Here is a 72,089-nt window from a genome sequence, read left to right on the forward strand (position 1 = left end):
GTCATCGGGAAAGACATCGGGGAATTCATTGACTATAGGAACTGACTCAAGAGAAGGAATTTTGGAGTTGATATCCCTAACCCTCACAATGTGGTAAATACATCCCTTAGAAATCATTTTGCGGGCCTTAAGATAAGAAATAAACTGACCCTTCACCACTGAATCATGACCCTGCCATTCAATAACAGGCTCATTTGGAAATTGGAATTTGACTCGACGATTCCTACAATCTATGGAAGCATAAGATGCATGTAACCAATCCATCCCAAGAATGACATCAAAATCTATCATGTCAAGCTCAATAAGATCATAAGGAATAACTTTATGCAAGATAGACACAAGGCAACCCCTATAGACTTTTCTAGCAATAACTGACTCACCAACGGGGGTAGACACCAAATAGGGCTCTAATAACATTTCAGGTAAAACATCAAATCTATTAGCAAGGAATGGAGTAACAAAAGATAAATTTGCACCCGGATCTAATAGTGCATACACATCAAAAGAAAAGACCTTTAACATACCGGTAATAACATTGGGTGCATCCTCAACCTCTTGTCTCCCATGCAAGGCGTAAAAGCGGTTGGTGCGTTGGACACCTTCTTGGACTTGTTGACCATGAGCAATTTGGCCTTGAGTCCTACCACCACCATCTCTACAATCCTTAGCATGGTGTCCCAGCTTGCCACACTTAAAGCATGCATTGGAGCCAGCTAAGCATTCCCCTTTGTGAGTCCTTCCACACTTCTTGCAAGCAGGGAAAGTTTGAGTAGCAACATTCTCTCTTGGAATCATTGGTTTACCACTTTTGTCCTTGTTGAACCTTGGAGGAGGAGTATTGGTGGAACCTTGCCCCATAAATCGTTGCCCACCTTGGCCTTTGCCATTGTTACCATAATCGGACCTTTGAGGGTTAAACCCTCCACCATCCACTCTAGCCTTTTTGAACCCCCTTGATCTCTCTCTAAGCTTCTCTTCTTCAATTTGTTCTGCGTAAGTCATTAACCGAGAGATATCCATCTCCTTGATCAACATGGCCGTTTTGCACTTCTTGGACACTAAGCTTGAGACACCGGAAATAAACTTGCTCATTCTAGCTCTTGGGTCAGAGACCATGAAGGGAGCATACTTTGACAACTTAGTGAATTTGAGAGCATACTCCCTCACACTCATACTTCCTTGACGGAGGTTGATGCTCTTGGATTTTGGCCTCCCTTAGCTCCAATGGGAAGAAGAGGTCTAGGAAGGCACCTTTGAACTCTTCCCATCCTATCGACCCTATTTCTTCATCCCTCTCAATAATCCATTGTTCGTACCACACTCGAGCCACACCTTTGAGTTGATAGGCCACTAGCTCGGCCTTCTCATTTGGTGGCACACCCATGATAGCCACAATCCGGTACACCTCATTAATGAACTCCATAGGGTCGTCATTTAGTTTAGAACCATCGAACTCGGGCGGATTCATCCTTTGGAAATCCCGAATCCTAGAGGCTGGATTTTGTATTTGGGGAGGAGGAACACCTAGATTCCCTTGGTTAGCTACGACTTGAGCTAACAAAGTAATAACACTGCGAAACTCGGCATGGGTTACCCCATCCTCATGATGTTAGGCATTAGGAATCGGAGGAGTTTGGTCCTCATTGTCAACCCTTGCTCTTTGAGGTGGTCTTCCACGAGTCATTATCTAGAGAACACAAAATGGGTCGTTAGTTAAAGGAAAGCTTAGGACACTCTAAGGCACGACATGAATTTGAAAGAAGTGAAAATTTTCCTAAACGCCTCATAGTCTCTTATTCATAATTGTGGCGCGGTTCACAACCATGAACAAGACCCTATTCGACGCGGTATGTTGGACTCCAAGGATCATTCAAAACCTCGGGCTCTGATACCAAGTTTGTCACGACCCAAGCCTAGGGCCTAGACGTGACATGGCGAATGAGGAACCCGAAAGTACCTCAAACAAGCCTCTTAGCATTCTTTTAGCCTTTCATAGGTAATGATGATAAATAGACAAGCGGAAATCATAATAATAAATCTTCAACTTACATATGTCCAACAATACCTCTAACTATTAGATTTAATGGGGCTAAGACAAGTTCCTAGCTCACCCTCAATCATAATAGAAGAAATGACATAATAAAATATCTTAACATATCATAAGCTAGAAAGACAAAGGAGTATTGTTCCCGGAACATGGGAACTCACCAAAAGTAGTCTTTAATGGAATATCAACTAGCCACGTGGAGGAGAACGAGGAGGAGCACCGATCCCTACATGGTGATATCATGTAGGCAAAAGAGTATGCGTTAGTACTTTGAATGTACTAAGTATGTAAGGATGCATGAACATTGAGAAAATATTATAACATTTATGTAATATGGAACATAATGTAATACATGCATAATAAATCATATGGATATCCTTTAAAACATTCATTTTGTGGGAAGCTAACCATAACCGACATTTAAGACCATGCGAGCTATTACATGGAATCCAACATAACTCCCTACGTTGGCCGGGGAGACTACTTGCCAGGTAGAACTCCGTCAACTTCATTCATTTCTTTAACTTTAACTTTAAGGGTTATTTATGGATCCATTAGCCTAAGCCTACAAGGGCTCCTATGTTGGCACATAGTTAATGAGACAAGGGGTTGCTACTAGGATTCCCTTACCGAATCCCACCTCAATGCCTCATTCGGTGCTAAGTCAATCCCACGGAATAGTTTAATACTTCAAAATATTCATAGCATATAACTTGAAAATTCAAACATTATATTCGGTAGAATAGCTCATTAAAACATTTGATAATTCAAATATGCAAGAATTGTACTTATTGCATAAAGAATCCATCATTCATATCATTTCATCATTCTTTCATTTCATAAGACTCTCTTTTTGATCATAGATATTGCTTTCATAAACATTTATTTGGAGTCAAAGCTTTCAAGTCAAACTTAATTAAAAACATAATAAAACTAGGTGGGTTCAAATCACTTCAACTTGAAAATATGTATGTAAATAAATATACATAAATACTTTGAAATCCATTAATTAAAAATCATGCTTTAAACAACCCACCATGAATTTCAAGAGCCTTTAAATAGATAAATAGAGGAATTACTTGTAAACCATCAATTCATATATATGAAATTATGTTGCATCAAAATAGAGCAATAATCATTAGTTTAACCATGATTCATACTATTAAGTAAAAATAAGAATTACCATAAGAAAATATTACTTGAAATCAAGATATTTAATTGAAAGAGTTTTTGGACTACATGGGTGGAAGAACCCATGGATAAATACACACATAACTTAGAGTAGAGCTTAAACAAAATAAATATAATTTATCATATAATCAAAATAATTTAGGCATGAGAGTGGAAGGAATACTCTCATTGAAACCTTACATACCTGGAAACCGAAGCTTTAGTTGGTACCGGAAGACTTAATGAACACTCTTGAGTCCTAGCTTCTCTCCTTGCCGGAACGTTTTGTGTACTACCCAGAATATATGATTCACCGGAATAGTATTTCTTCACTACTAAGAACTAAAACTATATTTGAGAATGTGTATAGAGAGAAGATTTGCTTGAGAAAGCTTGATGAATAAAATGAGGAAATAAGGTGGGTATTTATAGGTGGGAAAGATGACCTAACAATAAATAAAATAATTATAAATAAAAATCTGAAAATTTAGTGGAATATATTGATGTCATGGATGATGTTAAATGGAGGACAATTTATGTCATGAGTGATGTCAAATGTATCTAGATCTTTCTATGGTAGGTGAAATGAGTTATCTTTGACAGAATACTCTTTTTGGGAGCTGCGTTTGAATAAGATAAATTCCTTATTAGGATTTGGTGTCTTCATAAGAATTGTAGATATGGAAGTCTAGTTTCATATAGTTCAAGAATCAACCAATTCGGATAAATCTACAGTGAGATATGATTTTTCTTCTATAAACACTCATTTCCGTAACAGCATCCTACCTTACAAAGATTAATTTATTTGACCTACTTAACCTCCGAATCTTAAAATATGTTCTTCATAAAAGTTGTAGGTAATGATCTTGTGGTTACTCAGAAATTTGAATCACTCAATTTGGATATTTCTATGAAAAGTTATGACCAAAATACAGAGGCTGTATCATGTTTAGGCAAAAATTGAAACATCGTATACAACGTTTTTAGGGGATATTACATGTGTGGACACACTAGAAGTGATAAGATCATGAATGAGGTTATTCGGAAGAAGGTGGGAGTGGAATCTGTGGTCGACAAGATGAGAGAAGCGAGACCGAGATGGTTTGGGCATGTGCAGAGGAGAGGTGTCAACTCCCCAGTTAAGAGGTGCCAGCAGTTGGATTTGGGGGCTATGCGGAGGGGTAGGGGTAGACCGAAAAAGTATTAGAGCGAGGTGATTAGACAATATATGGCGCTACTCCATATCACCGAGGACATGACCTTAGATAGAAAAGAGTAGAGGTCGCGGATTAGGATAGAATGCTAGTAGGGATAGAATGGTGTCTTGTCGTGTGTCATTTTAGGGTGGTCGTAAGTCTAGGCGTGCTTTTATAGTTGTGTTGCTATTGCCTTTGATTTTTACAGTACTTTGCTATAATTATAACTATAGTTATTGTTCGTGTCTTGTAAATTTTGCATTGCATTTTATTTTTATTTTTATTTATTTTTTTATTTTTATTTTTTATTTTTTTTGCATTATGCTATATAGAATGTTTTTCTCTCGTAATTGGAACTGTGACTTTTGAGCCGAGGGTCTTTCGGAAAGAGTCTCTCTACCGCCATGAGGTAGTGGTAAGGTGTGCGTACATCCTACCCTCCCCAGACCCCACTTATAGAATTTCATTGGGTATGTTGTTGTTGTTTAACTTTTGAATGTTAGCTTCAATTGCCTTACATAAGATTTATATTCTATTTTTAATTGTTTCAATATATTCTCAAATTTTATAGCAAATATTTTTAAAATATTATTTCTCTTTCCATTCTTTACATATCATTGTTACATTATCTATTATTTATAAAAATTATGTATTCTATTATTTGTTTTTTCTCTTATAGACCAATTTGTCTATTATCATATCTTAGTTAATTTTTTTCATTTAATGTATACTATCATAATTTATTCATTTAACGTACCAATAACCTAAATACTATCATAATGTATTTAAAATTATAAATTTTGAATAAGTCGAAATTTCAGTAGAAAAGTTCTTTGACTAATTTTGTTATAAAATTTGTTGTTTGTTATTATTAGTGAATATCATTATTTTAACATATGCAATTAGTATGAAAAAACAAAATATTTTGAATATGATGCATAAGAAAAACTACATATTGAATATGATTGTTGTGATATTTATTGTGTAATAATGCACGTAGAAAATAGAGAATCAGGAGGTTAAGGATATGTGGGTGAGGGTTTTAGAGTTTGTTTAGATTAATATTTTTGTCGTATTTTGTTTATAATAATTAAGATAAAGTGGAGAATTATAACTATCTTCAAATTAAAACTGTAAGTATTGAATTTAAATTTGAACCTTAACTTGGTGCTAATTGGTTGAAGTAATAACTTTTTTTTAGAAATGTATCTTTGAATTTAAAAACATATAATTTTTCTAACACATTTTTTAAAAAACTATTTGAAATGTATTTAAAAATTAAATTTAGTAGATAATCATCTATGATTAAAAAATATCTATAATTTAAATTTTTAAAAAGTGTAAAAATTAAAATAACTATAACTTCCTTGGGCAATTGAACTGTTCTGAAATTTCAAATTATCAAAGGTTTTTTTTATTTACCTATTTTTGATTATTTAATTCTTTAATTTTATTCTATAAAAATTTAGATAGTGCATGTGCGTTTGTAAGTTGGTGTGGAAATGGGGACAAGGGACGTGCAGTAAGGCAGTTTGTTTAATTTTGTATTATAGTTTTTCTCTTCTTTTTTCTTCTATTTTAAAAATTGATATAAATATATTTTTTATATTTTAATTTAAATTAAAATAATCTAAATATATACTTTATATTTTAATTTAAATTAAATCTTATTACATAGACTACTGATTTAATACCGCGGTTAGATTTTACGGAATACACAATTTTAAATATTTAATATTATTTTTTTATCTCAAATATTACTATGTGTGATCATGCAGGAGAGAAATGGGAAATAGAGAAGTTATCAAAGGTTTAAGTTTTTAACTACTTTCAATTCAAAATACATAATTCAAAATTCTACTTACAATTTCTTAAATACAACCATCCAATTATAATTTTTGTGATTTGAATTAAAAATTATTTCCTCTTCAAATTTTAAAAATCTTACCCTTTTATATTACAAAGAAAAAAAGTTTGTGCAGATTATATACTATAAAATTTATAAATCCTCACATAAATAAGAACTTAAATCAGACGAAATAGGTACGATCCATTATTAATATGATTAAAGAACAGTGAAATTTGAATTTCAATAAAACAGTAAAATTAATACAGAACCAACATTAAAAAAAATTATAATATCATATATATATATAACATATAAGGCATAAACAACACATATATATCCAAACTTAAATTAAACTAATAAACTATATGATGAACTACACAAATTGCTATGTCGCTACTTTAATGTATAGATATTGCTACTTTGAGTCTATATATTTGGATGAATGTTTGATTATCGCAGACACAAAGTGCACAAAATGCGAGAAACAGAAAAAAAACTTAAAGTTTCACATGCCGGTGGAAGTAAAAGCAATGCAAGGAGAGGTCGTCAAATGATAAGTTTCTTTACCTTGAAGTTTATTTGAGAGCCACTTTATTATACAAAATAAAATGTGTTGCTTGTTAATTATTTTTAGGTAAAATTACTTAATTGACTGTGTTTTAAAAAATATTTACCATTTTTAAATATACTTTTATTTTATTACCATTTTTAACAATTAATAGCAATATTTTAATTAAAGAAACATTCTATTCCCTTTTTAATTAAGGAATAGGAAAGGGTTTTCTCTCTATAAGGTTTCTCTAAGGTTTCTGCGTCTCTCTCTCTTCTTCCTTCATCTCTTCTTCATTCTTCCATTCTTTCTTCATCTTCTTGTTTATTTCAGACGGAATTTATAGGGTTTAGGTGCACAATTGTAATGGAAGGTCAGAAATCTCCTAGAAGAAGCCCAAGAATTCGAATTGTTGATTCAACTGGCAGTGGTGAAGTGAATGTCGGTCCAAATTTTAGTTTGGGAATCTCTGCAAATCAATCTCCAGAAGAAGCTGGTGATGAGGTTAGTCAAAATTTCCAAGCATTGCATGTGAAGAAAAAGGGCGGTAGAAGTAAGAAAAAAACCAATGAATTGAGTTCTAAATCGAAAAGAAAACGAGTTGATGTTGCATCGGCATCTAAGAAATTTGTTGACAGTGATGATGATTTTGAGGATTTACCTCCTCAATTTCAGTCAAAGAAAGTGAAACCTACAGTTGCTCAGGAGAAGAATCCAAAAATTCGAAATCGATTACGCAAAAATACGGTTCTACCGGAGAGTTTATATCCGGTATGTAATTCTACCAACACATTATTTAACTGATAGCATTTTCAATCTGTTTATGTGTATTTTCTTAGTTTGTTGCTGTTTTGAACTTGTGTGCTAGATGTTGAAGAAAAATCTGTGTATTTGATACTTTTATTATAGTCTAAATGTATTACACATACATTAAAGTTGAATTAGAAGAGAATAAGAGATGAATGAAATCTGTAGTTAATTAAAAATAGTTTTCAGTTATTTGTACACCACAAAAATGAATTAAACTTGAATGAAATTGTGTATTACACATATTAAAGTTGAATTAGAAAGGAATTAGAGACAAATGAATTATTGCTATGTATTATCAATTATTCTCATATAAAAGACATTCCAATATAAAAACAGTCAATGGGTAGAATTTGCAATCTTCTGTTTTCTCTTGCAGTTTTCATTATGCTTCATTACCATTCTTCTTCACTAGCTAATATTAGCACTGATAAAGCTACTCTTCTTTCCTTGAAATCTCACATATCTTTTAAGTCCTATTTGAGGGTTCATGTTAAGATATAATTATCTATAGTGATAGATTGAAATTATTTATATGCAGGATCGTAAATTCTGGAGACATCCAGATGTTTTGTATTCTTCAAGTAGGTGGTCGTCATATACTAATCATGACGTGATTGAGAAGATAAAACTTTCTTTATCTGAAAAACAGCTCGAGTTGTTTAAGAATACTTGTTTTGGTTACTTTCTTGACCTTCCGAAAGTGACCACACAACTCCAACTTATTCATTGCCTTATGAACAGGGAGTTAAAACACACACCAGATGATGTGTTTGCTATTGAATTAAATGAGAAAATGTTGTTTTTCGGACTTAGGGAATTTGGGTTAATTACAGGCTTAAATTGTGTTAGTGATGGTTGCTCTATTAATGTTCTAGATTCTCCTTGTCGGTTGTTGAGCAATTATTTCCCTGAACAAATTACTGTTCAAAAGAATCATCTACGCGAGTTGTTTTTATCAAAAAAATTCATAGATGATGATTCTGCCGTTTCACTAGCTGTTTTGTTCTTTATTAATGATTTTTTGTTCTCATATGAGAACAATAAATACCAAATTAGTAATAGAGATTTCTACCTTGTAGAAAGTGGACAATTCAATTCTTATCCGTGGGGTTTAGATGTCTACAAGAAGTTGCTTGATAATGTGAGGCACAAGCTTAATTCAACCAATCAGTACTATAGATTAGGTGGATTGCCTCTTGCCCTTCAAACTTGGATATTTAAGTGTTGTTATAGAGTCGATGAAGATTTAGCTCTTCTAATTTCTGATTCTATTCCAAGAATTTTGAGGTGGAAAATAGTTGCTGAAAGTCCTTGGCAAAAGCATATTGAAAATGGCATCTTCATGCCTACGAAATGCAAGGTATCTATACAAAGTTAATACAATTTATGACACATATATATGTTATTTCAACTCAAGTTAATACACCTATTTATTTCTGTATTTTAATTTCAGTTTGAGAATATAGTGGCGAGTGAAGATGAGGTATCTAAATTGAGGCTTCCTGAACCTCGTGATTACCATTCTAAAATTTTAAAATTGGAGCCGAAAGGATCAAACCATAGCCTAGATATGTTGACCAGGGAGGTTATAGAGTTGAGAAAAGAACTTGCAAAGGTATAAGCTAACTTGCTTTTAGGCTTTATCTTTTTCAAAACTGTTATTCTAATAATTGTGTTATATTTGATTATATACTAGGAGAATGAAAATCACAAAGCTCTTGAAGAGAAGATAGACTTACAATCTATTCAAATAAAAGAATTTGTGATGAATTCCAATAAACAATTATTGAAGGATATTTCTTTGTTGTTTGCTAAGAGAGAAAACAGTTCTTTTACTCAAAAAGCCAGGGAATCATCCAACAAAAAGGCTGGCGAGACATTTTTTGGTGGATTAGACTTCAATGGAGGTTCTTTTATGTTTTAAATACATCTATATTATATTGTTTTGCTTGCTGGCAGGGACTTAAGTTTATTTACTATTTAGAGTTTTTACTTATCTAAGTTGTAGTTTAAGCTTGAATTTTTTATTCACATGTTTTCACTTAGAAGAATGGTGAACTTTGACTATGAAGATAATTTGCTGCATGGTTTTAGCTGCTAGTATTACTATTCATAATCATAGACCTTGGAACTGAATAGTGGACCGTGTGCTTGTATTCTCTGTGCTAATGTAGAGGAGTTACATTTTTATGAATTAGACACGAATGAAAATTATAGTTAATGAAAAAGCATTCAGTGATGTGTTTCAGTAGTGTTATCAAACTGAAACCTGCATTATGAATTAAACTTGAATAAAAACTGAATTAAACTTGAATAAAAAATAAATTACATACATATTAAAGTTGAATTAGAATAGAATTAGACACGAATGAAAAGTGTGGCTAATGAAAAAGCCTTGAGTGATCCATAGAAACACAAAAATGAATTACGTACACACTAAAGTTGACTCTACCTCCCAAAGTAGGGGTAGGGTCTGCGAAGACTCTACATTCCCCATACACAGGGTATGTTGTTGTTGTATATGGTTTAGCTGCTAGTGTTACTATTCATAATCATAGGCATTGCGGAGCTGAATAGTAGATTGCGTGCTTGTATTCTCTGTGCTAATGTGGATGAGTTCTTTTACCAAACTAAAATTATTTGTGTGCTATAGTTTTCAAGTGACATTGACTAGCACTGTCATATGTAATTTAGCTTTAGTGATTTCCATACTCTAATGTAGTGTCTATTTAATCGTCTTCTGTTTCACTCCATAAATTTGGTTAAAGTATCTTGAATAGAGAAATTGGATGTAAATGAGATGGAGGAGATTTTTCATTGTAACGGAGCTTGTTGTTTGAAGTTGGAGATTTTTAATATGTTAAAAATTCTCTGTTCTAGCTAAAATATGTCCCCATGATAATGGAAATGCTTATACTTATCGAATTCTATGTGTAACTTGGGATAAAGAGAAGTGGAAGTAAAAGTGGATAGGTGTCATCCATTTTCCAAGTTTGGTAGTGAAATAAATTAGAAAATTGTAATAACAGCAGGATAGTTGGGTAATTATCCATTTAGCTTTTTCAATCTTCCTTCTCCCTTACTCTCCTCAAGGAATCAAAAATGGCCTATTTTGCTTAGACTCTCCAAAAATGTTGTCTCACCCATGTTGGGTCTTCCAAAAATGCACTATTCTTGGAGGATCCAACACGTACCTAACTGTATTTTTGAAAAGTCCGAGCAACATAGAACATTATCTGTCAAAATTGATTAGTTTCCCACTTTTCCCCAAATTTTTCTTCACATGTTTTTCTTGTAATATATTTTAATTACACACAACATTTTCTCCTTGTGTTGATGCATCAATACATGTGTCAAGAGGGCATGACACTCAAGTTGTAGAATCTGCTCAGCATGAAAAATCTCAAGTGTGTAAAGCTATCGTTAAATTTGCTATTGTTGGGAATTCTGAAAGCAAAATTGGTAATGAAGGGTTTAATACAAATATAATACATATTTCATATTATGTTCATGTTATGTACAAATGAAGATGTTGCAGGAATTGCTATTGAACAAGTTTTATCTGAGGTTGTTGTTGATATAAATGGTATTAGTTTTATTTTGAAAGTTCAAATAAACCTCTTTGATCTTTAATTACTCTACCTACTCCTCCCTTAATGCATTACTAAAAGATTTATTTTGTATATAGGAGAAGAGGCTGTTGATCTTAATTCAGTTGAGGCACAACCTAATAGTAGTGCAGTTAACAAAGGTAAACTAGATTGTGGTGCGTCTACTGATGCCGATGCGGCAAAGGGTTGTCAAAAAACTCCTCAAACGCTTGATGACTTCATGTTGTGTGCTGAAGATCTTTCCCAGATTTGTAAGGCAGAAGCATCATACCTAAGAAAGAAAGCCACTGTGGAGGAAAACAAAAAGAAAAAGGCAGCCACTATTGAGGAAAACAAAAAGAAAAAGAAAGCAGTCGTTGATGAAAATAAAAAGAAAGCGACACCGAGGAAGCATGCAAGGAAAAAATACCAGGAAAGTCAGTTAAATCTCCTTATATACAACATTTTGAATCTGGAGGGACTTTATGTGTAACACGTCAAATATTTGAGATAAAACATCCCTTTTCACTTGCAATCGGAATAGATGATGAATCTGATTTGATAGATTCATTCACTGTGTGGCTTTATACGGGTACAAAAAAGAGGTAATTTATTTATGTTTGTTGTTTTATATGTCAAAAAATTTCTTTAGTTTAAATGAGTTAACTGACTGAAAATTTCATTTTTTTATGCTTTAAAGGGGAAAGAAACCGTATCCAGATGTTATTAATGTCCTCAAGCCAGCATTTGAATTAGGTGTTTGCAATGTACAAGCAAAAGAATGGTTTTTCAAATTGGCACATTCTGGTCAAGCATGGAATGATGAGGTTAGTTATGTAAACTCCAGTTGAACACTCTTATTTTTCTGAATCAACTTCTTTTCCTATTTTTCTGGACAAGCTTTAATGAGCTCACTGAATTGACTGACAGTTGCTACAGATTTGAAGTATTATCTAAGACTTGACATCATTTTAAATCTTTTACAGCATCTTGACGTGATTTTTTATTATATTAGAAAGAAGAGGAAGTATGAAACCAATAATAATATTCGATTTACAACTACTGATTGTCTATTCAAGACAAAGATTGCTCAATCTTATTTTCAACTTTATGAAGCTCATGAAAATAAGAAGAAATTTGGAATCAAAACTTCAGACGCTATTGCTGAGTATATATGCGGACGCCATTTGTTGGCAAGCACCCCATGGGACAAAGTGGATTATGTTCTCTTTCCAGTAAATATTAAAGAGGGTTATCATTGGGTTTTTGTTGTGTTTGATATTGTTGAAAGGTGTTTGAAGGTGTATGATTCATTTCCGGCTAGAGGGGGGGTGAATTTTCTGACTCAAAACGCTGCTGGCATGATTTCATCGGTTTTACCATACTACTTGAGTGTGGTCAAGTTCTATGATAAGCGTCCTGAATTGAAGAAATCACCTAAATACTATCTTTTGTATTGATCTTATTAAACTCAATAGTATTTTTATAATGATTTTATATTTTAAATTTTATAGGGACTGTGGAGTTTTTGTGGCTGCATTTGCGGAGTTAGTGAGCAATGGCCAGGATATTGCAAATCAACAACTAAGTGCAGACAGTCTCCGAAAGAGGTTTGGGGCTCTACTATGGGAATATGTAGTGAAGAAGCAAAAGAGTAACCTTCAAAGTGAAGATGAAAGACCACATAAATAAATAAATGTAGTTATATTAGTTAAAATGTATATGAAAACTATGTTGTCTAAAAACAGTTTATAGCTGATGTATTAGTTAGATTTTGAAGATTGTTTTGTGCTATCCTTTTTAAGATAATTTTTGTACACGTAAAATACAATTTTAATATAGTTTTTTGTTCATGTAAAATATATCTTCTTTTTTTATAATGCAATACATAGCTACGTTAATGTTAAAGTGTTTCAGTAGTGTTATCAAACTGAAACCTGCATTATGAATTAAACTTGAATGAAAAATGAATTAAACTGGAATTAAAAATAAATTACATATATATTAAAATTGAATTAGAATAGAATTAGACACGAATGAAAAGTGTGGCTAATGAAAAAGCCTTCTGTGATCTCTAGAAACACAAAAATGAATTACATACACACTAAAGTTGAATTAGAAGAGAATTAGACACAAATGAAAATTGTAGCTAATGAAAAATCCTTCAGTGATGTGTTTCAGTAATTTTATCAAACTAAAACTTGCATTATGAATTAAACTTGAATAAAAACTGAATTAAACTTGAATAAAAAATAAATTACATATATATTAAAGTTGAATTAGAATAGAATTAGACACGAATAAAAATTATAGCTAATGAAAAAGCCTTACGCGTGGTTTTGAGTTTGACACACTCTGAACTGCAGCACATGAAAGCACTATCAGCTTGCAAGCAACAACTAACCTTTAGTGTGGTTTTGAGTTTGGCTGTGCAGCAACAATTCCAATACATGGAGCACAAAAAGGAATGGTGGATCACAATGCAGGGATCCTTGCTGAGAGTAACCTGCAACACCATAAAATCCAACCATAGCAATCAAATACATCATCCAATACAGATCTGTACCAGTAGTTCATCACCCTCTTTTGCTTGTGGTTGCTTACTAGTTTGTGCAGGTTTCACAGATCTAAACCTATTGCAGCAACTATGGAGCATTGCAACATTCAACAATACCAAACAATCTTGGGGATTCCTTGGGTTTAGTTGTTTGTGCAGGTATAAAGACATAACTGCAGCGCCTATAACTTCCAGGGCTGCAATAACATCATAGCCAGAAGCAACACACAAACTGAAAAACAACCAACAGCCCTCAACAAATTGCATTACCCATCACCAAAAATGCTCCAAATTTTGCAGGATTACAGCAACTCCAAAAATTGCAGAGCCCAAGAAGTTTCAGTTCGAATGGATAATCGGAAACGTTAGTCGAGCAACCTCAAAAAAGGCAGCCGATCACCACTATGAAGGCAATTACTTTCATTGCATGAAGCATTCACATCTCATGGACAAACTCGGTACGAAAAACCTAAGAAGCACAACGATGACACGATCGCTATCAATCCGTAGAAATGGGAAGTTTCATATACTTGCTCTTCTTCAATTTAGCTATGTTTGTAATGTAGCTTAGTTGAATAGGACTAGTGTAGTTTATTTCTTGTATTTACATAGAAGGGGAGAGTCTTCCTCATTTATGTTTTTTCTTAGTCGCAATGTATCGAGAGGAGTCCTCTCATAGGTTTATCGCTTTTCCATCTAGTATTCGGAGGTAAGGTTTATGTCCCCCTCCGTGTATTTTAGTATTATTTTATTTATGTTAAGGCTTGGGAGTGCTGCTCAACCCCTGACTGTGCATGAGAGGTGGGAGCCTCGTGTAGGGTCTGTTCTCGTTTAAAAAAAACCTGCATTATGAATTAAACTTGAATAAAAACTGAATTAAACTTGAATAAAAAATAAATTACATATATATTAAAGTTGAATTAGAATAGAATTAGACACGAATGAAAAGTGTGCCTAATGAAAAAGCCTTCAGTGATCTATAAAAACACAAAAATGAATTACATGCACACTAAAGTTGAATTGGAAGAGAATTAGACAAGAATGGAAAATGTAGCTATCGAAAAAGCCTCTAGTAATCCATAGAACACAAAAATGAATTAGACTTGAACTAAAAAATGATAGCAAACTAATGCCCTAAAACAAACAGAGTTTATTCTTTATTTCAAATGTCATTCTTTATTCTTAATTCAAAGGCCTAACATTCTTGCAAGTCTTCCTATTGTGACCTTGTTGTCCACAATAGCTGCATGTTATTTTTGATTTTTTGAATCCATCTTCTCTCAATTGTTTGTGTCTTTTATATTTTGGCCTCCCAGGAGGTCTCTTTCCAAGTGGTGGAAGTACAACCTCTTCAACAACGTGTGTTGGTATATTCCAGGTGCTTTCATCTAGGAGGGAATTCAAGTGAAACTGGTATGTCAACAATAAATTCCCTCTTATGTAGTAATCAGAGCAATATTTTTCATAACTAGTGTGTTTTGTTGTTAAAACAGTCAAAGCATGTGGACATGGCAGCTCATCCAATTGAAATCTCCCACATGTGCATATACGTTGTTGAAGACATATCGTGAATCGTGTAATGCCATCAAGTACTGTATACACATATTTATTTGTCTCCCTAACCTATAAAAAATAAGAAAAAATATAAGCAAGAGAGATATTACATGTGAATCAGAAGAAAAAATATTAACAAAAAGAAATTTACAAATACCATACTCTTAATTTCTCCGATGCAGTTTTGTTACGTTGTAGAATTTTTTCATACTTTTTCCCAAGGTAAAATCCTGAAAATATTGCCTTTGACCTGTTATTGTTATTCCATTTTTGAACAAGTTGTCTCATGAATTCTAGGAGGTGCAAGACTGTAAGAACTTTGGCATGTCTTGTTCCTTAATTGACTGATTCTGCAATGTTTGATGTCATCATCCAAGTCCTATTTACCTGAGCATGAACACGTGACCATTTGTTGTATCCAATGTTCAGCAAGTAGTCTTTAATCCTCTTGTCTATCTTCTCAACAATTTCCATATGTTGATTAAACTCTACCGTGGTGTATGTTTTTGCCATAGAGTAGAACAATTCTGTTATCTTTTGCTGACTCTTTCTGAAGTTTTTCATTATGTTTTGCAATAAGTGCCATATACACGCAAAATGAGGTATTTCATCATAGACAGTTGAAGTTTCCTTAATAATGCTTGCATGCCTATCCGAAACGATACACATCTCTGATCTTTGACCAAATACCTCTCTAAATTGTTCAAAAAACCACCTCCAAGATGCATCATTCTCTGAATCAACAATGGCATAAGCAAGAGTCAGTATACTCCCTGCATCAGGTATAATGTTTAATACATTTTTAATACATTTTTGTTTCATGTGTAATACACTTTTAATACATTGTGCAGACTTTTAATACAAATTAAATTTAGAATTTCATTTATAGAAAAAATAGTATTGTATTCGAAAAGTCTCACCTGCTGCATCTAAGGTATTAGCTGTTAGCATTGTCCCTTTGTATGCTCCTTTTAGAAAAGTTCCATCAACAACTACAATTGGTCTACAATACTCCCATCCTTTTATCGATGTAAACAGTGCTACAAATGCATATAGGAAATGGTCATCCTCTGATTTGTGCAATCTTATATAAGAACCAGGGTAAGTTGCCTCTAGTATGTGAAAGTAACTTGGCAACTTTGCATATGATTGAGCTGGATCACCTCGGACTAATTCAAGAGCTTTTTCTTTATCTCTCCAAGCTTGCATATATGTGAGCCGCACACCATATTCCTGTAACATGTCATTTTGTATATCTCTTGGTGTGTAGTTGGCATCTGGATCAATACATTTGTCAACAATAATACTCTCAACAACTGTCTTTGTTGCTTGTCTTTCCGATAATGAATTATGTAGCAACAAACACGTGTGTTCGCTTTCAAAATCTCTAATAGCGAATATTTGAGATTTATTCACGCTTGAAGCGCGTAAATTCCAACTACAGTTTTCTTCAAGGCATTGTATTGAATAGCTGTTGAAAAAAATTAGTAATGGACAATCAATAGTATAAAGTAACTTGAATTTAAGTCTTACCATGTTGAGCTTGATCTCAATGTCTTGAATTCGAAGTGTTTAAGAATGGAATGTCTTTTTAGTGCACTGGTAAGGACATATTTATTTTTGTAAACTTGATCTTTCTCAAAAAAAGATTGATTGGGGTTAATAATGATGCCTGGTTGTATTTCTTCTTGCTCATCAACTTCCTCACATGATCCAAAGCCAATTAACTTCAGCACATCACCGATACCACTAAATGCATTAGAAAAGTATGAATTGTGTGTAATCCTCATGTCTTCTGAAGTGTCTGAACATAATAGTGGAATTAAGGTGGAATCACTCTCCAAGTTGACCGATTCAGTGATTATGACACATAAAGGATATTTTGACATATCTCTATGTTCCTTTTTTGTTTCAATATACACTTTTACTCCCATATCGTTATGAATTTGAATTGGAGGAGACCTTTCATCAATCTTATATCTGATTTCAACTTTACTTGTTGATGTATCTATTGACAATTGAGCAGCAATCACAGAAACGAGGCTAGCAAATGTTGAATCGGTATTTATCAACACACCATCTGTCAAGTAATTAATATACTTGTTGCTAGAATCCCATCGGCCATTGAAGTAAAGTAGCACAGCCAGATTAGCCATGTTTTTCTCCTGCATATTTTTTTGAAGATGCCAATGAAAATGCTGATTTAGAAATTAAACTAGTGTTTTGTTTGGCTATGTTGTTGTCGCTATTACTTTGACCAAAAAAGTAGTATATTCTTGATAAACAAATAAGAAAAATAGAAATATAAACACAAGCAAAGATCACAAAGATTCCAAATAAAGGGCAATATAGTAGGACAAACTTATTAGTAGGCTCACAACTGAAGTCACTCAACTTAATCAGCATCATGCATCATGTGAATTCTCAAGTTTTTCCCATTAAGCACAAATATATGAGTGTCTCTGTGTATTATATATAGTATCATATTTATTATAAGCATAAAAGATTTTTCTGAAGTGCAAGAATTTAACCTTCAGTTTTTTTATATACTTGTATATAAATCCATCAACCAAAAACTTAACTGATCATATAGCTAATCAAATAACAACTGGAAAAATATGTCACTACAAAGAAAATAAGTACTTAGAGGATGGATAGAAAAAAGAGAAAGATCATATACATGATCAGTTCACGGATTGGCTAGTGCATTCCCTAGCAAAGTGGCCTGCCTCTCCACAATATATTAATTAAAATTGAACAACAAAGGAATTACACACACATTAAACTTGAATTAAAAGAGAATTAGAGACGACTGAAACCTGTAGCTAATGAAATTAGCCTTCTCTGTAAGCCACAAAAATAAATTAAACTTGAATTAGAAGAGAATTAGAAATGAATGAAACATGTAGCTAACAAAACCAACCTTCAGTGATCTGTGAGGCCACAAAAATGAATTAAATTTGAACAACAAAGGAATTAAACTCACATTAAACTTGAATTAAAAGAGAATTAGAGACGACTGAAACCTGTAGCTAATGAAACCAGCCTTCTCTGCAAGCCACAAAAATAAATTAAACTTGAATTAGAAGAGTATTAGACACGAATGAAACATGTATCTAACAAAATCAACCTTCAGTGATCTGTGAGGCCACAAAAATGAATTAAAGTTGAACAACAAAGGAATTAAACTCATATTAAACTTGAATTAAAAGAGAATTAGAGACGATTGAAACTTGTAGCTAATGAAACCAGCCTTCTCTGTAAGCCACAAAAATGAATTAAACTTGAATTAAGAGAGTATTAGACACGAATGAAATATGTATCTAACAAAATCATCCTTCAGTGATCTGTGAGGCCACAAAAATGAATTAAAGTTGAACAACAAAGGAATTACACACACATTAAACTTGAATTAAACTGTAAACATAGGAGATCAAAGTTAAATAGATGAACATACGGCAAATCTGAGAAGAAGACAGGATTTGCCGACAGAAAAATCGTCGATTAACAATAGTTTGAACAAGTAATCGCTGCAATCAAAAAAATAAAAATCGGTAATAAAAATAAAAAAAATTGGAGAAAATTTCGCATGAATATTGTTGAATATCATACTATTTGTTGCTCATGTTTGCTTCTTCCTCTTTTTGGCTATGGAGAACAAAAAGTTTTCTTCTTCCTCTTTTTGGCTATGGAGAACAAAAAGTTTTCTTTTGAGAAGTGAGATTCCACCGAATACACGTTATTTAATTCCAAAATTGGAGTACAAATGTTGTAGAAAGTTGTGGTTGAGAAGCTATGAAACTAAGTATTGCCCTAATTTTGGAGAAAATTATGGGTGAGAAGATTGGAGAGAATATTGATGCAGCAAATTTGGAGAGAAACAGGGGAAGAGAAAATAACGTGTGATAGTTAATTTAATTCAAACAATTTGCTATATATGGTTAAAATAATTATGTTGCTCTATATGGTAAATATTTTTTTGAATACTGTATATTTAGGTGATTTTCCCTTATTTTTATCTATACTTGATTAATAATAGGAGCAAAAATTGGGAAGGCCCGTGTGCCGAAGTGAAGTTGTTTTGTCAACTTTACTGAAAAAGAATGGCAATTATGTTAATGAAGAAGGAAAGATTTTAGCGGTAAGATTTAAATACTTATCTACTTTTGTGACTGTCTTGGTCTAGAAATGACATCTTCTTGTTCTGTTTGAAATTTCAATGTTTCTGTTAATTCTAATAGTGTAAGACAACAGATGCTTTAGTTTTTCATTAATTGTTAATGAGTTTATTAACTATTTGTTGTTAGCAACATAGGTATGAGGATATATCATGTCTTCTATTTTATTTATAGAATAAAATATCGGAGCATCTACCTAAAGATCAAAAACATGTTGCTAATTTAGGTGTTCCGTTGAAGATATTGGCTCATCCTAATGACGCCATTGGAAAAGTGTTCGGAATTGAACATTCTGGTCATGTGCGTGATATAGGTGGTAATGTTTGTCCTTCAACAGCTTTTGGGATGCCTACACATTCAATTAGTCATGCTAACGTCGGTGGTTCCAGTAACATATCTCATCAACGTGTTGAAGACCTAGAGAAATATGTAGAAACCTTGGAAGAGAAGATGATCGGATATGAAGAGACCAAGGAAAAGCTTGAGGAGACCAAAAAACGGCTTGCGCAAAATGAGAATCACTTGGCAACTCTTCATAGATTTTTACAAGCTAAATTTGGTAGTGAATTGCCTACTTTGAACTTAGATTCTTCTTAGTTTATATATATATATATATATATATATATAGATATGGTGTTCTTCTACCTTTTTGCATTTTGATTACACTAGCAGTACTTGTGTTATTGATGAAACTTACATTTTGTTAGTAATATATATGATGAGTAGATAATTAAAGTAATGATTTGTGGATTTGTTAGTGTATAGTACCAAGTTATTGTAGGAAATTAATTGCCCTTTTTTAAAAAAAAAAAAGAAGCAAATTTTAGCCACGGTTAAAATGTAAAGTTAATTTGCAAAACATATAAAGTGCCTACATTTTATTAGCCATAGTTAAATCGTGGCTAATTAAACTTTAAAAAATAAAATTTATTTTTTGGCAATTAACCTTATCTACGACTTAAGCGTGGCTATATCTTAGTTCAACCGTGGTTAAATAAATGTTACCATGAGTGTAAAAACCGTGAAAAATTTATTCGCGATATCCGTTATGGGACGCTTCTGACTGTGGCCAAGTTATCATGGCCAAGGTATGATAGCCACGATGTATGTACCAGATAGAGCCACGGTTTTAGCCGTGGCTAACTAGCGTGTTTTTTGTAGTGTACGGATAGAAAAATAAGGATGCTATGGATGTTTTTCTAGGCTATTGTATCTTATTAATATTTTGATGATTCTTTATTCATAATTAGTGCACAATACGAATCTCTGGCCTGCCCTGTCCAAAATTACATTATATTTTTTATAAATAGAAGAAAGCTATCAAAAGTGAAAACTGTAAAAGAGTATATATAGAGCGAGAGAGAGATTTGAGAAGAAGAAAAAGAATGCTTGGAATGTGTAAACTCAAACCTTTATAGAAAAGCAAGATCCGACAACATAATTTTTTTAATTTATTTTTCACTCAGCATTTAATATTCACATAATTTCATCACGTTTAATTTTATGTTAATAAGTTAATATATGTTCTAAAGTCTAATAAGACATCTTCACAAAAACAAAAATTTTATCTAACTTTTATTGGAATCATCTCAATCCTAAACATTGTTATTCCTAAAATCTGACCTAACTTGAAAAGAAAGGAAATAACTTGCCACACTGCTATTTTTATAAATTAAAACTAACTATTAACATAATAAAATTTTAAGGTCATCAACGATGTAAAAGTAAGTATTTAATTTTATGCATAAAAATTAAATTAACATTTAATATATCCCACTAACCTCCATTTATATATAAGTTATTATATTATATGCATTCTGAAAATAATAATATTTTAAAATAAAAAACTTTTTTTTGAAAAATGAGACTTGAATCAGTACATAACAATAGATTAGTGATTTTTTTGTGTTATTTCATCCTACTTTATCTATCGAATGAAGTGATTATCTTTAATTTAAATTTAAAAAATATTTAAAGTAAAAATATTTTTGTGAAGATGTCTTATTAGTCTTTAGAACATATATTAACTTATTCACATGAAAATAAACGTGGTGAAACTATATTCTATCTATAAAAGTAATTTTATTTGGATATGTAAGTAATTATATGCCAAAAAACTTTTAATCATGTACTTCGTGTGTTTTTTTACCTTATTTCTGATGTAGTTTTTTCATTTTTGATCTAATGCAATTGCTTGCTTCCATAGACCTGGAATATAGAGAAACGTAGAAAATTCAAACGGAGAGGTGAAGAAGACAAAATATTTGTTCTCTCTATTTTATTTTATTTTTATAGAAGTCATCAAGCCTAGATATAAACTTCGTCGAGGCCCTAATCATAATAGTAGGAAATGATATGAACATGCATACCTAATGAAGTTTCATTTTCGAGTTTCATAAGAAAACTCTTGTGAGAGGAAAAAAATTCAACAATGAACGTGCTTCATTCACCCCTAAATTAATTATCATACATCTACACTTTTATAATCAGAATATTTAATCATAAAAAGATGGAAATTGCTTACTTCTGTACAGGCAAATCTAAACTCACATTAGCAAAATTATGACTGATATTGTACTTCAAATCCTTTCTCAGGCTATTGTGCAGTTATACTATACATAAAAATATCAATCTAAAGAAGCATGAAATGTTTATATATGCATAAAAGAGCCTTGCATTTAAACTTATAAAAGATACATTTTTTTCAAAAATGATAAAATTGATGAAAGAAATAAAGTTGAACCTTTGAATTGGCAAGTCCACTACCATATATACTTTCATTTGAAGATGTCTCATAAATTACCACTCTGCATCCCAACCTCAAAACTTATCATCGGGGACAAATCGAGCAAAGAAAAAATTAACATTAAGAATGAATTCAGAAAAAAAATATAGATAAAAAAATTATATATAAAAATATCAATCCATTTTCAAAACCTGCATTCGTCAAATCTAAAGCATTGATTGGAGACAACCATGGAGATATACAATACAATCTTAAAATTTATGTTGAATCAAGCTAAATCTATTGAAATCTAAATTAATATTAATAGTAATGTAAAAAGGAAAGTCTTCTTCTGTCAATGAAAATGGGGAAGTTAAGTGGTTGAGAAAATAGAAATGGAGAAGTTATGTGGGTGAAATGAACCGTTGTTCAATTTACTGGGTTTAAACTGTTCTCAAAACTGATGAACTCTAAAAAAAACAGACTAAAAATTTTAAAAACAAATTTCAAAATATCAGTTCAGATTTGTGCAATTATCTCCTAGCAAATTTTGCGAAAATAAATCAATATATGCTCTGAAACTGAATGAAAGATTCTAATGTGTTGTAACTTGTAAGTGGAAAGTAACCACTCAATTTTTTCTTTTTCTTTCGTTGTCCTATTTTTCTATTTAAGAAGTTGAAATAAATTAATATAGCCTCAGTGATACTTTTTTCAAAAACAAATCATTTCATTTTTGTGGTGATTATACTTTGGAAATTTTAAAATTGACATGTTTTATTTTTTATATATATAACCTGGATATATTTCATAATTAATTAACAATAATTACTTATATAAATTTGTTTGTACGTGAAATTTTAAATGAGAATAATAAAATTCAAATGAAAATGACGGCACCAATTTAGGCCACTTTTCAGCAGTAAAATGTCATTCCATTTACTCACAATATTTCTTTTGTTTTTTTCTTTTCCCAATTCCCTTTTTATTTTATTTTTGTCCTGATTTTAAGGGGGTTTTGCTATAAAAAAAGAATAAAACAAAAACGTGATTAGTATCCGTTCTGTGAGTTTGCAAATACTTTTTTTAAAAAATAAGCTTATATTTTGATAGTGAAAATTCTTTCATAATTCAATGTTAAAAAAAAGAAGAATTAAGTAGACCGTAGCAACATGTTTTTTTTTCTTTCTTAAAAATATAATTAATGTAGAATGTGCAAATCTGTTTAAGCTAATTATATGTTTTTAATTATAAATCAATAGATTTAAATTAGGTATTTTTGTAAAAATAGTTATCAGATATTTTAGAAAATATATAAAACTGTCAAAATTTGAATTTTTAACTACAAAATTGACAAAATTAAAACAACTGTCAAATTTGAATTGTAAAGAAAATCGGTAACAAATAAATTCAAATAATTTTAAAAACGTGGGGTAATGTTTTGATGCAGTTAGAAGACGTGGGTTGACTATTCACACGATAATGTGAGTCTAAAAAATTCAAATAATTATAAAAAGAATAAAACAACTATAAAAAGAACTTATAAAAAAATTGTAAAAATTTAAAAGTTAGTTAATTATTACCTAATTTAACTAATTTGTCCTAAAAACTACCACATGTCTTGATCCTACGCTGCCACATGGCGTGATCCTAGGCTAGACTTTCTTCCTTTTAATTATATATAGATTTTTGGAGTCAATTCCGTGAGTTACGAAGTGGGTCCCACAGTTCTCGATTTTGACTCCGAAATTGCCCCGTCTCCAAATTTGATAATTCTAGTGTCAAAACATCCATATTGACATGGTGATTACTATTTATTTAGCGTGGCAATTGGAGGTGTTTTGGAGGTCGGGGACTTCAAATTGGAGGATTTGGAGCGCGCGTGTTCGGCTTCGAGGTAGGCTACAGTCTCCCCCTTTGACTAAGTTCTATTAGATATCGTTTAGTATATTTTACATGTGACTTAGTTGAGCATTTGCCGAGATTAGAGTTCTCCTCTTGTTATTCCAGTTTCTTGATTTTCGGTTGGAACTTAGACTAGAATGGTCCTGTGAACCCTTAGTTTAGGTTGTGGGCCTCACGACGGTCTGGATTTGGAGTTATTACCTTTTAAGGATTGATTTGGAGTTATTACCTTTTATATGCGTTAGCAGGTGTTCTTTGCCCTTATAGCTAAGCGTAACTTCCGGTAGGACCAGTTATGGTCGATGTGCCTTTATTCTAGTGCATGGGACCTTTGCGACTCATCGTAGCCGTCCCCTTCTATAAAGGTAACTATGGAGTTAGGTGCTCCCTAGGTGTATTGGATTTGGTTGTTGATGGTAATATTTACATTTGTTACCAAAAAAAAATTGAAGAGTCGACTTCGATCATAACTTCAAGTAAACAACCTCAAGACAGAATTATAAAGGTTTCATCAGCTCCCAAATGGCCAAATTAGCCTAGTAGCATGGTCGGCACAAGTATTGAGGCAATCGATACGAGTTTGGGGCCAATTGACGATTTTGCCTTTGAAATTTGGCCTAAGGTTGACTTTGGTCAACATTCTTGGAAAACGCACTCGGATGAAAATTTCATAAGCATAGTTAGCTTTGGAATATCGAGTTTGGTCTAGAACGACCCTTCATTCGCTCCTCAAGGCTTTCGGTTTAATTTTGAGGCCCATTGTGGAATTAGGCTCAAAATGACACTGAGTTTGGGACCTACTTTTAGTTAAAATGACCTCGTATGGAAATTTTGAATATGTCATTGAGTTCGGAATATCAAATTTGGTGGGGTACCATATCTCGTTTGCACAAATAGAATTTCGAATAAATTCCGAGCACCCCGTCGAACTATTTGAACTTGTGAAAATCAGCACTTCAGCTGATATCTGGTGCAGAAGGAATTTCTCTCCGCAACCGCAGGCCCTTGGCCACGTTCGCGGAGGCTTAGGCCTTTACTCTCCACGTTCATGGGGTTTGGGCCGCATTCGCTGAGGTCTGCTCCCTTTGCCTTTGCGTTCGCGAACCTCAACCGCATTCGGAAAGGTCAATCCTCCTAAACTCCGCGTTCATGGGCCACTTAGGCCACATTCGCGAAGGCCATCTTTGGACTATCACTTTGATTAATAGGCCACGTATTTCAGCCTTTGCAAACTATTTCCAAGGGCGATATATCTCTCATTTTGAGCTCAATTTTGGCAATTCAAGGGTCTAACTTCAAGGAAATTTCGTGAAGAATCCATTGGTGAGCTCATAATCTTGAGGGGAGGCTTCGTGTGAGGTAAAATCATGGATTTAGCTGTTGTTTTTAATATTTTTGAGTTATTTGGAGTTCTATTTCGTGATCGTTTTAACTCGGTGTTCAGCAATTCTTGGGGCTAAGCTGTGGGGTTTTCTGCAAGAAACATATGGTGCAATTTATTTTGATCATGGGAGCTTCAATTTTGGTAATTCGCTGGCCCTAAATGTTGTCCCTTTTCATTTTTAGCTTAAGCTTAGGTTTTTGATGCATACTTGGATCGTAGCTGATTTTATAGGTGAATTGTGTTTCTTTTTGGATCATAAGCTTGGGGTAGTGTTTAGAACATATTTTCGGAGTTAATTCCATGAGTTACAAAGCGGGTCCCATAATTCTCGATTTTGACTCTGAAGTTGGCCCGTCTTTAAATTCATAATTTTTGTGTCAAAACGTCCGTATTGACGAGCTGATTACTATTTTGTTAGCATGGCGGCAATTGGAGGTGTTTTGGAGGTCGAGGACTTTAAATTGGAGGATTTGAAGCATGCGTATTCAGCTTCGAGGTACGCTATGGTCTCTCCCTTTGACTAAGTTATATTAGATATTGTTTAGTATATTTTACATGTGATTTAGTTGAGTATTTGCCGCTATTGGAGTTCACCTCTTGTTATTCCAGTTTCTTGATTCTCAGTTGGAACTTAGACTAGAATGGTCCCGTGAACCCTTAGTTTAGGCTGTGGGTCTCATGGCCGTTTGGATTTGGAGTTATTACCCTTTTTAGGATTGATATTGATGGCCTTAGGCTAGTTTTGAGCCTTAGGTGCGTTAGCAGGTGTTCTTTACCCTTATAGCTAGGTGTAGCTTCCGGTAGGGCTAGTTGCAGTTGGTGTGCCTTTATGCTAGCGCCTGGGACCTTTGTGGCCTGTCGTAGCCGTAGGTTTGGCTTAGTTGTTCTCGTAGGAAGCTGAGATGGCATATTTTGGGATAAGATATCAATCCTAAAGACAATTTCTCCCCTATCTGATATTGGGTCATTTCTTGTCCCTTCGCTTTTGTTTTGCTTTAGGATTCGATGCCTCCATATTTGTTGTTATTGTTAGGCCCGAGGCCATGCCCGAGGAGCGATTGAATCCCAGGTTAGTTCTTTGCCTTGATGGTTTGATTTGACTCAATGTTACTTTTTGGACTGTGTGTGTCTTGATTGGATGTTGATGATGGCATGCTTGCACTATTTGAGCATTCACTCGTTTTGTGGTATGATTCCAGGATTATTTATGGTTTTTCACTATTATTTTTTAGAAGACTTTCTCATGCTTTCACCATTTTCAAAACTAGTTTTTAACAAAAGTCATACCACTTGAATTACTTGATCACTGGTTTTGAAACTTATGAGGCGTCGAGGACATACTCCATTTTTTACTTGAGGCATTAGAGGCATTTGGGATATACTCAATTTTACTTGGCTATTCGGAGCATCGACGCCCTATCTTGACTTATCGATGCCTCCGGGTTTATTCTTTCTAGCTGGGCAGATACCCCTGGAAGTTTATTGACTGGCTGGGTGGCCCCTTTTCACGGTGCTCATGGTTTAAGGTTACTGATTTACTGATATCCGACGCGGCGTTGCCCTTTCTATATCAGCTTGGCTTCTTACTCTCCAATACCACTACGGAGATACTATATGTCTATGTAAGACCTGGTTCGGTCCCAAACAGTGTCTACGGACTTTTTGTGTCCCCTATGGTCCCCTCTGGCTAGTGCACCACTAAACTAGATGAGGGAGACGCATAGGTCCCACCTGGCAGGCCGAAGGCTGGGGTGGGTCTATACACTTATTGTTGATCTCTGAGAGCCACCGATGATGTCACTGGTTTTTACTACAGACTTGCATTTATCAGCATCGCCCATCACCAGTATACTTATTTACTATTTGGTCTCTCGATTTTACGAGGGTCGAGGATATGTTTGTCATTGTTTGTACCTTCTGGGGTGTGGGTGTCCGGTCGATTATTATTTGATCTTACTTGTACTTACCTTGGGCTGTATTTATAGTTGGTTTATATGGTATTTGAGTTGGATTGTAATTGTACTTCCTGCTAGGCTCAGTCGGATTAGTTCCTAGGTGATTACGTGGTTAGTGTTGCCTGTTAGCAATATATTCTCATTTAGTAGACTCTTATGATGCCTTCTTTCTATTAATATGTTGTTGGATTGTGTTTCAAATGTGTTCTCTGACTCTACTCCTTTATTTATGTCTCCAGACGTTTTTCTTATTCCCTGTCATTATTGTGATAATTTCTGATTAGTTATTTGTGTAGTATTTACCTGATTATATGTTATTTATACTTGTTTTATTTGTGGAGCTTAGTCGGCCTATACCTACTGAGTACCATTCATTTGTACTCATACTACACTTCTGCCCCTTCAGATCATAGTACGGATTTTTGTCGTTGATTTGAACTGGTGCAGATCAGCTTTTGGTTCGGAGATTTGGTAAGCTCTTAGCATTCAGAGTTGCCGATTTTCATCTATGACGGACTAAGACTAGTGTTTACTTGCTTTTGAAGACTGTCGGTACTTATTTTGTATTTAAACAGCCTTGTATTCGTACTTTGATTTAGGTGCTCGACTACCAACTGATGCCAGGTTTTGTAGTGGTTTCTTGCGTTTGTTTCAATTGTTCGCTTTCTTCTCATTATTCCTTATTTTTTGCTTTATCTATTCGTCTTCCGCTTGATAGCCCGTTGCCTCTGGTTCAGGGCTAAGGGTTAAAAGTTAGGCTTACCTGGTGGTAGGTGTTAACAGGTGTCATCACGACCTGAGAAATTTGATCGTGACAGTTTTTGAAAGGTTGGGGTCCAAGCGGACAACTTGGGTTGGAACTATGGCAACCATTGGACGCAGGACGAACCAATAATTTGTCAGGCATTCCGAAAAGGGATATGTATAAGAAAGACCGACTATGGGTTTGCAAAATTGGTCTTTCAAATACAGAAAAATGAGGGTCGATTGACGAAATATGCCATAAATGCAAACGACAGTGTATATATATATAATTAAACAAATAATGAATAAATAATAAGTACAATATATAAATAATCAATAAAATATACAAGATACAATGTATTACATAATAAAAGCAAAATCTCCTCAATTTGAGAAAATGAATCCATAATGGTTATAACATCTATATCCCCAGCAGAGTCGCCATTCTTTTGGCATCCTTATTTTTGCAAATAAGTAGCAACGTCGTGGCAACTCGTAAGAAAAAATCAATTAAAAATTATTTTAAAAGAAGAATTTAAAGAAACTTTTATTTTTAAGGAGTCGCCACCTAATTTTAGGATAATTAGGAAAACAATTAATTATTTTTTAAAAAATATCTACGAAATCAAATGATTCTAAGTAAGGATTCAAGTTATTCCGAAGGAAAGGTATTAACACCCTCTAGATTTTACAACTGTGGGTCCCGACTAAACTCATGTTTTTTAAATTGAGGAGGAGATAAATAATATAAAAAGTATAATAAATAAGAAATGTACAGAAAAATAAAGAAAAAAATAATATAAGGAAGGACCTAATACTTGCCTAACGTCAATAATATACCTAATAATTCGAATAGCTTCTTCAGGGAGAAAATTTGGGTACTTGTAAGACACTTAGTAAAAGAATTAGTAATGGATGAATATGAATAATAAAAATAAAAATAATAATAACTAAAAACTAAAATTCGACTTATGAATATAGGAGGCCTTGGAAACCGAGGGTAGTTTCTTCATTGGCCAATTTTAACCATTCAAATAAGTTTAATAATATAACAAAAGAATAAAAATAATAAAATAACATTCCAAAGCCGTGAACAGTGGAAATACTATGACAAACACAATGTCAATATTGCTAGAAAAAAATAAAAATAGCTACCAGATCATTTTAACCATGGAAAAAAAATTAACAACAACAACAAAAGAAAATATAATAGTGTTTACCGGTGGTTTCCACCAAAATATTTAATTTTTCAATAATGATTATCAAAACAGTGAGAAATCAACCAAAAACGCATAAGTATTCATAGCATAATGAAATAAAGAATAATAGGAATAAGAGGAAACTATAATCACGGCAAAACAAAGGAATTAAATAAATCAGTAAAAGACATCTATGAAATAACAATAATATATATAAAGAAATAAATGATGGAAAAAGTTGAGTTACTGTTGGTTTCTAGCCATACGAGTTCATATGGGAAGTTGGAGCTTCGATCTCGTCTTGTTGCTCATCGAAGAGTAGATAAGAAGGAGAACAGAGTGGGGGTTGGGATCTGGTGGCTCGCGACTGTTCATTGTTGTAAACAAAGAGTGGAATTCATTTGTTTTTCGATGGTGGCTGTTCGTCGAAGATAGAGGTAGGTATGGTTGTTTGGAGTTGCTGTTTGTTGTTGGGTGAAGTCAACAGCTCCCTGGAATTCGCTGTTTGAGGGAGCAATAGGGAGGAATGGAAGTGTGGTTTTGTGGGTTGTTTGGGTGGTGATGGGTGGTGACGGCTATGGAGGTTTGCCTGGTGGTGAGTATGTTGGAGGCAACGATGAGGTGAGGAAGAAAGTGGAAAGGTGAGGCGGCTGGAAAGAAAAATGAAAGGAAAATCTTTTAGGGTTTTGCCAATTTTGGAATTTTACTCCACTAATTCTAAAATTATTCCACCACCCCTATTTTGAGGTCAAGTAAAAGGGTTATAAAGAAAATTCAAAACCACTGATTTTATAAAGGAAAACTTACTTGGATAAGTACTTTTTAATAAATAATTACTGATTTTAGTGATACTTTTTATTTATTACCATATATAATAATACATAGCAATACTATTATAAATCTACTATGTATTAAAAGTGAATTATGCATGCAATATAAATGTATTATAAGTGTTTTAAAACATATTATGCTTTTTTGGTAAGAAACACCACCGTCCTCGAAATCAACCAATCTGACTCCTAAACGGGCTAATCTATGCATATTCCGAACTAGCTCTTTCTTCTTATCCTTAATATGGGCAACACTATTCATGGACAATCTACTAAGAGCATCGACAATCATATTTGCCTTATCCGAAGGGTATAACACACTCATATCATAATCCTTCAACAACTCAAGTCATCTCCTTTATCAAAGGTTCAAGTCCTTTTGAGTGAATACATATTGTAAACTCTTGTATTTGTGAAAATATCCACATGGACACCATAGAGATAGTAATTGTGCAAAATGGTTCAGAATCATTCCTTGTGGTGGATGTTAAGGCAAAGCAAGATAGTGATCCCGCTTTGGTTGAATTAAAGAAGGCGGTTGTCGAAAAAGCCATTGATGCTTTCTCTCAAGGGGGAGATGGTGTTTGAGATATCAAGGCCAATTATGTGTTTCGAATGATAATGGCTTGAGAGATATGATATTGTCCGAAGCTCATAGTTTACGGTATTCTATTCATTCTAGTTCCATAAAGATGTATCGTAATTTAAAGAAAGTGTATTGGTGGAATGACATAAAAAGGGATATTTCAGAATTCGTGTCTAAGTTTCCTTACTGTCAACAAGTGAAGATTGAGCATAAAAAATCAGGAGGTTTGGCTCAAGTTATTGGATTTCTACTTGGAAGTGGGAAGCCTTGAATACGGACTTGTTACTGGTTTGCCTCGAACTCATAGGCAACATGATTCTATTTGGATAAGTATTGACCAAATAACTAAGTCGACTCATTTTCTTCATGTTAAGACTTCATATACAGCCGAGGATTATACTAGATTGTATGTCCAGAAGTTAGGTAAACTTCATGGTATTTCATTTCTATCATTTCGGATCGAGGTACTCAGTTTACATCACAGTTTTGGAGGTCTTTTCAAAAGGGCCTTGGTACATAGGTGAAGCTTAGTACAATTTTTCACCCACAGACGGATGGTCAAGATGAGCGTACCATTCAGACATTAGAGGATATGTTGAGAGCATGTATTGATTTTAAAGGAAATTAGGATGATCATTTGTCATTGATAGAATTTGCCTATAATAACAGTTATCATTCTAGCATTGAGATGGCTCTATTCTAGGCTTTGTATGGTAGGAGGTGTAGATCTTCTATCGATTGGTTTGAAGTAGGTAAAGTGCTTTGATAGGAACCAAGTTGGTATTTGAGGCTATAGAGAAGGTTAGACTCATTAGAGAAAGATTAAAGATAACCCAAAGCAGACAAAAGTCATATTCGGATGTGAGGAGAAGGGAACTTAAATTTGAGGTTGGTGATTAGGTTTACTTGAAAAAATTTCCCATGAAGGGTGTGATGCATTTTGATTAGAAAAGAAAGCTAAGCCCCCTCTATGTTAGGCCATATCAGATTTTAAGGCGAATTGGTAAGGTGACTTATGAGTTGGATTTACCTTCCAATTTGGCATCAATGCATCAGGTGTTTCATATGTCTTTATTGAGGAAGTTTGTTGGTGATCCTAGCTCCATGGTGCCATTAGACAACATTAAAGTTAAAGAGAGCCTTTCATATGAGGAAGTTCCAGTTGAGATCTTGGACCGAGAAGTTAGAAAGTTGAGGAACAAGGAAATAGTTTCAGTTAAAGTGTTATGGAGGAACCAGGAGGTTGAGGGTGCTACATGGGAAGCAAAAGCCGATATGATGTCTCAATATCCTCATCTCTTTCTTTTTGTGCCTAGTTAAGGTATTTAGTTCCTTGATGATTCAATCAGCCCAAATCATGTGTTTCAGTTGTTCTCATGGTTTCATATGCATTGATGTTCATAAAATGAGTTTTCAAAGTCAAGTTTTAGTGTAAGATTAAAGATTTCATGTTTTATGCATTATTGAGATGTTTTGCATTCATATTGGGCTGTTATGTTCCTTTCCTATTCCATTTATACTAGTTTGAGTCCTATTTGAGGATAAATATTCCCAAGGGGGAGATATTGGTTGGAAAGACGGAAAACAAGGATCAAAAGATGATTTCTCAGAAACACTCAGCTTTTGGCATCGGGTGGTCTACACGGGACCCACTACGGGCCGTGAAGAGGACCACTGGCCGTAAAGGGATACCGTGGTCTAGGCCCAGCCAAATGGGTTCCTGAGGTGGTGACCACGAGAGGCCACCACGAGCCGTATTACGGACCACGGTTCGTAATGGCCTCCGTGGCGAACCCCTCCTGCAGGCTCCTGTCAGGGTCATCTTCGCGCCTCTTGTTCACAGACCGTGTATGGTTTCTGTGGAGGGGATCCTGAAACCCAATTCTTTTCACCAATATTTCCAAGTTCAAGTCCCATGTCACGGATGGCCAGCACGAGCCGTATTGCCTTTCACGATCCATGGTGTGTCTCGTGGTGGGCAAGGCCCCTTTTCAAAAGTTGAAGTCCCTCACCACGGAGGGGACTACAGACCGTAATGCCCATAATAGTTCATGGTGATGGTCCATTTTAGGTTTCAGATTCAGTTAAGTTGGGGTTATTTTGGTCTTTTCTTAATATTTTATTAATGAATGTGGACAATTTTTGGGGACAGATTCCTACCTATTAACTACCCTAAAGTCCTCTAACCCTCTCATTCTCATCATAATTCCCAAAAATCCAAAATATTCTCTCCAAGGTTTTTTTTCAAGAGTCTTCTTCTCCCTCAATCCATCCAAGGGATTTCTTCAAAGTCAAGTTTCCATTCTTTTCAATTTAGGGCTCATCAAGATCAAGGTATCCAGGACTTCATCCATGGATATCTTTCACCCATGGAATCTTATAGATTTCTTCTCAAATTCTCTTATGATTTCTTCAATTAAAAGCCCTAATTTCATGATTTGCATTCGTCTTCTAAATTATGATATAATTTAATGTTATTAGCCTAATTATGCATAATTCACAACATATTACATGATTTCAACTTGAATTTTAATAACCCAAGGTATATGCTAGTTTCAAGTATAATTTATGAGATATGATCATGATTTTTTAAGTTATTTAAATAAAAGCTTCATGAATGAGATTAAAGATGCTTTATGCAAATAAGTTGTGAATAATGCTTTAATTATGTTTCAAGCAAGTTTAATGAAAGGGTGACTTGAGATCCTTGAAGGTGACTCAAGACTCTAATAAAAAAGTGACTTAAGATCCTTGATGAAGATGGTGACTTAAGACTCTAATGATATTTTTATAAGAAGAATTCGTAATGATGGAAGGCCTACACCCACATTACATGAATCACTTGATAATGAGCTATTCCTATGAACAAGTTTATGAATTATGATTATGAAAAGCTTGTGATTATTACAAGTATGATTTATGATTATGTTATGATATGTATTCCGTAGGATGATGTACTTAGCACCGAGTGGACTTTGAGGCTGGGGCTCGACCTAAGCCCTAGTAGAAACCTCTAGTCTCTTAAACTACGTTGCCACCGTAGGTTTGCCAATATGGCCTAGCAAGTGGATCCACATATAGCATATGATAATGATAAAGTTGGATGGAGCCTACCTTGGCAAGTAGCCTTCCTCATTCTCAATGTGGGGATCATTTGATTCCATGTAATAGCCCGCATGGTCTTACTGTCGGTTACGGTTATCTCCCACATATGTAAGTTCTTATGATGACTATGATGCTTTGACGCATTGACCAATGAGATAAATGTTTTAACATTTTCATGACTTTACTCATGTTTTTACTGATATTGGTCTTGCATCTATGATTCATATTGCCTATGTCCTATGTTTATTTTTAATACATCTTCGCATACTTTTACCTACATTGTATCATAATGTAAGGTCCGACGATCGTGTTTATCCTCCTCTCACTCATGGCTAGAGTTTGTTATTAGTTTCTTATTAGTGAGTCCTTACTGTTCGAGGACATGACATTTATTTCGCATTGGACAGTTATACTTCATTACTCTTATGTTATCTATTGGGTGAGTTGGGAGATTGTATCATGCCCCCATCTAGTATTAGAGGCATGTTAGATAGTAAATGTTTATATTGTCATTTTCTCGTTTTGAGACTTATATTCTATTTGAGATTTTGCTTTCATATCTTGATTTAGCTTTATTTCTCATTTACCTTATGTATGCTCATGAATGTTATGCTAAGAGGCTTGGTTGGAGTTTTTTGGGATTCTAATCGCCATGTTATGACTAGGCCCAAGGTCGGGTGATGACACTCTTGCTAATAATGTGTTATAAAATGTATATTATAAAATAAATACATTAGAGACAAGTATCGAGGAAGAGAAAAAATTGATATCCAAATGAATTGAATTGACTTTCTATTTATAGAAAAAAGAAAGTTAACGGAAAAAAGAAAAGTTCACGACCTATCATCCACGATACATCGTGACACGTCTTGCTTGATTAAAGTTGCTCGCAAACCATTTGCTAGAGCTACTTGTAAATTGCATGTTTAAACTACTCGCAAGTTATCCGCTTGATTATAAATTCACCTAGTAAGTTGTTTATCCATAATACCACGTATTTATAGCACTTCTTTTTTATATTCTTTCTATTTTACAACCGTCAGCCAGTGTTTTGAAAAACGAGTGCCATATCTCCTTTGGCGAGAGGCGAGGCAAGATGAGGCCTTGTCTCTTATTCCCTGCGAAGCGAAGCGAGATCAAAATAGTGACAAAAGACGAGTAGCGACGCGACAAGGCAAGGTGACAAAGGCAGGCTTTTTTGTAAAAAAAAGAACTGATTTAGTAATTAAAAGGCAATATTAGGGTTTATTTGGTATTTTATCAAACATGTGACTCTCTTGTCTCCTTCATGACGAGCCCGGGACTCTCTTCTCTTGCACTTCAGTCCTTCGATTTGAGTTTCTTTAATAGTTCTTCAATTTGAGACCTCAACTACTGAGCAAGTATGTTTTCAACTCCTATTTTTTCTCCCCCTTCTCCTTCTTTTTCTTATTCTTTTCTTCTTTTTCTCTACTTCTTCCATATGCAGTCAGCAAAATCAGAACATCAGTGTGAAAGTGCTCTATTTTTTATGCACTGTTTTTGTATTTCTAAAGCTATTAGCTGCAATCTGCCTATATTTAAATTTAAAAAATTAATTCTTCTATATTTATTTCTGTCCTACTCAATTTAGTTTTATACTAATTAATATAGTATTTATTTGTTCATAAATAGTAATCTCAATAGTGTCTAATGCTAACAAAAAGAAGGATATTGGATGAAATTATTATATGCAAGGACCAACAAAAGATTCAATAATATGTATATTTTGTAAAGTTACTTATAATGGTGGTATTACTCGACACAAGCAATATTTGATGGATGAAAATAAAAATATAAAACAATGTCCAAGTTATCCGGCGGAAGTTAGAGAAGAAATAAGAGCTCATGTGGAAAATAAAATCGCGAGTAATTCAAAATTCCAGGTGAGGCAAGAAGAACATGTGGTTAATATTGATGATGATGATATGGAGCAATGTGGTAAAATGACGCCTCCCTAAAAAACTCAAAAGATATCTTCTAGTGGAAGTGCATCATTCACGAGGCAAAACATGACAAAAAGTCCTCTCAATCTCTATTTTTCATAAAAATCACAACAAAAGGTTTAAAAGGGAGTAGGATTGGATGAAACCAAGAAAATTTTAAGGCATCGTGTGCTAAGTTCTTTTACATTATGAATGTACGATGCGGGCTCCCTTTTAATTGTGTTAATTAAAAATTATTTGATAAATTTATTGAGGCAGTAGGACAACATGGCCCCAGAATGAAGTCTCCTAGCTTCCATGGAGTTAAGAGTTATTCACCTAAAAAAGAGGTGAAGAAAGTGGACAAAATTGTTAATGAGCATAAAGTGCATTATGATGGACAAATGGATGACACGAAATGGTAAAATGATCATCAATATTTTGGTAATTCTCCAATTGATAGTGCATTTCTTGATTTTGTTGATGCTAGCAATAAATCTACCTATACTACCAAAATGTACAACTTGTTCGAGAACACTATTTAAAAGAATCAGATCAAAAAATATTGTACAAGTTGTCACCGATAACGTTAGTGAGAATGCTAAAGCAAGAAGCATGATGATGAGTGTGTATCCACACATTTATTCGACTCAATGTGCTGCTCATTGCATCAATTTGATATTTGGTGACATATTCAAGATTAATCCATATGCTTCAAGTAATATTACTCTCCTATCCTCTAACTTTCTTTATAGTTAATATTTAATACTTATTAGCTACTAATTAATATAATATTACTTTAACAGTTTCTAAGAAGTCCATCAAGATCCATTCTTACATTAGTCAAATGTCGTTATTGTTGAACTTGATGAGAAAATTCATCAATAAAAGAAATTTGGTGAAACTGGCCAAGAAAAGATGTGCAACGGCCTACTTGACTTTAAAAGCTATGTACAATCAAAAGAAAAACTTCAGAATTCTGATCCTCTCAACCGAATGGACTTCAAGTAGATTTACAAAAGAAACTTTGGAAAAAAAAGTTGATAACCATCTTATTTTTGCCCACTTTTAGAATGATGTTGTTCTGGCACTTAAAGTTTGTGATTATTTGACAACAGTGCTTTGTTTGGTGGATAGGGAGAAAAATTGCCAATGGGCTATATTTATGAAGCAATGGATAGAGCCAAGAAAACTATTCAGTAGGCTTTGAGTGGAGTTAAGAAGCAATATGAGAAAGTGATTGAAATTATTGACGCAAAGTGGACTGGCCAACTTCATCGGCCTTTGCCTGCAAGCCATATTTTGAATCCAGGATCATTTTATAAAGCTCAGTAAAATGACACTATACACGTTGATGTGTGTATGGGTTATCATGCATGTGTTGAGAAGATGAAACCCGATATAACAACATAAGATTTACTAGTCGCTGAGCTTCCTAGGTACAGAAATGCTGATGGATTATTTGGTTGTGGTCAGGCTCAAAGAGCCAAAGACACAAGGTCACCGGGTAAGTGAGTTGATTTAGTTCTTTATACTATAGCTTTACTTAAGTTATTTGAATTATTTATACTTATTATTAATCTTTAAATTTATTTTTTTATAGTTGAATGGTCGTCACTATTTGGTAGCCAAACTCCAACCTTGCAAAAGTTTGCCATAAAAATGTTAAGTCTAACTTGTAGCTCATCTGGATGTAAGTGAAATTAGAGGTATTTGAACACGTAAGAAGAATGTTTTATATCCTAATATCCATATTATATTATTATTAGTATCTATATGTTAATATCTACAACTTATTCATATGTTCATTCCAAAAAGAGAAATAGGCTTGTACTATCATTCTCAATGATCTAGTGTACATTAAATGCAATAGAACATTGAAACGTAGTTATGATGTTTGTGATATCATTGATGCAATTGCCTTGAATTATATTGATGAGTCAAATGAATGGTTGGATGGATGCCCCGAAGATCAAGAAGATAAACTAGTATATGAGCCAGGTGATCTTACTTGGGGTACTATTGCTATGACAATTGGAGCCAACAGAATTATCTATGGTTTTAGGGGAATTCCTTCAAGATCAAGGGCACTTGACAATAGCAAAAGAGTACAAACTATATCTACAAGTTCAAGTAGGACTCAGACACTAATTGATGAAGAATCCGAGGAGGAAGAAGATGAGGAGCAATATAATCATAATGAAATGGATGTTCATCTTCAAGATTTTGATAATCTTTTAAAAAATAGGATTTTAGAGTTCTATTATTGCTTGTCAATTGTCTTATGAATTATTGAGTCATTCAAGTTCTAGACTTTTAATATCTATTATTAATTTTTGAATTGAAATATTTGTTAATATATGTTATTGCTATTGAGATTTTGGATATATATATATATATATATATGCAATTAAATATTTTAAGTTTTTGCTATTAATTGGTTCCTCAATTCAAAAAGGCGAGCGCTCGCCGCGAGGCAGATCCTTGTCGCCTTTTGTTGCCTTTCGCCATCCAAAACACTACCTTCAGCAATGGTCAAGAAAAAAGAGAGAGAAATATTGAAAACATCCTCAACTTGACGTGGATTATTAGTTTCATTCCCGAATAATTGACAACCTTAAAAATATCTCTTTACTTGACTAACTCAACTTAAATGCACCCCAATCTGCCACATGGCATGAAAAGTGGTCTCAAACTCTTTTAGGAGCGTGAGACTCTTATTAAAAAATCGAGGGAAGCCTTAAAAACATCTAAACTTAGCGAGGTTTAGGGGTGTATTTCACCTATATGAGAAGATTAAATGTGTATTTAAGTTCATTTTATCAAGTAAAATGATTTTTTAAGACTATCAATAATTTATGACAAAATTAATAATTCACGTCAAGTTTAAAGTTGTTCAATACTTTCTCAAAAGAAATCGAATACATAACCAAACACCAGCTGGTTTGAAGTCACGTGACAGCGAGTCTTTTGCCATAGCAGAGACCACTTGTCTGACCCACTTAACCAATAGCACAGTTCCTTTTCCTCACGCGTCTTCTCAACGCGTGCCAAAATTATTCGCACAATACACTTCACTGGCACACTCGAAAGACGAGAAACCGAAAAAGGAAAGAGCATATGTGCAAGTATATAAACATACAGAGAACCATTCTCTCTACTATCTTCTTCAACCAAACCCTAGCAAATATTGTAGATAGACAGAGATGAGAGAAAAATCACAGTTGGAAGAAGCTCTGTTTTGACCTCCATGGATGTCTCTTAGATCTCTGTACTGAGCTCAGTGATTTTGTTTATTTTTCTTCGGTGTTCAAAAGCTGGGTTTTGGTAGCTTCTGGAAATTCAGTAATTAATTAGGGTTTTGATGGAGACTCGTGTTGGGAACAAGTATCGACTCGGTCGGAAAATTGGCAGTGGATCTTTTGGAGAGATCTATCTCGGTTTGTTTTGTTTTTTTCAGAAACTTCTCACTCTATTTTGTGTGTGTAGATTGCTTGATGTTATCTCTTCACTTTTTTTTCTTTTAATTGCGATTCTGTGGTGCAGGTACTAATATACAGACTAATGAGGAGGTAGCAATTAAGCTGGTGAGTGATCTCTTGGACCAATTAATTCAGTTTTGTTGAGGTTTTACAGTTCATTGGAGGTCCTTTTTCATCCCCGTTATGTATTTTATTAGTTCTTTTGCTAAGTGTTGATATATTTTTTTTAATTGATGGTTGACTTTGAAGTTATCAATTATGTGTTGAAGTTATATCCCTTGCTTGTCCCCAAAAGGATAGTCCCAGTTATCAAGAAGCCACATATTGAACTGCATAGTCATGATTTGAATCTCAGTGGGCATGACTGGAAACTCCCTTTTAGGACAGAGGAGTTTAGTTGTTCATTTGGAAATAAGCTCAATTAGAAACTTGTGCCAAATTAGGTGGGTGATGACTTATTAGGGTAATGTAGTTGATGCAGTTGAGTCATGTATGCTATGTTGTTACTTGATTTATCATTGGAATGATCGTAATGCAACCAATTGTGTTATTATACATGAATTTAAAGTATTTCAAGAACATTAACTTTTTTGGAAAATAGTAGTTTTGGCCCCTTTTCTATTTGAATTACTCTGCTTTTGGTTCCCATATTATTCGATTGAGCACGCTTAACTCTCAATTGAATTTAGCGTACAGTTTTGGTCACTCATTGACTGAGGCTAACAGACATTTACTTATGCGAGCAAACAAAGACAACATAAATTTTTAGACATGCTTGAAATCATATTGTCGGGGATTGTTATCTTCTCTTCCCCGATAACATAGGCAAAAACCCTTCCAGAATCCCCTCTCGCCCACCAGCCATGGCAAGATGTTATTCCAACTGTAAAAGGGGTTTTGGGTTGACCATATCACAACTTTTGTTAAAATATCGCCAGTATTCTAAACCCCAAGAATTTCTCTAAGCTGCAGACTGGAAAATTGTGGCTGTTGGTCTAGGGCTGTGTGACAAGGCAAGGAAATTCAAGGAAGGCAAGTACTATTATGTTGTTTGGGTATCTTGGTACTCAAGTCAAATTAAGCGAAAAATAGTTTCATTTATACATGGGTGAGGACATCTTGTCATGTTGCATGACTTATCATCTTTATGGAAGGAACGTTATGCATTGAGGTTAAATGTAGGGGGATTTATTTTGGGAATATTCACAGTTTCTTTGTTCTGTATTCATCTAATGCTATGATACTTGTGTAACCATTGAAAGTTTACACTTCAGTAATTGAGCTTCCAATTGGAGATCTTTTGTATTTCAGCAATTGAGGGAATTGTAGTTGGCCCATCACACTCCCTAGCAAATGTAGGGCAATCAATTGACAAATGATGACTTTTTCCAAGTGCAGTTGAATTTTTTTATTGTTAGGGATCAGTTCATGAAGACAATAATCAGTGATTATGTGGAGACAATGTACATGAGATGATCTTAACCCATACAAGGCAAAGGAAAAAAGAGAAAGAAAACCACCAAAACTTGTTGTACATCGTATTATGAATTTCTAAGGGGAGGTATGATACTTTGTAGTAAAGGCAACCCCATTGCCATTGTTAGTTGAAATTAGAAGCTTTTTTTCTTGTTCTCCCTGGGATATTTTAGTTGCATCAAAAGTCAATAGCAGAATGTTGAAGAGACACCAAGAATATTGTCTTTTTCCCGGCGACAACATGGGAGAGAACATCTACGTCTAGCCAAATTAACCTCTATTGAAGTGTGTGACCATCTAATCTAAAAGTTTAAGCTATTAAAGAGAGTATATTTTATTTACTTAGTATTTCTTTCACACACGTACTTAAGTATGGCTTCAACATGTCTCCTCATGTGCAGACCTGGTTTATTTTCATCGCTAAGCATGTGAAATTTCTTTCTTTTTTATAACTGGTAAAGTTGTTGTCATGCGACCAGGAGGTCACGGGTTCAAGTCTTAGAAACAGCCTCTGGCAAAAATGCAAGATAAGGCTGCGTACAATAGACCCTTGTGGTCGGGCCCTTCTCCGGACTCTGTGCATAGCGGGAGCTTTAGTGCACCGGACTGCCCTATTATAATGGGTGGTTGGGAGGCTCGAACCTAGTCTACCTATTTTGATATCATGATAAGATAATGAACATTGGACGTAACTCGACCCCAAAGCTAGCTCATAAGGTGAGTATGCTAAGACCATATAAAGAAACCAATTACACCTTCCCACAATGATATGAGATTTCCAATACCCCTAGCGTGCCTATTAACTTGAGTGTAAACAACATAATGTGTAGGCACAACATTGGTTATACAAAGAATTGAGATGCCCTAGCTTTAAGACCATGATAAAGAAATGGACCTTGAGTCTAACTCAACCCCAAAAAATAGCTCAAACTGTGAGGATTGCCCAAGATCGGATAAGGAAACAAATTTTCATTCCATCCTATGATGTGGAACTACTAACATCCCTGCATGCTTAGGCTTGGCAACTAAAGCATGGGCAAGATAATGTGGAGCCCAAACATAGGGTGAAACAAGAATTGAGTGGGTCTGGCTCTGATAAGAAAATGAACAGTAGGTCTAACTCAATCGAAAAGCTAGCTCAATAAGTGAGGATTGTCCAAGACTTTATAAATAGACCAATTACACAATACCACACCGATGTAGGGCTTCCAACACCCCAGTGCACCCATACCTGGTAATCGGAGCTGGATAACATAATATGTAGGCACAACCTACGATACAACCCCATAAAGATACATTATTTCACAACCACCATTCATGGTGCCAAAGTCCTCTTGGTTTCGGATACAAGAACTGTCGGTAGTCTAAGTGGGTATTATTCATAGCTTGCATCACATGTATGCCATCCTCTCCAATGACTCAAAATAAATAAATTTGTTTGACAAAAACCCTATTCGATAGGGGAGGATGGGCCTTTTGAATTTATCTGCTCCACTAAGTACGAGCTAGTGCCAGTGAGCTTTAGACAATTAGGGGTTACATACTAAGTTTACTTGAAGGTCAAATATGCTCCATGGAATAACTTGGAAACTAAAATTTGAGTGAGGCAATAACTTAGTGATTGAGATTGTTGTTCTCCTTAATTTTATAAGTTATTACTCTCTCCGTCTCATTTTATGTGATGCTATGTTCTGATAAGAATATCATGTTCCTGTATTTGGTAACTGCTAGTTTAAGTGTATGCGCATTTTGTGTGTGCGCCTTGTCTCAGTAAATATTATTTTTTAAGAAAAACTCTCATAAATATTATGATAAAAATTGAGGTTGAATTATAAAATAAAAGTGTAGATTATAGAAGATGATAAATATTAATTCAATAAATAAAGAAAATGCAAATTAGAATTTCTCAACGATTCAACCACTAATTACTATATTCAACGTATAATTTTTTCTAGTAACTTGGCTAAAATAAAGTATTGCGCCAACTAAAATTGTACTTATCAAAAAAAGTATTGTGGCAATAAATCACCTACTACAAGTTGGTTTCACTATTGAAAAATCAATGTGTGGAGATGCAATAATAGAATCAATCATGACATATTACTACCACCAGATCCTATCACAAGACATTTTATCACAAAAATACATTACCACAGGGGTGTTAGAGATAAATTGACATAGATGCTAAAAATACGTTCTCTTAATTCTTTCATCAGTAAATATTAAAGTATATTCTAGCTTCTTTGTCCATTAGTAACTCGACAACTTTTCTTTTCTATTTTCTAAATAGTTGTGTATTTTCATTGTCCCTGTCACTTTTACTGTTTTGCCTGTATTGTTGTAATTGTTAGGAAAATAATTAAATAACTATTTTTAATTACAACAATATACCTAGTGTAGTCCCACAAGTGGGGTCGGGGTAGGATGCACGCAGAACTTATCCCTACCTTTGTAGGGTAGAGAAGTTGTTTATGATAGATCATCAACTCAAAAGAGAAGTTTTCGAAACGACGAAAATACGATAGTAAAATAGCAAGATACAAAACAAATAAAACTAGAGATAGTACCACACATTGAAGAATAAGAAACTAAGTGATTACTAACTAGTACCACTAATAGGAGAGGATAAGGCCAGACTCCGCCTTTCCCACATATAGTGCGGCAAAGCTCGACTACCTACTATTCACTCGTCTACTCTAATTCCTGACCTTCATATCTTCCTATTTAGGGTTATGTCCTTAGTTAGCTGGAGTTGAGCCATGTCGTCTCACCTCCTCTAGTTCTTCTTCGGCCCACATCTACCTATCCTACCTTTTGCTATAGCTAATCTCTCACACCCCCTTACTAGCACATCCGCACATATTCTCTTCAAATGCTTAAAGCATCCCAGTTCTCACCTCCCTCATTTTGTCTGCTGTGGGGGCAACTCTCACCTTGGCCCTTATAACTTTGTTTATAATCATATTTCTTCTAGTATGCCTACACATCTATTTGAGCATTTGCATTTCCGCTACATTCATCTTCTCGACATGGATTCTTGATTGACCAAAACTCTTGTCCCATACAACAGTGTCGGTCTAATCACCACTCTGTAGAATTTACCCTTCTTAAGTCTTGGCAACACATTTGCAAGACTTTATTTCACCCACCCCGCTTCAATATAATGTGTGACATCATCATCAATCTCCTTGTCTCCTTGGATTATGGACCAAAGATAGTTGAAGCTCCCTTTCTTGGGCATGATTTGTGCATCGATCTTCACTTTCACCTTTGCCTCATGTGTTAAGTCACTAAACTTGCATTCTAAGTACTTTGTTTACATGTTTAACCTGAAACCTTTGACTCTAGGGCCTGTCTCCAAACTTCCAACCTATCATTAACTCCACCACGCGTTTCATCAATCAATACTTTGTCATTAACAAATAACATACACAACAATACCTCTCCTTGAATATGGTGAGTCAGTCAACCCACGGTAAGTATGGGATCAAAAAAGGAAGAATTTCTTTTCTCAAAAAAATCTCTCACCAAGACAGATAGGAATGAGCTAAGGATGCAACCCCATCATGACTGATACTAGTTAATGGTGTCCTTGATGCTTTACCTTCCTATATGATGTCCGTCTTCCCAGCTCCTGCCAGTGTGAGCAAGAAGATTGGAGTACTCAGGAGAACCTTCTTTTGGCAGGGCAAAGAGGATAAAAGCATCACTTAGAGCCTGTTTGGATCGACTTATTTTTAGTGCTTTTAAGTTAAAATAGCATTTAAGCAGTGTTTTAGTGTTTGGGTAAGTTAAAAAAGGTGCTTATAAGTACTTAGTTTTAAGCTAAAATGACAAAAATAAGTCAAAAGCCATAAGTTAGAATCTCTAACTTATGGTTTTTGGCTTACAAGTCAAATTGAAAAGCCAATCCAAGCAGGCTCTAAGAGCTGGCAGCACAAAATTTGATGATGAAATGGCTAGTTTGCATCTGCAGAAAACTCACTTTGGAAGTAAGTGATTATTGCAAAGTATGGCATGGAAGACAAATGGATGACAAAATTAACCACCCCATATGGGTCTAGTGTGTGGAGATCCATCAGAAACTTATGGGTTATGGTCTTGAATAGATCTGATTTCAAACTGGGGAATGGCAGAAAGGTCTCCGTTTGGAAGGATAGATGGTGTGGACAGGCATCTTTGAGCCAGATGTTCCCAGAACTCTACCTGCTATGCCAAATGCAGGAGGCAACTAACTGTAGCTGAGTTGTGGACTAGGCAAGAGTGGATTCTCCATTTCAGGAGAAATCTGAATGATTGGGAGATGACAAGAATCGCAGGACTTCAAGGGACAATTGCTCATATCAATTGTCTTAATAGAGAAACTGACGGTCTGTTTTGGAAACTGGAGGGTAAAGGAAACTTCACAGTGAATACAGGGTACAGGATGGCCATGGAGGATGATTTGGAAAACCAAAATACCTTACAAGGTAATTTTATTTTTTTGGTTACTGGCTAAGGAAGCAGTGGTGACCCATGAGAATTTGAACAAAAGAGGCTTCCACCTATGCATTTGATGTTTTTTGCGTGAAGAACAAGCAGGGACAATAAACCACATCTCTTTATGCATTTCCAGTGGACTGAGCAGTTGTGGCAGATGTTCATCAATGTGAGAAAGATCATATGGGTGAAACCAGATAGCACAAAGGGGTGAAGTGTTGGAACAGGAATGGAAATGCAGCCAAGAAGGAAGAGAGATGGAAGATTGTCTCAGCTAGTATATGGTGGTCAGTGTGGTTAAAGAGAAATCAGAGATGTTTTGAACGGAGGAAGAGCAACATGCAGAAGTTCAAGTTAAACTGTCTAGCTCTGTATTATATTTGGTGTAAACAGTTAGTGATTAGAATAAACATAAGCTATTTATGCCGCTATAGATTGGTTGTAAGTTGTAACTTAGCAAATAGGACCCTATGTAACTACAACACTTTTGAAGGGGGACTACATTTTCTTGTCTAGTATACCTGTGGATATATATGTATAGACTAAATAAATGTTACATTTCTCAAAAAAAACAAGTTGAGAAAGAAAATTGCTTTATATTTTATTTTCTCGTCGTGCAACCTTAAGATAATTATAATTAAATTTAGTGTGTAAATTCCCAACATCATGCAAATTCTATGTCAACATGTGTCTATACACAATTTTCTCTAAAGTCAGATTTGACCAAAGCATCTTTCTTAATTGTACATCATCACAATAAAAATGGTATCTTGATATTTATTTATTCTCTTTCTTTTCTTTTTTTTTAAATAAAAAAGAGACCAGAGAGAGCAAAATATGGAACCAAATGTCAGATATACTATCAATAAGTAGTCACAGTTTCAAACCCAATAGCCATAATAATTTCTTGTTTCACAAATGAATACTCAACGAAACAGGGCATGCGTAATCTGTGATCATGTGTTACTTGCAAATTACACAACTCCATATTCATCAATTTACAGGAAATTAAGAATAAGACTGGATGAAGTATACCTTCTGCAAGTCTTTTTGACCCAAATGAAAATTGTTGAATACTGTATATTAAAACAAGTAATGCTTGTGTTTTTCGAACGACCAAATATATGTGTTCAAGATTTTCATGACCTTGAAAATCTTGCATTTCTTTTCACCAAAACCTCTTTATGGCTGCTGCTGACCTGCTGTCAATGGCAATGCCTTAATTTTGTTCTCTCAAAATTGGCTCTTTATATTGTGTTTTTCTTCTTTTGGTTCTCTTCCTATTCCAATATCAAGATTGTGTGTATGTTATTGGCACCAACATTTATGGTTTAGTAATTGAGTTAATATTCCTTTCCCCTCTTTCCTTTTCCACTTGTATGATAAAAATTATAGAGCTATAATGAAAGCTCTAATTCAGTTTCATTAGTTGAGCAATTCCTTTTTATTTTCCTTATATTCCGTTACCTCCTCTTTCCTTCTTTCTTTTCTAACAAATTAAATATTTCTTGAATTTAGCTTGGAATACAAAAAAGTGTCGGAAGTATTAAAGAACGACTTGAGTTTTTTTATTGAAGTGAAATGAATGAAAAGAAAAAGGGAGAGAAAGAAGTGAAAAAAGAGGGATCCTTGGCCAAAGAACTATGCAACATCAGTAGGTTATAGACCACAGTTATAATTTATATAGATAGATAGCAATTGTAATTTTGATACCTTACATATATTGAGTTTACATTCAAAAGTCTTCCTTTATTTCTCAAACTTCTTACACAGTCAAACAAAGTGGCAGAAATATGATAGAGGGAGTATTTCTTGACTTCAACAATGCCTTTTTATAATAGAAATTATCAGCTGCCAGTTTTGGGCAGAGACAACAATTACTGTAAAGAATGAAACTATCTTACAAGACTTGGGTTGCCTCTTGTAGGGATGTTTCTATTTGCTTAGCACTTGTTTTCTGAAAATTTTCATCAGAGGTTCAAGTGAACTGTGACTGGATTTCGCTGTATTACATTGGACATGGACATGTTTTTAGCTTGGCAGGTCCAATAAGGAAATGATATCATGGAAGTATGTTGATCTTGAAGGTGATTACGTTTTAAAACATTATGTAGTTCTGCCACCTTGTTCAATTGCTCACACAGATGAGGAATGTTAGCCCTAACAGAATAGTTCTTTTTGCCTGAGTTTAGGCACGTATTGGAGAAGCTTGTGCTTCATTATTGTCCTTGGAGGTTAGCTCAATTGGCACAGGTTGAGGAACCTGTGTCTTAGGTCACAAGTTTGAGCCCTGTGCCAAGCAAACTAAGTCCAATATTCAAGTGGAGAAGGGTAGAAAGGCAGACCCATCATCCCCGAATCTAATATTTCCTTTTGGATATATGGTGTTCACACAAAGTGAATTGGACCTGCATTCCACATAGCACTGTTGTTCATATTTGAAACACATCCATCAATTGATTCTTGGGCTGGAAGAAAGATGGATAAAACTCCCATGTATAGCATATTCCTGTATTGCAAATACCTTCTAAGATTACATATCTGGAAGTGCTCATCTTTTTCTTTATTTTTCTTTTTGTGTATGTGTATGTGTATGTGTTCATCTCTTTCTTTTTCTTCTTTTGGCCCCAACTATGTGAATGACTGCATTATTTCTTCTATTATGTTTTTAGGGTCTGATAAATGCTGGTGATATTGCAGGAAAATGTCAAAACAAAGCATCCTCAGTTGCTATACGAGTCAAAGTTGTATAGAATTTTGCAGGGAGGAAGTAATAGTCATTTCTCTCTGTCTTTACTCCCCCTTTGACTACATTTTCATGAGTAATGGTACTAATTTTCTGATACTTCTGTTGTAGCTGGAGTACCATATGTGAGGTGGTACGGTGTGGAAGGAGATTATAATGTTCTAGTCATGGATTTGCTTGGACCCAGTCTTGAAGATTTATTTAATTTTTGCAGTAGGAAACTTTCCCTGAAGACAGTTCTGATGCTTGCAGATCAAATGGTCAACAGTTAGAATAATGCTTCTTATTTTGTCTTAGTAAGCCTACCTAAACTTGGTGGTTACATGGCTATTCCGTTTTTTACTGCAGATAAATCGTATTGAGTTTGTTCATTCCAAATCGTTCTTGCATCGAGATATTAAACCAGACAATTTTCTTATGGGTTTGGGAAGGCGTGCAAATCAGGTTCTATATTTTGATTACTAGTTTTTTACTCTTTGTTATCACAATTTTCCAGGATTTATGTGTTACTATAGTTTAATTTGACTTAAAATGCAGGTCTACATAATAGACTTTGGTCTGGCCAAGAAGTACCGAGACACTTCAACTCACCAACACATACCTTACAGGTTACTTGATAGTTCACATTTGTAAGAGCATTATTGTTTGCAGTGACTGTTTCTTTTCGTTGAGAATGTGTTACAGTTATAGTTCATAGGAATTTCTCCCTTTGCCAAATCGTTCTCCTTGATTTTGATAGGTGCAGAATCTTTTTTCAGTTCGCTTTAGAACTCCCATATGAAGAGAAAAGACTGAGCAGTCTATATACATAAATTCCGTACCTTTGGATATGATGATGCAATTTGAAGATAAGTTTTTGTCAATTATGACAGAAACAGATATCATTCTTTTTGGCTCGAATTAGGAAAATGTAACACTCCAGCTGGGGATATGTGATAATTACAGATTGTGGTAGGTGTGTAGATGATGCTAAGACAATTCGAAGTGCATTTCTCTAAGATCTGTTATGTAACAAATGCATGTCTTGGTGCTACGAAAAATATTATGATGGGAAATATGTCTATTCTATTTCAGAAGACTGTTAAATGCTACGTAGCACTGCTCTCATCTTTATTAAAAGTGTCCCCAAGTTCTTTTCTGTGTGTATGCACATGCATTTGTGTATTGGGCGTTTGTGTTTTGTATTTTATCTGTTCCTTATAAGATATGGAATATTTGGCACTACAGAGAGAACAAAAACTTGACAGGCACTGCAAGATATGCTAGCATGAATACTCACCTTGGTATCGGTAAGTGTTCCTGTTCTTATATATTTGTGTTTTTATTCTTTTTACAGTTTGACAATGCTGCATTTCTCTCTTAATATGCTATTACCGTCGTTATAGAACAAAGCAGGAGGGATGATTTGGAATCTCTTGGATATGTACTGATGTACTTCCTAAGAGGAAGGTAAATTTTTCTGCAATTTCTTTCCTCACTATTGTTTTATTCAGCTTGTTTTGACATCTAGTTATTGCAGTCTTCCTTGGCAGGGGCTGAAAGCAGGAACTAAGAAGCAGAAGTATGAGAAAATTAGTGAAAAGAAGGTGTCAACATCTATTGAGGTAATTTATTTGCTAATGTGGTGATTGGATTTTCTTTAGGCATATCTTTAGAGCATTGGTCTACAATTTTGCAGGCTTTATGCCGGGGTTATCCTACTGAATTTGCATCCTATTTCCATTATTGTCGTTCACTACGCTTTGAGGATAAACCAGATTATGCTTATCTGAAGAGAATATTTCGTGACCTCTTCATCCGCGAAGGTCTAAATAAATTTTGAAAGATTTTTTTAGCCTTATCTGGTAATATGCAATCTAGGCTCCCCTTACACTTCTATTTGCATTGCAGGCTTTCAGTTTGACTATGTTTTTGATTGGACCATATTGAAATATCAGCAATCACAAATTGCAGCTCCTCCTTCCCGACTTCTTGTAAGTGATGAAATATATCTTTCTCTACATGTGTGCAGAGATTATATCTTATGATGGCTGCTTTTATTAGGGCCCTGGTACTGGAACCAGCTCAGGCATGCCTCCAGTTATCCCTAGTGCAGAAAGACAGTCAGGTGATCTTCCAGTGTTCCTGTCCTTATTTTTGTATTCTAAAAAATTGAGAACATTGAGATTTATTTTTAACGTCTGGCTTCGTTACCAACTGTTGAGTACTGGTGGAGACCTTCCTGTCTCTTCCATTTGGGATTTTCATTGCCCCTACTCTCAATAATTGCAGGTGAGGAAGAAGGAAGACAACCAGCAGATGCTTCTCGAAGGAGAAATTCTGGGCCGCTTATAAATGCAGGAAGTTTGTCCAAGCAGAAGAGTCCTCTCAGAAATGATTCTACCAGCAAGGATGCTATGGTAAGTGTGAGTTGGATAAAATATGAACTTAGATAAGATGCTAAGATTTTTAAATTCCGCAGCTTCTAGGATATAGATGAGTCCATAATCTAATGTCAGAGATCAATCCATAATTAAGTGTAGTGAAACCTTGAGTGTAACTATCTTTTTGTTGAAGTGCTCTGCCAGTTCTAGAATAACTCTTGCTTCAGATGATTCAGATGATTTGGACAAGAATCTAGTTCTGTATTTCCTTGGTCCCAGGAAATGATTTGGACAGTAATCTAGTTCGGTATTTCCTTGGTCCCAGGAAAAACAAAAGAAGATAATAGACATCATGTGTGTTTCAAAGGTTTCAAAGTTGTTGAAATGAAACTTGATATATGCTATCAAACCCAACCCGCCCAACCCCGTTTAAATTTGACCTGTCTATTTCTTAGCTCAACCCATTTAATATTGGGTTGATATATAATTCAAATTGACTCGAGAGAAATCTTAGCTATAATAAAGAAAAAAATAATTTTATTAGGTTCTAAAATATTGTAAAAGAACAAATAAAACAATTAAAACTTAGCAGAAATTAGGTTGGATTGGATTTTGACCTGTTCTATAACCCATTACCCAACCCGTTTTGACCCAAGAAAAATTGGGTTGGGTTGGGTCTAAGACCCGTTTGTTGTCTTGACCCATAAAACCCATTATATGACCGTTCAAATTTGACCCAATCCTCCCAATTGCCACCTCTAATATATGCTATCTATGATAAGTGATCTTTTTGTCACATTATGATGGATGTCCAATTTTTCAGTTGTCTAGCTCCACTTTCCTGGGACGATCAAGTGGATCATTGCAGCGAGGTCTAGTGTCTGGCAGCCGTGAGACTTTCACTGTGGGAAATGACTCTGATCCTACACGTTCTCAAATGCCTGAGGCAAGTCCAGCGACCATGCACAAAATATCAAGTGGCCAGAGAATCTCCCCACTTGGATCATCAGATCCTAAACATGCTTCGTCTGGCAGGAGTACTTCTGGTATGAAGAATTATGAATCCACGCTCAAAGGAATTGAGAGTCTACATTTCGATGAGGAAGACAAGGGTCACTAATGATTGGAAACCTTTTCATCACATTCTTGTAAATTTCTGACTTGTGAGCTCCTCAGGTAGAATTGAGGCCATAAAAGTTGATTTTAAAAAAAATGAATTTCGGGTTGGAAATTAGGGATCTAGGAGCGTGTGTTGGTGCAACAGAAATAGATAGATATGGATGATGCTAATGCATGATGTCAGATGGTTTTAATACAAGCTCATTGTCGTGCATGCCTCTTCATGTTTCAAAGTTGTGCTATAAGACATCTTCCGTAACCTTTAAACCTTGTCCAGATGATGGGGTCTAGTGATAATGTATATTGGTCATTGTAATATTTAAATGGTCCCCAGTAATACTCTAGTTGAATGTCCACTTGAGTGCAAAATGTAATTTCCTTCAATTTATTTTGTAACTAAGTCAACCTTATGCTCATCGTAAGTTGAATGTGCGACCTTGCAGCAAGTTCACAAGTGAGATTCCGGTATGTGTATTGCCAGGGTTTGTAAAACGGGAATAATACTCAGATTACCCTTTCTGAGTTCAGGATTCTCGTCGTATGATAGACAAATTGAGAATAGAATTCCTAAATATTACATTCTAGCAAATGTTGTTGGAATGTATACAGAGATTAGCGAAGCCCATTGGTATTTCTTATTGATTGTTTTTCCTTTGGATAATTGTGGTGTTAGGGTCACCGAGTTCTGGTTAACTTTCACATGTACACACGCAAAGAATTTTCCACCAAAATTTAGGCAGATAAAAAGGAACTAATATTAATATTTTCTCCCAAAGCAATTGATAGCCATGCCTAATATTCATAATTCCAAAATTTAAAAACAGGATCTCTAATTACTAATTAAAAATAGAGACTTGGAATCTTTTGACAACCTCACTATCAAAGCACATTAAAATTATTGATGGAAGAGATTGTAACCCAACTTCAAATCTAGTGTCCTGTTTAAAGCATCTCTTGCAAGTGAAACTGAATGTTTTTATAATACTGTTAACATTGTACCTTCAGATACAACCCTTTGAGGTCAAAAGCTAGCAGCAGCCACCATAGTATAATATAATAATGGATTACACAACGCCAATGTGCATTACTCACGTTCATAATTTAAGAGACAAGGACCACGAATTTAAACATTACACAGAAAATGTAAAAATGAAAAGAGGGTGGGGTGGGGAAAGAGAGAAGTGTGTAGAACCCACCCAAAATAGTACCCGCTCCTATTTTTGGCCATTGAAGTAGGAAAAAAGCTTCTTACAGGAGATCAGCAACATTTGCTGGCAGCTCCTCAATAACAACGTTGTAAAACCTCTGAATATCAGACAGCATCCTCTCATCATCCTTAGTTACAAAGTTGATGGCCACACCCTTCCTACCAAACCTTCCACTGCGTCCAATACGATGAAGATAATTCTCAGGCTGAGTGGGGAGATCATAATTTATGACCAGGGAGACCTGTTGGACATCGATTCCTCGTGCCAAAAGATCAGTGGTGATGAGAACGCGGGAGGACCCAGAACGGAATTCACGCATTATAATATCTCTAGTGTTCTGGTCCATGTCACCATGGGTAGCTGACACTGTGTGATCTCTGCTTCGCATCTTGTCTGTCAACCAGTCAACTTTGCGACGAGTATTCACAAAGATCACACTCTGTGTAATGGCTAATGTTTCATACAGGTCGCACAGGGTTTCAAGCTTCCATTCTTCCTTGTCCACATTCACATAGAACTGCTTGATACCTTCTAAGGTCAGCTCATCACGCTTCACAAGAATCCTCACAGGTTTGTTCATGAATTTTCTTGTGATTTCAAGTGCCTCAGGAGGCATAGTAGCAGAGAAGACACCAACCTGAATCTTAGGAGGCAAGAGCTGGAAAATATCATAGATCTGGAGACAAAGAATAGAGGTGCAAGGCCATGAGCACAAGTTTAGGGCAACTAAGCCATGTCGACACAACCAGTGGATGCGCAGAGAAATGCAAATATGGGGCATGGATACTAATTTAGTTCATAGTAGAGGTAAATAGACTTTCAACACATTGAAGTTAAAAGGAAAGGAGAAAAAGAAAATCACACATCGGCAACAGTGCAAAGCTAAACAAAATTGTCACGCTGTTGGATAAATGAAGTCATGAGTTAAAACAAACTTGATCTGAAAGAAATGAAATATCACACAGAAAACAGAGATTTTATTCTTTCCCTCTTACTAAATTTTTGAGCGTGCTGAATACTCTTAAGAGCACTGTACACTACAGCCATGTTTTCCCATCATCTGGGCCTCCCTCCAGCCTCCTGGCACCCAACAATTGGATCATTCCTCGCAAGTCAAAGTGTTCACATACAATGGATAACCATCAAAAGAAAATATTTGTTGCACCACAGCATAATAACTCAAATCTAAGAAAAGGTTAGTGCTTGGAGAACCTTTCATACAACAGACATTCAAAAAGGATAAGGATGTACAAAGAAACATATGCACACATATACAGGAGAGAAGGGGCATATTGGTCAGAGAGGCACTTTTCAATCTAAAATAGTTGACCTGATCCTTGAAGCCTCTGGAAAGCATTTCATCAGCCTCATCCAATACAAACATCTTTATATGATCAGGGCGAAGTGACTGTCTTCTCAGCATGTCAAATACACGTCCAGGCGTTCCCACAACAACATGAACACCACTTGAAAGGATGCGTTGATCCTCCCGAACGCTGGTTCCTCCCACACAGGCATGTACCTTCACACCAAGGTAGTCACCAAGTGCCCTCATGACCTTTTCAATTTGTTGTGCAAGCTCCCGAGTAGGTGCCAAGACCAAAGCTTGACATTCCAGAAGTTCATAGTTAAGTTGCTGCAGAATTCCAGAACAAAATGTGGCAGTCTTCCCAGTTCCAGACTGAGCCTGTTGAATCACATCAAGACCTTTGCAAAAGGGTACAATTCCTCTTTGCTGGATTGCTGAGGGTTTCTCAAAACCTACAGGAAAATAATACAATGATAAGTACATTGTAACCTTATTAACGGATAGAACAATGCCCAAAACAAAGAGAATATCCCACTATAACAAGATTAATAGATCAAACAGGCACCTAAAGACCAGGAAAGCTCATATGTGAGCATTTCCTTTGTTTCATTTCTTTTTTTCCTTTTTTGATTAGTAAAGCAAAAGGACAACATTCACAATGATTTAGAATCACAAAAAAAAAAAACAGAGGCCAGATGCTACACAGTTATACATAGTGTTACTACTTACAGTCCACCAACCCTTCTTTATAATGTATGCATTAGTGAAGTACAAGAAAAAATGGAAAAATGTTCCAACCAACCGTATGCATAAATGCCCCTGAGAAGGTTCTCCTGCAAACCCATGGCATCAAAACTATCATAAACCTCATCGTATGACGTAAAGAAATCCTGCCCATCATCAGCTGAAAGCCTGCAGTGAAATCCAAGAAAGACGGCTTTTTAGGATACATGCTCTAAACGAATTTTAGCAATGATTCATAGGGGTAATAAATACAGGAAAAAAGACCCAAAAAGAGGGAAGATGCAAGCACAACCTTCCAGAAATGCATAATGAGAGAGCAATGAAATAATCAGCTCATGATACTTACAATTCATTCATTTTTGAGTCGAATTGACGAGCATCAAACTGTGATCCTTCTGGAGCTGCGCCTGCCATGACTGGAAAGCACTCAAAGCACATCAGCAACAAAGGATCATGGAAGATTCTCATTGGTTCAGTTTACTTCATTTGCATGGTTAGAATTGCAACATTGGATTTGAGAAAGGGAAAATAAACTACATAATCTTTTTTTTTTGGATGAAATAAGAAGGATATCATTAACACAAAGCATCAAGAAGATGCAAGCATTACAAAGAGATTATCAGCTCCTACAAAGGCTAAAAAAAATGATCATAACTATCAACATAGATCTATGGAGCTGAAAAATTCTAGGAAAGATTCACCAGTAACTACAGAAGTGGAGTGGTTGACCCAACTACCAACTAAGAAGACTAATCGAACATAATCCTAGATATGAAGATAAAGTTTGGATTTCATGTGTTTCCAGTGTTCCTTATACAAATGACTTGTTCTTAATTGGGTTCACTAGAACCATTTAGCAAATTTCTACTCTACATCTGGTTTTCCCAACCCATAATTTTGACCAACCATGAAAAAAGAAAAACTCTTGAAAGAATATTTACTTTTAATGGGAATTAACTTAAATGATTTCTTATAAATTTCATTCTCACACCACCTAAACTGCCAGCTAAAAATAAACGCACACATGCATAACTTGAAAAATAGAACGTGAAAGATGTCATTCATGTTAAGAGTTATGAGTTGAAGAATGATGAATTCAATGTGCTTTTATCAAAAAGTTTGAAGCTTGATCCTAACAATATCACACAAATGATATTGAAATAATTTTTTTGGTTGTTTTCACTGCCATTTGTCAGTTGTGTAAAATCTAGAGTGCTAACTCTATTATTACGAGTTAAAAGAAAACTATGCTAAAATGCACAAGTAACAGTGTTAAACGCCTTTTACGAGCCTAATCACTCAAAAGTAGCAACAACAATATTCATTCTCTTATGTTATGAAATTTCTACGTACTAGTCTAGTTTAAGGAATGCCACAAAATAGAAGACAATCTACCCTCTCTTTCAAGTACCAAAGATAAACGAAAAGCTCCACCACGCTTGACAGTATCAAACTGAAGAGCTATATATCTCAGTCAACTGAATAAAAGAATTAAACAAAACATTAAGAATTACATCTACATACTTCCAAATTTTAATTTAAAAACGTCCTAAAATGGTTGACACAATTTTTGAGTAATGATAATTATTAAGTACAATAATCGCAGCATTAAGATTTTTATAATTATATATCAAACCCTTAGTTCAAGTCGGCATGTAAACGATAGTACCTGAAGATGAGAAATTAGGGTTTGAGAGGAATGTTGTACGCCGTGGAGTTTTGTGAAGACGGCGATGCTTTGGGGGAAAAAAGAGTGTGTGCGAGGGTTCCTGCTAACCAAATCCTGAACTTCTTTTTTTGCTTTTACCAATTTGCCCTTCACCTCTATTTCTACTACACCTGCGCCTTTGTTGTTGGCTTCAAATGAAAAACATTGGTCACATGGTACTTCCTATCTAAATTGACATTTAAACAAAAGAAAAATGGATCCGGCCAAACTTCTAAAATTACCTTATATAAAAGTATTGTAGACAGTAAAATTTATGTCAAAATAATAATAATGAATATAAAAAAATATCGCAGCAATTGTACTGTTTGACTTCAATATATATATATATATATATATATATATATATATTTATGGGAACAGACCCTACACGAGGTTCCCACCTCTCGTGCACAGTCAGGGGTTGAACATCACCCCCAAGCCTTAACATAAAAATAAAACAGAAAAATACAAGGAGGGGGACATAAACCTTACCTCCGATCCTATGTTGGTTCATAAGTCGACTAACCTATTAAGGTCGGCTAACTCATCCCCGTAGCAAAAGGAGCTATCTATAACTAGAAAGCAGTAAATCTATGAGAGGACTCCTCCCGATACAAGTCGACTAAGAAAGCATAAATGAGGGAGACTCTCCCCTTCCATGAGAAGACAAGAAAGTAACCTACATTAGTCCTATTCAACTATGCTACGTACCATACATAGCTAAATTGAAGAAGAACAAGTATATGAACCTTCTATCTCGCATGGGGTGAAGAAACTCTTTTCATCTTTGCCCTTTCTCGTCTTGTCGTACCAAGTGAGTCCAGATGGAAGGATGCATCAACTTCAAGATCATGATTATAGCAGCTATGGAGGATGAAAAATGGAAAGAAGTGTAACAGTCAGCAGCTTTGGAGCTGTATCAGTCAGCATCTTTGGAGTTGTTGTTGAGGATGATATGGTCCTGAGTTGCTGTATGTAGCGGATGTAAGTGGTGCAGCTGTGGCTGAACTGCTGCTTGGAGATCCAACTGCAATCAAAAACTAATGAGGCACAAATGCTGAAGCAGTGCATCCACAATGTTGGAGATGCAGCTGGGATGTCCAAGTGCTTGGCTGCATTTTGTGTCCCTAGATTGCATCTCAGCAAGTAAGTAGCATCTTGCAGTAGCAGTGTGCATGATCTTGAGGGCTTCCAGGTTGTTGTACTCCAGTGTTGCTGTGATTGTAGTAGCCAGCAGAAGACAGTTTGTAATGGAGCTCTAGTTGGTTTCTTTATTACTTGCATGCATTGTAGGAGGTATCCTGCAATAGAGAGCCCCATTAAGAGTTGTAATTCTGCTGATTCCTGCAAGTCTGCAATCTCCTTGGGTGCTGCATATTGTTGGAGGTGTTGTGTATTGTGTCTTGTATCCACAAATGTTACTTGATTTAATGTATCTCCAACTACCTGCAAATGCATAAAACCAAGCCAACCAAACAAAAAACCAATAGGCACAAACAGAAATGGAAATCCCCAAGTTGCTGTGGTTAAGGTATAGTTGCTGTGGATGGACCAATTGTTGAGACTGTAGCTCCTCATGTTCTTACTGGTGTTGAAGCAGTTGTACCTGCACAAAGAGACACACAATAGGGAACAAAAATATAGTACTGCTGTTGCTGCTGCTATAGCCCATCTGTTGCAGGTATGTGTTGATGTTGCTTTATGTTCTAGTGAGTTGTTGTATGCTGGAGACCTTATTCTTGGAGATTTCAATTGTGTATTGTACCTTCACAAGTAAAAGAACCAGAGGAAAAGTACCTCTAAGACTTCTGCACAACAAAAACTGTGCTGTAGTTCTGAATGTCCATTGTGGGCATGTAGTTTCTCCTTGTATGCTGCATGTTGTTGGAGTTATTGTGTGTTGTGGCTTGTGAACATATCTCCAAGTGTTACATGCTTTAGTGTACCTCCAGCTATCTGCAAATGCATAGAACCAAGCCAGCAAGACCAAAAACAAACATGCACAAACCTTAAATCGGCTAACTTTTTCAAGGTCGCTCGACTAACGTCTTCGATTGTTCGTTGGAGTTGAAACTTCTTGGGCTTTGCAATTACTGTATTTTCTGTTGTCCTGCAACTTTTGGAGGACTTTTCCACAAGTTGGAAGTTCCAAATTGAGACTTGCTCCATCATGAGACTTAAGTCGGCCAACTTTTTCAAGGTCGCTCGACTAATATCTCTACTTATCCATTTGAGTTGAAACTTCTTGGGCTCTACAGGAGGTGTATTTGCTGTAATCTTGCCCAATTTGGAGTTCTTTTGGTGTTGCATGATGTATTTGTTGAGTGTTGGTGGTTGCCCCTGGCTTCTACTGTTGCTGTTAGGTTGCTGCTGCTGATGATTAGTGGAATTCACTTCTGCTGATGTAATGGAGCTTTTGCAATTGATGTTGTTGAGTTGATGCAGGTCTATGGTGGGTTGTTGGTCCTTAAACATTGTTCCTGCAAAATTAAAACCAACAAGAAGGGAACTCCTAGAGTTGAATGAGCCTCCACCTGCTGTTGATGTACTGTAGTTGCTCCATGTGCTGTTGTGGAGTTGTTGTATGTATGTAGATGGTAGGTGTTGCATGAATTCCAGGCTCAGCTGCTGCAACACCACCACATGGCTCAAAGTTGCATGATACCTGAAAAATGAGACACCCAACAGTAAACAGAATTGGAACTTAAGCTTCCTTTTTGATGGCTGTTGAGTGTAGATCCATGTGTGTGATGTTGTGTTGCTGGTCTGGGTTGTTGTTGCTGTATGCTCTTGAGTGTTGTGATAGGTGGAAGTTCTTGTTCTTGGAGGGTGCAGATGTGTAGAGTACCTGCACAAGGCTTCCACACAAGAGGGCACTCCTACTCTATCTTTTACTTCTAGCATTGTGTTATTATTTCTACTGAAGTAATAAACAAGGGAGACTCTCCCCTTACAATAGGTGATAACTAGGTGGAATAAAGAGTAAAACAAATTACAAATAGATAGTCTATTACATATTTGAGAAATAGTTCAGTCAAGAAGATAGTTTGATCTTTTTTAGAGTTTTCCTTCTGAAACTTGCCATTCCTAGCTTGTCCATCTTGATGTAGCCCTTTGTTTCCTATGGTAGCTGCTGGAGGTTGTAGAAGTGTTGTGTATCATTGAACCTGTGGCTGCATTTTGATAAGGTATCTGCAGGATAGTTTGCTTCTCTGAAGATATGTTTGCACTGAAAGAGTTCCAATTGTTGGACCAAAGATTGTAGCTTTGTAACATATCTGTGAATGCTCCAGGGTGGTTTGAGGTCTTGTTTCAGCCACTTAGTCAATAGTTCTGAGTCAACTTCCAATATCACTCTATTATATCCATGTTGGAGACACCAATTGAGGCCAATAGCTGCTGCCTGCACCTCTGCCTAGTTATTAGTACCCATTCCCAATGGAGTAGCAAAGGCATATATTAAGTTACCATTATGATCTCTTAATATTCCCCCTGCTCCAATTTTCCCAGGGTTGTCTAATGCACTCCCATCAGTATTCAGTTTCACAATGGAAGATGGAGGTCTGATCCACATAACTTTGGTCACTCTCATGTCTTGTTGGCACTGTTCTATCATAGGAACCAGTTCCTTCCAGCTCTGAGGCCACTTAATGTAAGGGTAAGCAGTGTTTATCAGCATGTATAGGTCCTTGACTATGGAGAATTTAACTCTAGTAGTACTAGATTTCTTTCCTCCATATTTACTTGCACATCTATTCTTCCATATATGCCAACAAACAAAGATAGGAGTGGCCTGCAACATGATCTTATGAACCTCATTATTGGACTTGGCAGTCCACCACTTCATCAGGATGCTTCTCAAGGGGCAGGTCCCTTGCATTATCCCCCATGAGCTAGAGAAGTGTTGCCAAATATGCTTGGCAAAATTTCCTGAAGCAAATATGTGATCTACATTGTCCAATCCTGGTCTATAACAACAAGAACATGCTGCTGGTACTACTCCAAATTGACAAGTTTATCATTAGTAGGGAGTTTCTGTCTCAGAGCTCTCCATAGTAGAAAAGACACTTTGAAGGGAATGTTAGTGTGCCAAGTGCACCCATCAGTCAGGGTCTTGGCTCTTTTCTTCCTAACTAGTTCCCAGGCTGATTTAGAAGTGAAGTTGCCATGTGAAGTCAACTTCCAGCAGGCTTGATCAGCTGTGTTAGGGTGATAGTCTATCTCAGTGTCTAGTATCTGCTGCACCAGCTGAGGAGGGGCATATTTTCTGATTTTCTGCACATTCCACTCCCCATTCTCAATATATTCAGATACTCTAGTATTGTTGAGTCTAGGTAGATGGTTGTTATGATAAGCTAGGGGGCCACTACCCAGCCAATCATCCCACCAGAAACTGCTTGTACCTGAGTTGATGTGCCAGTGTATATGTGGCTCAATATCAATTTTATTAGCCATCATGTGCTTTCACATAATAGACTGACCTGTGTGCCATTTTTTTATCACAGGATGACCCCTTTGGCAGTACTTAGCCTTCAGAAATTCTCCTCATAAAGTCTTCTTAGACCTGAAGGTCCACCATTGTTTGTATTGCAAAGCTAAGCACACATCTTGTATTTTCTTCATACCAATACCCCCTTCCTCCACAGGATAGCTGAGGGTCTTCCATGATGCCCAGTGATATTTCTTCTTCTCCTTGTCCCCCCCCAGAAAAAGTCAGCTATGAGGCCTCTGATCTGATTCATAGTGGTAGCAGTAGGTCTGATTGCAGACAACAAGTGGATTGGTAGTGATTGCAGCACTGATTTCACCAATGTTGCTCTGCCTCCATAGCTCAACACTTTAGTCTGCCATCCTCTGATTTTGCTTAGAACTTTGGACACCATACTTGTATAGTAAATGATTCTCTGCCTTCCAATGTAGAGTGGACATCCCAGGTAAGTAATGGGACCATGTGTACACTTGAAGCCTGTGATCCTGCTTATCCTATCAATAACATCTGGATTGGTATTAAGAGGAAGCATGAAAATTTACAATATTTCTCTATGAATCCTCTGTTTTTTTCTTTTCAAATAAAAATTTAAGGCCTTTGAGCTTGATCTTGAATTTGATGAATTTGATCTTGACTTGTGAACTTGATGAATTTAATCTTGATTTGCACTTGAATTCAAGGGCTTTTGAGCTTAATCTTGAATTTGGTGAATTTGATCTTGACTTGTAAACGTGAAATTTTTTATCTTGACTTGTGAACTTGATGAATTTGATCTCGACTTCTACTTGAATTCAAGAGATTTTGAGCTTGTTCTTAAATTCGGTAATCTGTATTTTGAGTTGTATCTTGAATTTGAGTGCTTAAATACTTGAACTTGTAGCTTGTTGAGAAATCTATAGCGTTTGATCGAGCTCTCTCTTGCTTTTTAATAGAATTCGGGTGTGTTTTCTGAATCATGAGGACCCCTATTTATAGTTGTAGAATGGATGAGTTGTGATGAGGATAGGCTTCCTTTGGACAATCAAATTTAATGACATGACAATGTTTGATTGATCAGAACATGTTACTTGTACCCCCATGACATATTTTTATTGTCCTTTGATTTGGTTAGGCATGCCATTTTACACGTGGAATTGTAACACCTCAGAAGTCTTTAAGTACAAATCAGATTTTGAAAAGTTCAGGAAAACTGAAGTTTGCAGAATTTGGATTTTTACGAACTCTATCTACAGATCGTAAATGGAACCACAAGCCGTAGATGGGATCCGTAGATGAAACTTCAGAAGCAGAATTTTAAGTATGATATTTACGAGTTGGATTTACTGCTTGTAAACTCTTTTATAGATCGTAGATTAACTTCAAAAACTTGATTTTTTATCTGAACATGACGAGCAGTGTTTACGGATCGTGGATGGTTTTACAAGTTGTAGTTGAGACTCATAAATCAAACCTTAGAAATTCAGAAACTTTTTGATTCTTATAGACACTTTCTACGGACTGTAGATAGGTCTCATAGAATTAAAGTTTAGAAACTCAGAATCCTAGCTTGATTTCTACAGACAAGGTTCTACGGTCCGTAGATGGAACCACAAATTGTAGATGGCCCTCATAGATGCCTTCTGACAGTTTTTAATCAGGATATTTTTAGTCTTTTCCTATTCTTATAATTCTTATACTATGTCATTTTAAACTATTCTAAGTGGGATTAAGGGATTCTTAGGGGCCTAAACCCCCCTCTTACACGCATAACACCCTAAATCAATTTCTTCTCTGTCAAGTTTTCTCTCAAGCAAGAACTAGGGCTCCAAGCTCCAAGTCTTCATTCAAGGAATTCAAGCTAGGGTTCTTCATTCCAAGTATGTGGGATTTCATCAATTGGTATCCTCTCACTCATTGAGTCCCAAAGAAACCTCAGATTTTCAAGTTTATGAATTCTCCAAACCTAGGGTTTCTATGATTTTAAGGGTTCTTGATGCAATTCAATTCTTCTCCGTGATTAGCTTTTAATTGCATGTTTTACATATAATTTCATGTTTAAATGGTATTTTCATGAACCGTTAGTATACAAGTATTTCATTAATTAGAATTATGTCCTTTCAGATAAAATGTCCTTCAGTTATTATCTGTTTATCATGATTCATGATCTACTCAATATTTTCAGTTTATCTTGATAAGTCAGTGTTATCAGATTATTATTTTGTTCAGTTATTACATGTTTCCATGGGAGTTATACTTAGCACCAAGATGATTTAGGGATGAAGGATTCCAGTTAGCATATGTGAACCTTTATCAATCTCTAAGTCTTAGAACTCGTGCCATCATAGAATTTAAGGGACTTTCCGTCAGTTGAGACCGATTCCCTAGTCTTTATAAAAATTAGCTTAGTGAATCCATATTAGCTCAGATCAATCTTTATACCTTGGCAAAATATATTGGGTCCTTTTGATGGGGATTATACAGCAAAACTCTATGTAGTAGTTTGTCGCGTCCCATTTTTCTCAAAACGGGTTTGCAACGACGTAACAATTCTTTTTAGGATTTAAAAAAAAGAGTCGCCACCTAACGAATTAAAGGCGTGTTAGGGTACCATTCTATGCTATATTATAGAATAAATTAAATTAAATGGTCAAAGAAAACCAAAGTTTGGGTAAGGGTTCAAATTGCCTCAAAAGAAAGGTGTTAGGCACCTTTCGAGGTCCACAAATGTGGGTTCCGGCTAAATTCTACAAATTATGGGGGTTTAAAAATAATGCAAATAAGGTCTCTTACTTATTTTAATTAATGTATAACTAAGGTGATAAAGAATTTAAAACAAAAAGTAACAAATGGAAAATCTAAACATAAAACATGAAAGAAAAGAAATTTAAGAGCGAGAAGACAGAAGTTTGCACAATTATATATAGAAGAAAAATCATTTTTATTCATTAGACTACCCCAAATAAATACAAACAAAACAAACAATAAACATTTACATAATTAAGAATTTAACTAAATTAATTCATATCCTACTCGGATTAACGTCAGGCTTATTAATGGAAGAAAAATACAAAAGTTTATCTTTTTTTTCTGTCTGAATCACCTTACATCATTTCCGAGGGGCCTATCTACCCCTACCCCTCCTAAGTTCATTTATTATTAACCCAAGAAGTGCTCTAAATAAAATATATAAAAAACTAAACGCCCTAAAAGGTGCTTATCGTCCCAACATCTACTAATTGGATAGGTGCTAGAATTAAAAAATCCTTAGGGTTCCTGATTAGACTCATCGTCAAGCAAAATAAATAGGACGAGCAGTTAGCACATAAGGTTTCAAATAGGCCTCTAATTTTTATTAATTAACATATTTGAAAACACAAACAAATCATGCAAAGGTCATAATAACTATGTGTGTGCAAACACAATCATAATACAAAACTTGGACAATACAGAGATAAAGCTTCACTATTTAGACATATAAGAGCAATCTTAAGTGTTAAACTAATTATAATAAAAGAAAGCATTCTTGACACCTTTAATTATTAACTAAAAAAACCTTTATAAAATCCTATGAACATGGTTCCTAATTAAAAACAGAACATGCTGAAATTCATGGCAAGTAATGTAGGCCTTATCCATAAGTAATTAACTTACGGAATTTATTAAAATCCTATAGGCATGATTTCTGATAAAATAATAGGATGAAAACTTATTAAAATTCTATAAGCATGGTTTCTATATATATTAAGACATCAAAATATTAAAATTCTATGTACATGATTTCTAGGTAATATGACATATTAAAAATATTTATTAAATCCTATAGACATGATCTCTATGACATAATGTGCTCAAAATATTCCTATATTCATGATTTCTATATGTTTGAAATATTATTATATTCTATAGGCATGATTTCTATATAACATAATATGTTCAAAGTATAATTAAATCCTATAGGCATAATAAAAAAGGGAAGCCCGGTGCACTAAATCTCCCACAATGCGCGGGGTTCGACGAAGGATCTGACCACAAGGGTCTATTGTACGCAGCCTTACCTTGCATTTCTGCCAGAGGCTGTTTCCAAGTCTTGAACCCGTGATCTCCTGGTCACATGACAATAATTTTACCAGTTACTCCAAGGCATACTGTCTATGTGAAATAACATTCTAAAAATATTTAATAAGGCCTATGAACATGATACTAAATATTTAACATATTTAGATTAGTAGATAGTACCTATAGAGATGATTTCTATAGAAATTAGTATGTCAAAAAATATTTATAAAATCCTATAAGCATGATTTCTAAAAATAAAGCTTTTAAGGGCAAGGATTAAATACTATAAGCAAGATTTATACAAAGTAAAGTGCTGACGTGATCCAATTCAAGTTATATGAATAATTCCATGATATCTGGATAGGTGGGATTATCAAGACATGATATTGCAAGTTGTATGAATGATCATATGATTATGATTTAATAGACAAAGAATTACTTATGGTCATGGTTTCTAAGCATAAACTACATTTTTAACAAAATAAATTTAAATACATTACCAAATACCACAAACCCAAATGAAAATCCTAGATCATGATGTCTACAACTAGAAGTTGCATGCTTCTTTATTAACACTAAAGGCCATAATAATTGACAGAATTCAAACATACATTATGGGTATTTTAATAACATTCATATAAGCATGCTTTCTAGTAAAGAGATGATATGGCATATTTCAAGTGATCAAACAATCTCATAGCGTACTTCTAAACACGCACAAATAAATTACGATAAAAAAATAAGTAAATATCAAGTAGCACATTAGTTCCCCCCCCTAGTCTATCTCTGAATTGTTTTATTATTATAGAGAGTGTTTTACATACAATTATTACAGTACCAAAGAATAAATAACTTCAGAATATATAATCTTGTCAAAACTTAAAATAAGACTAAATGATCCCAGAAAATTCCCTTCCCAACAACTCTTCTTATCTTGGGTCTTAAAGTTCAAACCTGTTAAAAGAATACGAACAAACACTATGCGACATATTCATGTTAATTATGCATGACACAAAATAGACAGAATCACACACATATGAAGCTTATTCAGAGGCGAACCCATGAAAACCAAACAAATAACAAATATATCTTCACACACAGGGAGAGGGAATAAGAATTGATTCGGAAAACTTTCTTTTTATCAATATTATGAATTTATTCAAAATTTAATAGTACACAATATAGGAAAATAATTAAATTAATAAAGGAACTAACCAGTTGAGCAGATTAATTAATCAGTAAGAAGGTATTTGATTTAAACTTGACTTGGAGTAGCAAATCAAAACAGAGAAGGTGTTTAGAACAATATGCAAAGAGAACTTATTGCTTTTTTTTAGTATCAAATTTTATGCTAATGAAAGTCCCGTAGAATAGAGCAGATGTTATGCTTTTATAGTAGACGAAGTCAGTAAAAGGAGAAGGAAAACAAGTATTTCCTTATTAGTCAAAAGAAATAATTTAACAAAGTTTACCATAAAAAAGGGAAAATTTCATATATGACAAATCATTTAAGCATAATAACTCCATATGGACATAGTTTCCCTAATTACTTATAATGGCAAACATAAATTTGTCATTATACAAATATTGTAGCGAATTATAAAAATGCTATACCCACGAATTATATGTTTATCAAAATATACAAACACTGCGAATTGTATAGAGAATTATACAAATGCTGTACACAAATTGTATAGAAAAATATACAAATGCTATACAAAAATTGTGAATTGTACAACAAATTATATAAACGCTATACAAAAACTACAAATTGTATAACAAATTATACAAACGCAGTACACAAATTGTATAGTAAAATATACAAACGAATTATAGCAAATCTCAGCAAAATATACCCATGAATGGTAATAAAATGAAACTATACCCATATGGAATAATAAACTAGTAATGTTTGCCATCTTATTTAATTTAAGTAACAAACCATCTAGAATTAATAAGGCAAGGGAATCAGTTAATATACTATTTTTTACATAACTAATATCCCAAAATAAAATATTTCCATTAAGAAATGAGATTATATTATAATATAATAATCAACAGAACCAATTAAGGGAGTGAGATATGCTGGAATTAAGGTATTGCATATCAACATTATCATAACCAAGTCTGCAGAATCAATCAAGGCCTATTACCATAAATAAGCTAGTAACAATTAGTTACAAGAAGCAAAAATGAAAAGCACGAATCATGAAGACAGAATACTAAAATAATTTAATCGACCATTATGATGGACTTTAACCAAAAATAACATAATTGAAGGCTGTCACAATCCAAGAAAAATAGAAGGCAAGGAAAACTAATTAATCCGAGCATCAACTTCCTCTTTAAAACACATAAGTACTAACAATCAGATTTAAAGCTAATTTTGAAATTGAGAATGATATTTTATCCGAGTTAATTTGAAATTGAAAGAGATCTCATATATGACAAAATTTGGTAGTCAATATTGATGGCCACAAGAGGCTCAAACATATGGGGATATTAAACCGAAGAATTCTCATGTAAAATTTCAGTTATGGTATGCCACAAATCAAAATAACATGTGTATTGATTTTAATCAAAAAGGAAATATGAATCTAAATAGAACCTCCAGTCCACACATATAATGAAAAAATATAAAAGCTAATAAGCTAAACAACTCAATATACCTCAGATTCAGCAGTTCATTTGAGGAAAATAAAGAGTTGTAATGACAAAAAAGTAAACATACCGAGATAGACCCATCTTCAACAAAATTAATGCGACTTTGAAGTTACACGGTCAATCCTGCTCTATCTATGGTAGTACCGGCTTCGCTACTATTTAGTCGACATCTGGTTCGATTACCCAGAGTTTAAGCGAAGAAGGAAAGAGAAAAGGGCGGCCATGGGGAGACACGACGGTGTGTTCGTCGGAGGAGATGAGAGGCGCGATGAGGGTGAGGAGTGAGGCGGTATCATTGATTGTCTCCACCAATTGCGTGGAGCGACTATTCACTGGTGGTCTCCATTCTCGAGATAGATAGGCGATTGTGGTTCATCGGTAGGAGTACAACGATGACTGGGAGAAGAAAGGGAGGTGGGAGGTGGCTTGGTCCTACCGGTGAAAGTGGAACAATGAATTTGAGATGGGAATGGAGGTGGGCGGTGGCTGGAAAGGAGAGGGAAATGGGGGGCGGTCCTCTTCTCTTTGGAGAATAATGGTTTAGGGTAAGGGCTTGTTATATTAAAATAGGAAAGGCATAGGAGATTTAATCCGGTCCGTTGATCAAGATGAGATGGACGTCTTGGATTAAAATTTGGAGTTTGGTATTTATAATTTAGCCATATTTGATCAAAATGGATTAGAATTGGTAAGATTTGTACAATAAATAGGCTAGAGTTGACATGATTTTAAATAAAATTGACTAGGATTGAAATATAATTGAATAGAGAATGTTATAATTTAAAAAGTTTGGAAGAAAATTGAATGGATTTCTATTTAATTAATAAAAATACTACACATATAGTAAGTAAATAAATAATAACTTTTCATATAAACAAAATACAACAACAACAACAACAACACTTTTGAAGTTTTGGACGAAGTTTTGATTGCGTCTATCTCTTTATTAAAAAGATCATGCCAAAATGACCTTCGTGAATGCAGCCACAGTGGCCAGCGTACACGGAGATCACAAGAATTAACCTCCATAAATGTGGCCAGAGGCCCACAAACGTGAAGGCAAAGGAGACAGGACTCCGAGAACGTGGCCCAGGCCCTAAGATCGCAGAGAAGGTAGGGAAAACCCCCGAATGTTGCTTGATCTTCGTGAATGCAGATGCCAATGCACTTGTCTTTCACGAACGTGGCTCATCGCTAGCAAACACGAAGGGAAAAAATACCCTACACCAGCAACTGCTGCAACATGGAGATTTGGCATTATCCAAGTCTCTGAAGGGGTGCTTGTATTCAATTGGAATCCCCTACGCGTAAATGAGATATGCTACCCTCCAAATTTGACGTATCAAACTCAATGGCGCAATCAAAATTTCCATGCGAGGTCATTTTGAAAAAAAATAGGTCCTACCCCAAGTACCATTTTTAGCCAAATTCCACAATGGGCCTTGCAATTAGACCAAAAGTCCCGAGAAGCACACGAAGGGTTGTTTGGGACCAAAATCAACATTTCAAAACTAACCACGTTGACAAAATTTTCATCCAAGAACGTTTTCCAAGAATGTTGACCAAAATCAAACTTAGGCCAAATTTCAAAGGCTAAAACGCCTAATGGTCTAAACTTACACCGAAAGCCTTGATACTTGTAATGACTATGTTAGTAGCCTAATTTTTCCATTTCAGAGATGATGGAACTGCCTAGCTAAGGCTTAGACTATCAGACTCAAGTCTTCTATATTAGTCTACAGGGAGCTAACTATCCGAAACAACATCAGAGAAGGTCTAAGGCCCAACGGCACCAAAATCGCGCAATTTTAAGGCAACACTAGTCTAAGCCTAGACTAAGGCAAAACATGCTTCCAAAGTGTTACCATAAGGCCTAGGACATGGATTTTAGGGATTTAGCATGGTCGACACCCTATCCCACCAAACTCATACAAATCATTGTATAATTACCTAAACATGCTCAGTCTTACGAGGGAAAAACTTTAGCCTATTTTTAAGACAACTACGGGCGCCCAAACTCATAAAACTGGAGTTTTTCCCTGCTGAGCGGCCTATGAATGCTGCCAGACTATCAACAATAGAATCAGAATGTTAATACGGTCGTTATGACACTACAATTATCGAATTCGGAGACAGATCAATTTTAGGGATCTAAAATGAGAAATTTAGGATCCACGTCTGAAATTCTGAAATTGACCCCAAAAATAGGTTCTAAACATCTCCCCAAGCTCACAAATCAATTTGGTAACCAGTACGGGGTTGTAAAACTACGCCAAACTAGCATGCAACAAAAATTCACAAAATTCAAACTAAAAGATGAAAATGGTCGCTTCTTGATCAGCGAATTCTGAAAAAAATGAGACCCTCCCAATCCAAACAAATTACACCATGACGTTCCATGCGAAACCCCCCACAATTTAGCCTAAAAAATAACGAAAAAATGGAGTTCATATGATCAAGATACAATCTCTATAAATTCAACAAAATACCCCTTCAAAAACAACTAAATTAGTAGCTAATTACAAATTCTTACCTCACATGAAGCTTCCCCTCCCATTTTGGAGCTCACCACTAGATTCCCCACGAAAATATCTTGAATTTAGACCTTTGAATCACCTAATTTGAGCTTAAAATGGAGGAGAAATCTATGTTGAAAATTTGAAAGTGAAGTTGAAAATCGTCCTTGGTCTTTATTAAAAGACCAGGATATTGACCTTCACGAACACGGTTACAGTGCTCTACGAACGCGGAGGCCAAGAAACTTGACCTTCATGAACACGGCCAGAGGACTATGATCATAGAGACCAAAGACTTACACCTCCGTGAATGCGGCCATGGCTCTGTGATTGCGGAGAACAAATTCATGGACCCCTGCGAACGCGACTTGGGGCTCGCGATCATGCAGAACAATTTTTACTGCACCAGATATCAGCTAAAATCTGAGTTTTAACCAAGTTCAAATACTCTGATGGGGTGCTCAAAATTCATTCGGAATCCCGTGCGCGTAAATAAGATGTGCCACCCTACTAAATTCGACGTTCTAGACTTAATGGCGCAGTTGAAATTTCCATATGAGGTTGTTATGAATGAAAGTGGGTGCCACACCTAAGGACCATTTTGATCCAAATTTCATAATAGGCCTCGGGATTAGACCAAAGCCTCGAGAAGCGAACGAAGGGTCTTTCTAGACCAACTCGACATTTTGAAACTAACCGCACTGTCAGAATTTTTATCCGAGCGCATTTTACAAAAATGTTGACCAAAGTCAACTGTAGGCTAAATTTTAAAGGCAAAAGTGCCAAATAGTCTTAAACTCATACCAATTGCCTCAGTACTCGTGCTGACCATGCTACTAGCCTAATTTGGCCATTACGGAGCTGATGAAACTGTCAGAATTCTATTCTAAAGTAGTTTTCCTGAAGGTATGATCAAAGTCAACTTTTCAAGTTATAAAAGCTCCAAAAAAAGAAAATGGGCCTAAAACCCAAACGAACGACCAGGCGACCGAGCAATCAGTTCCAGCATGTCATGAATAACTTGGGGGTCACTACAAGAATGCTCTAAATGACGGAATGAATGCTTTAATTCAAAAGTGACCTTGAGGGTCATTACAACATCCACTACTGAAAGAACTTTCGTCCGCAAAAGTAAGAGTCAAGAAGTACTTGAAGGCTCAAATAAGCTGGGGAACTATGCTCGCATCTCATGCTCGATCTCCCAGATAGCCTCCTCGACTGGACGATACCGCCAACGGACCTTAACCATAGGAATGGATTTAGAATACAACTATCTGACATCTTTGGCCAAAATAGCCACTGGCTTCTTAATATAGCTCAAACGATTATCCAAGTCAATCGTGTCATACTGAAGAACATGGTACTCATCTGGAACATACCGATGCAACATCAAAATATAAACAATTGGGTGAATAGCTGAGAAGACTGGGGGAAAAGCTAACTAATATGCAACTTCACCAACTGTCCTCAATATCTCAAAATGGACAATATGTGTGGGGCTAAGCTTGCCCTGTCTCCCAAATCTCATCACGTCCTTCATGGGCGATACCCAAAGGAATACTCTGTTACCAACGACAAATCTCAACGATCGACGCCTATGATCTATATAGCTTTGATTTCTACTCTGAGTTGTCCTGAGCCTATCCTAAATCACCCTTACATGATCTAAGGCCTCCGGTATCAAGTCTGTACCACACAGCCTGGGCTCCGTAGGCTCAAACCAACCAACTAGAGAGTGACAATGCCTAACATATAAGGCCTCGAATGAGTAGCTATTGTTTTATGCAAACTATGCCAAAGGAAAAAACTGATCCCACTGACCCCCAAAATACTTAATACAAGCCTGAAACATATCCTCGAGAACCTGAATAGTG

The 72,089-nt window shown here is 35.2% G+C and overlaps 3 protein-coding genes, 2 long non-coding RNA genes and 1 pseudogene across 5 annotated transcripts; 2 read left to right on the top strand and 4 right to left on the bottom strand.

Moving 5' to 3' along the window:
• The first annotated feature begins 8,964 nt into the window (after positions 1–8,964).
• Positions 8,965–12,904, top strand: LOC129871433 (uncharacterized). Its single transcript, XM_055946349.1, has 10 exons — positions 8,965–8,982; positions 9,076–9,237; positions 9,319–9,529; positions 10,941–11,084; positions 11,146–11,208; positions 11,311–11,585; positions 11,633–11,817; positions 11,913–12,039; positions 12,199–12,665; positions 12,727–12,904. The coding sequence occupies exons 1-10, from the start codon at positions 8,965–8,967 to the stop codon at positions 12,902–12,904; spliced, it is 1,830 nt and encodes a 609-aa protein (XP_055802324.1).
• A 233-nt stretch (positions 12,905–13,137) lies between these two features.
• LOC129871445 (uncharacterized) lies at positions 13,138–15,992 on the bottom strand (annotated as a pseudogene).
• Positions 15,993–17,840: 1,848 nt separating this feature from the next.
• Positions 17,841–18,374, bottom strand: LOC129876054 (uncharacterized). Its single transcript, XR_008763286.1, has 2 exons — positions 18,310–18,374; positions 17,841–18,167 (listed from the first exon to the last, which is right to left on the bottom strand). It is a non-coding gene; the product is annotated as an uncharacterized LOC129876054 (long non-coding RNA).
• A 20,604-nt stretch (positions 18,375–38,978) lies between these two features.
• LOC129880529 (casein kinase 1-like protein 2) lies at positions 38,979–51,958 on the top strand. The gene is made up of 14 exons (XM_055954610.1): positions 38,979–39,317; positions 39,424–39,464; positions 48,015–48,084; positions 48,172–48,320; positions 48,409–48,504; positions 48,598–48,668; positions 49,288–49,349; positions 49,446–49,509; positions 49,580–49,664; positions 49,739–49,865; positions 49,951–50,033; positions 50,104–50,167; positions 50,332–50,459; positions 51,247–51,958. The coding sequence occupies exons 1-14, from the start codon at positions 39,242–39,244 to the stop codon at positions 51,541–51,543; spliced, it is 1,413 nt and encodes a 470-aa protein (XP_055810585.1). The 5' UTR covers positions 38,979–39,241; the 3' UTR covers positions 51,544–51,958.
• A 538-nt stretch (positions 51,959–52,496) lies between these two features.
• LOC129880530 (eukaryotic initiation factor 4A-15) lies at positions 52,497–56,668 on the bottom strand. The gene is made up of 5 exons (XM_055954611.1): positions 56,473–56,668; positions 55,150–55,219; positions 54,862–54,971; positions 54,081–54,511; positions 52,497–53,426 (listed from the first exon to the last, which is right to left on the bottom strand). The coding sequence occupies exons 2-5, from the start codon at positions 55,215–55,217 to the stop codon at positions 52,791–52,793; spliced, it is 1,245 nt and encodes a 414-aa protein (XP_055810586.1). The 5' UTR covers positions 55,218–55,219; positions 56,473–56,668; the 3' UTR covers positions 52,497–52,790.
• Positions 56,669–64,860: 8,192 nt separating this feature from the next.
• Positions 64,861–68,219, bottom strand: LOC129880531 (uncharacterized). The gene is made up of 2 exons (XR_008765419.1): positions 67,767–68,219; positions 64,861–65,082 (listed from the first exon to the last, which is right to left on the bottom strand). It is a non-coding gene; the product is annotated as an uncharacterized LOC129880531 (long non-coding RNA).
• Positions 68,220–72,089: the final 3,870 nt, after the last annotated feature.

The sequence above is a fragment of the Solanum dulcamara genome, chromosome 2, assembly GCF_947179165.1.
Source record: "Solanum dulcamara chromosome 2, daSolDulc1.2, whole genome shotgun sequence".
NCBI lineage: Eukaryota > Viridiplantae > Streptophyta > Magnoliopsida > Solanales > Solanaceae > Solanum > Solanum dulcamara.

Excerpts from the sequence above, each read along its gene's own strand:
- LOC129880530 (XM_055954611.1), bottom strand. The coding sequence starts at position 55,217 with ATGGCAGGCGCAGCTCCAGAAGGATCACAGTTTGATGCTCGTCAATTC. Across the intron at positions 54,972-55,149 it reads GACTCAAAAATGAATGAATT|GCTTTCAGCTGATGATGGGC; the intron begins GTAAGTATCATG and ends ATTTCACTGCAG. Across the intron at positions 53,427-54,080 it reads CCAGAGGCTTCAAGGATCAG|ATCTATGATATTTTCCAGCT; the intron begins GTCAACTATTTT and ends CTTTGTCTCCAG.
- LOC129871433 (XM_055946349.1), top strand. Across the intron at positions 11,209-11,310 it reads GGTTGTTGTTGATATAAATG|GAGAAGAGGCTGTTGATCTT; the intron begins GTATTAGTTTTA and ends TTTTGTATATAG. Across the intron at positions 11,818-11,912 it reads TATACGGGTACAAAAAAGAG|GGGAAAGAAACCGTATCCAG; the intron begins GTAATTTATTTA and ends TATGCTTTAAAG.
- LOC129880529 (XM_055954610.1), top strand. The coding sequence starts at position 39,242 with ATGGAGACTCGTGTTGGGAACAAGTATCGACTCGGTCGGAAAATTGGC. Across the intron at positions 48,321-48,408 it reads TGATGCTTGCAGATCAAATG|ATAAATCGTATTGAGTTTGT; the intron begins GTCAACAGTTAG and ends TTTTTACTGCAG. Across the intron at positions 48,669-49,287 it reads CACCAACACATACCTTACAG|AGAGAACAAAAACTTGACAG; the intron begins GTTACTTGATAG and ends TTGGCACTACAG.